The sequence below is a fragment of the Megalops cyprinoides genome, chromosome 6 (genome assembly GCF_013368585.1).
Source record: "Megalops cyprinoides isolate fMegCyp1 chromosome 6, fMegCyp1.pri, whole genome shotgun sequence".
NCBI lineage: Eukaryota > Metazoa > Chordata > Actinopteri > Elopiformes > Megalopidae > Megalops > Megalops cyprinoides.
In genome coordinates, this window is record NC_050588.1 from 35,401,511 (window position 1) to 35,473,599 (window position 72,089).

Consider the following 72,089-nt stretch of genomic DNA (forward strand, 5'->3'; position numbering starts at 1 on the left):
AAGGGTGTCTCAAATGATATAACTCCAGTTCCATGAGTAATGATTGCTGTTACGAATGTTTCAAACGTTACTTGGCATATAAAAAAGGTAAATGTCTCAAATAATATCTGTGCATGATGCAAATAGCTTTTTATAACTATTTGTTGGGGTAAGAATATGGGAGGTCTGAAGACTACTTAAGATTAATTATAGCGATGCCTATCAAATTATTAATAATTCTACATTAGACACCAGAAACCTGGGGTTGCTTGCTGCAAAATATGCCTCTGCTTTGCATTTCACTTGAATTTGATATGAATTATTGTTTACACAATAATAATAAAATGGCAAACAACTCATCTTCTGTATGCAGTCTTGCAGATATCTGGTGTGGAACAGGAAAAAAAAATGCAGTAGAGGGCAATGCTTTGTAACACAACCCAGGGTGGTGATGGGTGCGTTATGTGAAGGGGTGAAACCCAAGAGGCAGCCATGCAGTTTTAAGCAACCAAAAACATTTATTAAAGAGAAAAAAGGTTTAGAACAGAATTCAGGGAAAAGGTAAACTCAAAAATAGTTATACAAAAGACACCAGAATTCCAACCCAAAATAAACAAAACACTCAAATAAGAGTATTTTTTTAAGGGTTTAAGCCAAACCAAACACTTCCTCCCAACTCTATTATTTTCACCTGGCTTGTTGGCAACATCGCAGACTTAATCACAGAACACAGCACAACTTCTCTAAGTGCACCCAGAGAGATTCTTTCATGACATTAGGCAATTTTAAGAGACAATTTTAACTTGAAAAGGAGCAGACTGAAGACAAGGGGAACAATCTTTTTTGAAAATTCCTGACACTGTCCTTGAGTGATACTTCAGTGTCAATAGTTCTTTAAGAGTGACACATTCCTAGCCACACCTCCTTTGACCATGCTGATCTGGGTAGTTTGAGGTTGAGTAACCTTTGTCAAAGACACAAACAAAAGATGAATTAAGGTCTAATGGTTCTGTATGGGTGTGCCCATGCCCTTTAAAAATTCATTATGAGTTATGTTATTATTCCTAACCTTAACATTTAGAAGATTATCTTTTTGCCATTTGCTTAAGATAGTTACAGCACGGCAACCAGTTGAAAAAGTCTGATCCTGAAAGTATTTTTCACTTGTTAGATTGGCTTTTTTGAATCAGTTTTTGGTAATGTAAACTTACACTTTTGTAGCCAACTGTACGTTCAATTTTGCTTAACCTCCTTAGCGCTGTGAGCAGCACACTAATTGTAAAAATTTCATGTCACATTTGTCAGTAATTTAGTTTCATTTTTAAATTCCACCATTTTATTTGTATTCCATAAACAATCTATATTTTTCTTAGAAAATCCACCAAAGGGGTAATTCCTTGGTATGGTTGTTCTCCTTCAAACGTGAAATGCATATCACACAAAAACAAGTCCATTAGCCTGAAGGATGGCTTCAAGAATGGATTGCTCTCTTAAAGCATAAAACAGCTACACAGACCTCAGCATCAGAATTACTCCTTCCTTATATTGAACCCACTGACAGCCCCAGTGCTCTATCCATTCTTGTTAATAAAAAACAGCCAATTATACGTATGCGATACAGAGAGTCAAAGGAAATGGCCGTGAAGAGCCTCACCCAGTGAATGAGTTGTTCATTTCTGCAGCAGTGCGTGCTACATCAGCAGCACAGGCTGTGAGCAGGAACATGGAATATGCCATCATACTTCCTCTTTCTCCCAGCGCTATTCCCGAATGGCTAAATGAGACAAAATCTCACTATTGTGGTTCTTTCCCCCCCGTATCAAAGCCACACTTACATGCTGGGACTGATCACCACAGACTCTTTTACAAGCTGTATTTCCATTGTTATCATTTTCCTGCGAGGGGACTGATTGATTGATGAATTAAGGCTGGCATCTCCCCTGTGATAAAGAGCATATTTCTTCCATCTACACCTCATTGCTTGCCCATGTCTTTCCCCAAGGGCTATTTACACCCTGCGCCATATGTACCCTTCCTTCTCCCCTACAGCTTTTTTTTTTTAATGCAGGTATAAGAGAAAGCCATTTCTGTGGACCCCTGTGGTGTTCCACAATGATGTGCTCAACAGAATGGAACGGAGCTACTGATGGATCTTTTTACTTTGATTTTCCATGCTAGTTTTAAGATGCAAAAAAGAACCAAAAAATGCCATTTTCAAGTTCCACTTTGGAATTCAAAATGCACAATAAAAAAAAAAAAAAAAAGGAAACAGCTCTATTTCACAAAACTGGGGCGGGGGGGAGGGGGGGGTCAGAATGTAATTTGAGGTCAATCTCATAATCTCTGTTTGTGAGTCCATTGTGACTGTCCTCAGCTCAAGTCTCATTGTCAATTGAGTAGGAACAGCAATACTTAAAATATTTACTTAAACCCCCTTCAAAAGAAAAAAAAAAAAAAAAAAAAAAAGCAGATCACAACATGGCAGTCAGCACTAAAAAAAAAAAAAAAAAAAACTATTGTGTTCATTTCCCTTACATTCCCTATTCCTGACTTAACCAAATTCTTCACCAAAATAATAACTGATTGTTTCCTAATGTTCTGCTATCTTTTTCAATCAGCACTAGGTAGCCTGTAGCTAGTCCATCTGACACAAACCCATGTCAGATTAGATTCACATGCAAAACTCACCACCTCAACTTCACCCAAACTTTTTTTTTTTTTTTTTTTTTTTTAAATATAGCTAATTAACCAGGTGTCCCCTCATTAGCCAATGGCAACTCTCCTTCCCCTGCATTCCTCACATGCACACAATTGTTAGAAAATGTGATGTTAGAAAGAACAGATACTTAATAAATTAACAAATAGAAATGATCAGCAGTTTGGAAGTTTGTTGACGACAATGAGGATCCTCTATTTTAAATCTTTTAGAAAATAATTATTCTACTACTCACACACATAAAAATAAATACAATTACATAAATAAATAAAATACATAAAAATACATAAAATACAATTAATACATTACTAGCCACAGAAAATTACTATAAAAGTATAATAATAATAATAATTATAAAAATTAATTAAAAGTCTGTGTACTATTTGTCCTGTGAGGTGAAAGGCATTTGAAGTGGCCATTTTGTCAAATGATGAGGAAGAAGAGAAAAAATCTGTAACTTTTAATGAGCAGTGTTCAAATAACAGATCAGGAAATGTCCCATATCGCATACATAGACCAATTTTAGGAGAAGCTGTTTTTCAGAATTTTACAATGGCAGAAAATCCACTCTGATGAACCTGTGTGCAAAGTTGCACGCCTTACTGTTATACCAGTGAATACTGCAAAAAATGAAAAATTATCGTGGCTGTACCATTTGACTCATGGGGATGAAATTTTCTGTGAGTGAAGGTACAAGAAGCTTATTATCAGGTATGCACAAAAATATGCTATGCATGCAAGTAATACGTGTCATCATGATCTCGCTAATTTTTGGTTTGGATTTCCATCTGTGTGAAACGAATCCTCAGTGCATCTTTCCAAAGACAGCATCTCTGCTCTTCTTTATTGCCATCACAAAAAAAAAAAAAACTTGTGTCCCATGAAATAAGAGAGCCCCCAAAATTCAACACACACATTCAGTAAATACAACAATTTACTCTAAGCCATACTGGCACAGAGGGACCATAAACTGGAGATGTATGCGGCAAAATAAGTCTGGCCTCCGATGAGACCATAAACCTGGGCACTGGAACCTGAAAAATGGGGCATCTTTCACGTTGCCAGGTGTTACAAATTGTAGAAATGAGTTCATCGATGTTCCCCTGCCATTATCTCTCCGGTGGCACTTTGTTTCAGAGACAGAGAGAGAGAGAGAGAGGGGACAGCAGAGATTAGAGCTGTGGCACAGTTTATCAAACAAACTCTAATGTCATCCATGAGAGGGAACCCGAAAATCAATACTTCATTGCTGCATTGTTAATGAGAATGAGGAGTAATTGCGCGCAGGTTCAGAGATGTGTCTTGATCCCTGGTTCGGCATCTCCCAGGAAGTGGAATACAGGATGAGGTCAGAAATGGATAGACATATTTCTGTAATGGTGGCTGGGTCTGAGACAGTAGATGAATATGTCCATAGCTTGTCTTTCATGGGGTGAAACGGAATACGCTAAATTGAGATTTTACCCTAACTCAAAAAAAAAAGACATGGTTTAAAAAAGGTTGCAATGACGTCTCCACGATGATTTTATTGTCTGCTTTGTAGGTACAGTGAAAATAGTATGCTTTTAATAAAACAATGTCATTCAAGAGCACTGAAAAATAGGCCATCGGAAATTGCCCAAACGTAGCTTAGATCTATGCAGGTTTCGATACTATTACAGGGCAGGCACACCCCACCAATCACAAGGGGACAGTTGCCCAGTGCAGTGATCATTGTTTCCAAATGCCACAGCATGGCATTTAGAACTATGCCGATTCAACTCCCTGAGAAAAATAATTGCATTTTGCGAGAGAAGTCAAGCATTACACCCCACAATCTATGCCCTTGAAAAATAAGGCTTTTCGCTTGGCCTGGTGTATTTTATGCTGCATTCTTACATTCATTTGCCTGTGGGTGGCCACCGGCATCAGAAACTAACTCTGTGACACTGTGACAGCTTTACCTCCAGAGAGGACTCGCCATGAAAGACAATGCATAAGAAGACAAAGGACTAAAGCGGAAGCCACAAAGAGCAGGTACTGCATGGGCCATGTCTGCCCATGAGGATTACTGGTGTTTGTTGAACCTCATCTCTCTAATTGTTTAATCTTTGGCATGATTTGAGCAAGGATTCAGCTTGCCTGGCATATCAGGAGAAATTTGTCACTGATTGACAGGTATCTTAAAGGCCCGCAGCGACCAACCAACTAGGGCAGGGATTGTCCGTCCCATAGTACGAGCCCCTGTGAGAAATGAGGTTTATGTTGATTTGTGGTACACATTAACTGAATGCTAATGTACATACCTGTAAATATATCATTTTTATTATCTCTGCCTCTTCCTGAGCCACCTTTGAGCTCAGCACATGAATCTTCCTCCAATTGACCAGATGAAAGTCACATTATAATCTTACATAATCAAATACAACACAGAGGTAGCAACCATTACATTTTTCTAAATTTTCATCATTTCTGTGACCCCATTTCATAAATTATAATAATACACATTACTCCACATTGTTTAAAATACTCCTGGAAAGCTGAACTTAAACTGTTCGTAAAATTCTGAATATCTTTCATTACTTTCTTTAAAAGATTCTTTTTTGCTTTCTGATTGATTTTGAACATTTCTAAACATCTGTGAATTGGCCACAGGGATCTAAAAGTGAAAGCAATCTCAATACAAAACACTACCTATAATTAGAAAAGCCAACTGCAGTTTTAATATTTAAACATGTAAAATGCTGGAAACTTTAATTCAAACTTTAATTCATACTTACCAATCACACTTTTCAGACTTTTTTGTACAAAAAATACCCATATTTTTCTATGGACATCCTGCAGTAGTGACATTTTCAATCCGCCCCGTATTTATTGGCACACATTTCCTTCTTGCCTGGTAGCAAAATTTCAATACGGCAATTTCAAATCCCGGAGTTCCAGGACTGTCACTGTCGGCTCACAGCATTCTGTCATCTGATTGGCAGCTGTAGATGAAATGGCACGTCAGTCAGCGGATGGGGGAAGAGGCGGAGATGATAGCAGGCCTGTCCTTGCTCAATTACCACTCTGCACTTTGCATATTCACCCCATTCCTACTGTACTGATGACTGGCAGCCGCTGCTTTCCTCTGTAGCCTTCTTCCATTAATTATAACATGCAGTAGGATGGGAGGGAAATACCAGAACTGGGAGAGTAATAACCGGCCTTGGTTATTATGGTCAAGCATTCATTTGTGAGGAATTACAAATTTCACGCCCATGTTATTTGTCATTATTTAATTTTTTTTTTTTAAACAAGGTTATCAAGCTGCTTGCACTTAAAATAAATGATATTTATTTTCTCTTCAGATTGTCTCACCCAACTTAAGAAAGAAGTGAGTTGAATTCAGTACACATTTGTTTAAGATATGAAAATGTCACTGTATTGTGATTATTGTGAACACAATGCGCACACTCTCTCTCACCCCGCCCCACACACACCGCCATAATTCTCTTTTGTTTAACTACATCTCATGTATGAGGATGCTTAAATTAATTGCTTACTGAAGTAAAGAGGATCTAGCCTATGATCAGAAGGGCCATATAAAAACTGTAACAAAAAAAAAAAAAATAATGGCAAATGAGAAAGAGGAATGTAAAATACAGGAAAAGTCAGTATGGAAAAAGTGCTGAAAAGTAAACAGGAAAGACATAATAGGAAAAGGCACTAGAGGAATATATGCACAAGAACTACATGAAAATGTAACCTTTTCTTTTTAAATGACCTAACATTTAGCTTCCTAATTTGCCATTTCTTTTCCTGATTTAGCAATCCCTTTCTTTGCTGGCTACAAATCAAAGTGAACACACTTGGCGGTAAAAAGGAATCTCTTGATGATATTGATTAGTTGCACCGTGTGTGGAACTCTCTGTGGTGTCACCTTGCGGTCTTTGCACAGCTTCCTGCGAGTTTTTAATGGAGTCCTGATTGTTGCTGTGGTGAATGTGTCATCTCTGATATACCCTGTTTATCATGATATCCTGCTGGATTCATAAGCAGCAGGCTGATTAACATAAGCTCCTGATGCTCTGTGGAGAACAAGTTGATAGTTTGATTTTTTGGGGAAGATTTTCCTTTGCACTGAAGTTTATGTTTGGATTCCTAAAAAAATCTAAATAACTGTTAATGCATGGAATATTTCTCCATTTCAAAATGAGGAAAATGGTCTGTACTCTTAAAAAGCACTTTTCCATTTTCTCACATTTAACCTATCATACTTCAGCATCACATGTGGAGTAAGGGGAATATGTGGAAATTTCCAGTAAATTATTAACATTATTTATTTGTAATTAACTTTTTTGAATCACAGTCTTATGGTATTGTTTTACAGTTAATACATACCCTATCAAAAGTCATGGTACACAGGTAGTATCATATCTTCATTCAAAGATATTAACAGTGTGTTAGCCTACTACTAAAGCTACTCACTACTGGTACAAAAGCTGGTGGTATTGTGCTCCACTCCTTCTTGAATACATTAGTGAGCTCCATGACTGAAGAGGACCCCTTTGGTCCCTAATTTTATGTTCCTGTTCATACAAAAATGCTGTGTTGGGTTGAGGTCAGGGCTACATTGTGGCCACTGCAATGTTCCAATGTTATTCTCTTTAAACAATGTACCATAGTCATACCTGTAGTCATACCTATTTTCCTGCATGCAGTGTCCCATGACTCTTGGAAGGAAAGTATCTTTTGCTCTGCTTTCCCTTGGTTCCTAAAGTTAATTTTTCTTCATTTTTTCTTTTCTGAAAAGCAATTCTTTAATTTCAAATGGTTGATTAATCAATCCATCAGAAAACTCTTTGCCCTGAAACTTAATCAAGAAAGGTCACGTTGACAGGAAAATAATAGATGAAATCAGTATTCCATTAGATATGGAAAGTAATCTCTGTCAAAATCATCACTGTGCATAGCATAGTTAGAATCTTAATTTTACAATTCATAAAGGCTAGGCACTTTCGATTCAAGATGAAACATTTCTGGAATAGGCCGTCTAAACATGAAAGAGTACACGGCACAATTTCTTTTTTACAAGGAGCCAGCTTACCAACTTAAATGTGAAATGCAAGCCTATTTCTTGGATATCCACCTAAAAGCTTGTGAATACAATGGATAATCAGCCAGCTTGTTTACTTGCTATCAGCAATGACACTTTTAGATAGCTGCCTAGCTATCTACCTGGTTTGATTTGACAACAAGTTATCTAAAACCTCTAACTAGCTAATTTGTAATTAACAGCATAGTGACAACAACTATCAGTTATAATCATTCCGTGATGTGGAAACCCAGATGTTTGGCAGTTTTATCAATTAACTTATATTACTCTTAAATTACAGGACGTGAGATGTCATGTGTATGTTTTCAGACTTTGCCTATTGCTTTTAAGAAGCCTATATACAGTACATGTATGTTCAATTGCATAAATGCACAAAAAGCAATATATTTAAAGAGACTGTATACTCTGAGGTTTGAGTCAAATAACCTGGAATTCCAGGTTCAGCCACCTTCTGCCCTCTTTCACAGGCAGCACAAGATCACAGGTATACACACCCAAAACCTCTGTCTCTCTTTCCTTTCCCTCACCTCAGCACCATGAAAACTGAGGAGGTATGGTCCAGGAAAGCCCTTCTTTCCCTCTAATGAACCATTGTCTGTTGATCATAAGAGCGTGTCGCTTGTTCTTGCAGGGTGAGGGTTTGGGTTCACCAAGGGGCTGCTGCTAAGGTGGAGTGGATGCTGTCCCTGGTACTGCAGACATCCACTTGCAACCAAACAGATGTAGGGGAAGGAGAAAGGCCATGGCTTCAGTCAGGACACTACCAGGGGTCCAACACCATGCTCTGCATCTCAGACACATATCTGCAACAACGTTAAAAATTACACCAAATGCCAGAGGGCTTGCTACAGAGGTTACTTTCTGTAATGCCATCAAATGTACGGCAGTGGTTTTAGGAAACATTTTCCGTTAAGAGATTTCAGAATGTGTCAGCAAAGTGGCAAGAAGTGCAATAGAAACAGGGGTTTTGATAACAACTGTGCATGAAACTCCATCACGTGAATTGACAATCCAACGGCAAAATGCAGTTTGCACTGACCGGCATACATACGATATGTTCTCCAGAGGAAACAGCACCATCGTGCTCACAGATGAGGCATTTCTGGGTGACAAAACAAAACTAAGTTGAGAATGTCTACCTTTGCCTCTTTCTACAGCTGTATGAGCCAAAACTACACCCAAATATGCCCATTCCTTTTTTAGACACCTTTATCACAGACAATCAGACAGACACTCAGGGGTAATCACATAACCATTATTCCACTGAACTGTGATGGAAGAAAAGAGCAGGCAGGCTATTGTGAAGAATTTTTTCCCTTTTTTCCAATTATTGTATACATTTTTTCCTCAATGTCAGGCTCTGAGACTTAAACTTGAAACAGAAGCAATAGCATACATATTCTATAAAACATACACTGGTTAAATTATATTCAAATACCATCCACTTTCCACCATATAAAATCCTTGCACATGCTTTAATTCTATATCAACAGACAGCAAAAAAGGTACATTTTCACAAAAATACTCCACTGGCAGCCAACTTGAGAGGAAGCGCTCAATCAACAGAGAAATAGCTACTCACATCCAAGTTCTTAACGGATCCTGTGGCCGGAGAATGAACTTGCCAGCCATATGACACATTGTGTATGAGAAAAAGGTCACTGACTCTCCGCAATGATAAATCTACTCCGCACTTTGCCCATAGGTCATTTTATGGCATATAATCTTTCTTTTGAATGAAACAGGGTCAAAACAGAGGATAAACTGCTGCAGTATCTCACACAGTTTCAGTACAAAAAATGTTTTTATGTGTCCATTCCTGCATTGTTTTTTTTTTTTTTTGTTTTTTTTTTTATGTCTGATCACAGCTGAAAATTGAAAGGTCATTAAAGTGAATTATTTACTTAGCACCCCTGCTGGACTGCATTGTATGTCTGAAGCCATTTTGGTTATAAGTCAGACAGCCGTAACGAACAAAAAGTATGCAATTTATCTGTCATACCAATTCCAAACCAGTCTCTTGTGGAAAATGTTGTCACAGTAATGTTTGTATAATACCTTATAAATGTAGGTACACAATTTATCAGTGCTTATCGGGATACACTTCTTCTTTGATTAGAGACAGACGATGAAAAGTGTACACCTTTATCTGATTTGCTATTTGTGTGACTTGGGTATATCATATTTTTTAAAACGGGAGCCAAAATTCCAACGGAGTTCATGTTTAATTTCCCAAGGTTCACTGCATGTTACATTATTTCTCAGTTCCCCAATACAGATGTGTTATGGTTATGAAGGTTTCTGGAAAAAAAAGAAGTCTCAATGGAACGAAGGCATTACATTACATTTCTTATGTTTTTCTGCTCAAGCACTATGGATGTTTTAACAGGATACAGTGCTGTATGTGCAATTGCAGTGATGGAATGATATCAGCCTGAAAACTCATAAGTGCTCCAGAGACTTGCTTGACATATGTTCCTGACCTTTGTTCCGGCTTTCCAGCAAGTACTGTTTCGCTAACTGCTACAGCATATACCAGAGTTCACTTCAGACCACCACTGTGCAGGTTCAAGGATTGCTGTGAATTCAAACAGTTGGCTGGTTATACCAAGACTGCTGAATAATTTAGTGAATACACACACAGACACAGACACAGACACAGACACAGACACAGACACACACACACACACACACACACACACACACACACACACACACAGTGTGTACACAGCTACAGTGTGGGAGGAAAAGGCACTGGAGTTTGTAAGTTGGTCACACCCATCTACAAAAAAACCAAAAATCAACAAACAAAAAAGCCTTTGCTTTCCATTTATGCATTTTGGGGGCCTGTTAAAGAGGCCAGGGCTCAGAGGAGACAGAGTTGGCTTTCCTTTTCTTTAGGTCTGATGAACCCTGAGCTCTGTTTACTAAATGCGAGAAATTGCTGAAATCTGCTGGAGTCACAGTGAGTGATGGGTGACCGCGGGCAGTCCATCTGACATGAGAACAGATTAAAAATTAACGGTCATGGTGTGCAGCACCCCGTGGAGAGAGAGAGGGAGAGGGAGAGAGAGAGAGAGAGACAGAGAGAGAAGGAGGGATGGAAAGACAGAGATAGAGAGAGAGAGGGAGAGAGAGGGAGAGAGAGAGAGAGAGAGAGCAGAGGCTACACTCCACTCATCTCTCATCCTTCTCTTTCTTACAAACCTTGAGAGGAGAAGAGGCAGGAATTCTTTTATCTGTTTTAGGTTTGATATTACATTACATTGCATTCATTTAGCAGACAGTCTCCTCCACAGCAACTTATATACAGTGGGCTGCAATTTCATCCATTTATACAGTGGGATATTCACTTAGGCACTATAAGTACCTTACCCAGGGTTACAACAGCAGCGCCCTTGTGGAGAATTGAACCACCAACCTTTTAGTTACAAGCCCTGCTCTTTACCACTATGTCACACTGCTGCCCCATAAAGATGATGTACATACAGCTATATTTACAGCTATATGGCTGAGGGGATTGTGCCTTTTGCAGGATCTCAACCGACATTCAGCCTGTAGCAGTATGGTCACAGCTGCAGTTCTCGTAATGCTATTTTCCCTGTATAAAACAGCTATCTCTTGTGACAGAGCAGGACAGGCTTCCCTGAGTTTGCATACAAATGTACATTCTGTATGCATATAAGTTTAAAACTAGAAACTGTCAGCCATGGATGGTCCCATTAGTACTTTGCAACCACATTTGCTGATAGCTGGAACATATTTTTGATTGGAACACATCATAGCAGATTAATCTTGGTTTTCTGCACGCCTAGCCTGGAATCTGTCATTCCCTAAATCACCTGGCCCAGCACTGCTCGTCCTCTCCCCTGCACATTAAAATAACTGCAGCATCACCTGACAGTAGCAGGTGCCGCGCTCACTCTCGGGTCTGTCGCCAGGCCGGTGTGTTTTGTTTTGTGGGTCTAGACAGAATGCTGAGGCAAAAAAAGTACCCAGTCAGTAGGCATTAGCGATGCGTTCCTGATCGTGCTGATTTGCACACAGCGACTTTGGGGCTGACAATTAGAGCCAATAAAACGTGTGATTTGTTGCCCGCGTGTTTGGGTCGCGTCAACTTTGATTTAAGACGGTGTATTGCCAGGGGGGGCAGTGTGGCATGTCTTAAAGAAGCACTGATTAAGTCCCCACACTGAAGTTCTTCAGTTACTGGTGCTTCTAGACCACAGAGCCATGCTGAAACATTGAATGAAAATCTGTGTGAAAATTCTTATCTAAGAAATTTATCAAAGTTCGATTATTAATTGGTTTATATGTGGGTTACCTCCGACAATAAAGGCCTATGCCAAGTCTTGGATTTGTTGGCACTCTTCAAATGTAGAGTTTTGACTATAGTAAATTATCGATCTGCAAACCAAGTAGTGTTATGTTGCATCTCCTAATGAAGACAGTCAGACAGAAGAATGTCCTGAAAAATAAAGAAAAATGTAGCAAAGTCGGAAGATTTCCGTTATAGGATTTCCTTTATACGCTCTCTTTCAGTGCTGTGTAGATGAACTACGATATCCTCTCTGTCTGTCTGTACGTTTTCCTGCATTAATGCCCAGAGTCAATGTCACTTTTGATGTACCAGAGTGCACATTAGGCTGTGAGCTCATCTTTCTGGTCGGTGTTTGCTTTCCACACAATGCCGACTGCAACTCACACAGGTAGCCTGTTCTCAGTGGGTGACCCAAGATGACACACAGGTAGCTGAAGCCTTTCAAAGTTCTGGTTCTAGAATCCACAAAAAAAGACAAGCAGCTCTGTTTGCCTCACACAGTCAATACAGTACAGCAGCAAGGCTCATTCTTGAGGCCCCCTTTTTTGGTCATTAAATTGCCACTAAATAAACCAGACACTTTTTAGTGCCATATTATATGTGAAACATGAGCTTTTTTATTTTACAGAATGGCCCTTTTCTTTTCACTCCCCAATTTTCAGACTAATATGTATATGCAGGCCACAGGGGGATCAGAGTAATGTTTTGTGTGCACTCAAGCGGGCAGATTTTAAATGCCTATTTACCCCAGCTCTGCACATCAGCATTAGAAATAAGCATACCGCTGAAAGCAAGCTGTGTACATTTATCATTATTTGATAAAATGTATGACAGATTGACAGAGGATTTCAAAATGTGAGCTGGCATCAATGCTGTTAATTCTGGTTTTTACATCCTTTGCTATGTGATCACCCTATGTCGATAATTTGCCACTATGCTACAGTACTGGCACGTGGTTTAAAGAAGAAAAGCCATTATTAAATTTCAAGACAAACCTATGCTGATATTTTCAACTGATCCTAATATTAATCTAGAGAAATGTGAACGTTATGAGGATTCTAAATGGCTTTAAGGTTTCAGAACAATTTTACAGACAGCTCAAATATATAAATCGGTAAATTCGGGTTGTTTCTGTTGATTAGCTCCATAGAAATACCGAAATTATTTCTTACATGTTCAGGGTGCGAAGATGGAAGATACATTAATGATGACCATTCTTGCCTGACTTTAGTAAAGTCATATCCTAGTTTCAGAGGAATAATGACAGTGAAATCCCTGATGAAAACTTGAGGGAATGCACAATCTGGCCTCTGCTTAACTAAACATTTTTCATCCATCTGTTGAAAGAAAGGAGAAATATTGCCAATAGGATCACTTATCACCTGCAAATCTGAATGGTAGCCACCTGTTTAATTATACTTACTGTATCTATATACCAGTAGACACACTGGGAGCATTCTCTTCTACCCAAAATTTCATACTTATCAAAAAAAGTTCACTTTGAGTTATTAGGTGTTCTACTGATATGTGTATAGATATGTGCTGCACTCACAACTGTTTAAAAATATCACACTCATACCTAGACAACACTATGTATACACTGTCCCATTTGGGTAGGTTAAGTAACTTATATGACATATCCAAGCACCTGGTGTACAAGTAATGATTAAATGACCATCTTTTTAAATGTAAATTGAAGTGTGGGGTAGAGTTGTATTTGTTTTGAGTATTGATGACAACATAACGTTACATCAGAAGTACTATTCAAATGCTTCTGTTCATGTGTGGTTACATGAAATGGACTGGCACAAGTTGCATCTTCTCAGTTAAGTCACCAACTGTCATGGTGACTTTCATGAAAAATGTAATATAATCACACTTTGTATCTTGATCATGACAGTCCTCCTGGACATATTTATACAACCATCCAAACTGAAATATTACTTTCTGACTGATTGATGCAGGGCAGCTCTCCAATTTTCAGCAACTCAGGATCAGGTTTTTGGCAACTTCCTGTCAAATTCGGTAAGTGAAACCGACACCCGGTAGAGTATTTACCATATTTGAAAATCAAAACAGGTTGCTAAAAAATGTTAATGTTTTATTCATGTTGATACAAAATGTGCTGGTCTCATATTTCAGTGTTCTGTGTGAAATTTACAATATTTTTCCTCTACTGATATTTTACATTGATATGATGTGCCCTTATTTATACCTTTTAGAAAACTGTCCAGTCAGTTCAATCATTCAGTTAACCATGTACAAAATTTGAGCCTGCACTGGTGATGAAAGATTTATTAAAGTGCTGTTTCACCATTTGGATTCAAGTGTTTTACAAAGATCTATTTTGTATAATTCAATAAATGCATTAACAGGTACTTGTGTCTATCTGCAAGATAATTTGTATTTCTTCAGGTGTATTGTCATTGGCATTTAAAACACATTGATCAATTTCTCTTTAAAGTACTAAAATGAAACCTTGGCATATCATACAAATAAATAGTTGTGGCCAGTGCTATTGCATGCAAACATCAGCAATTTTTTCTTTTTTTTTTCAAGCAGTAATACAGCTTATTATTGGAGATGCATTAAAATGTACCGAAAAAGAGCATCTAGTTAATCCCTGAACAATCAATGTTTCCATTGTCAGTTATCTTACATTTCAAACTATTAGGTACACATTGGTCTCCATTAGAACCACATTTTGTTTTCTCCAAAATGGGTGTTACTATTTAAATAATGTCATTTAAAATATGTGGAGCAAAACTGATCTGTGATGATAACGCAAAGCGGTTGCAGTAAATTTATGAAAATAAAGACCTAAATTTAACAGATAGTAAAACGTACAGGTGAATGTCATTCTTTGTCCATTTCTACAAATTGTGAATGGTTCTCCGGTGACTTGCAGTGAGTTTTGCTTAGATGAAGTTTGACAGCGTGGTTGCTGACAAATGACCGGCAGCAAATCTTACATTTGTACTTGGAGTCCATTTCATCCTCTATAATCTGTGTTTCTGTTAGTCCTGCCATGACAGCCTTGGAAAACTCCGGCTCCGCTTGCATTTCATGCTTGACTGGCAGTTTGCTCATGTCTTTTATTTGGAACCCCAGGTGGGTCTCCAAATGGGTTATAAAGGCCGAGGGGTTCCGGAACTTTGATGCACAGTCGTTGCAGTGCAAGACTGGGTAGCCGGTGTCCATGTTTTTCAAGAACTTTGTCCCTCCTGTTTTTCTCAGCTGATATTTGACGTTGGCCAACCAGTGGCTAATGGTGGTCATTGAGAGCCCGGTGAACTTTGATATGTGCATCCGTTCCTGAGGTGAAAGATCTGACAGTAAGTACTTGCCTTCCGTGGTCAAAAAGAGGCTGGAGGCGAACTGAGCTTGCAGGATGAGGAGGTGCTGTGGGTTCCAGTTGGACTGCCTGCCCTTGCGCTTGGGAGAAGCATCCTCAAAACACTGCCCGTCTGTTTCAAGTTTTGTACTGGTCAGTTTTGAAGGCTGCGAAGGCTTTGGCGTTGTTGCTTTTGGAAGGACCTTGACCATATCGGCGATGTCAGAGAGAGCGTGTTTCTGCTGCACCGGTGTACAAGACTGCATGCAAGGCGGGTTTGGCTTATGTTTTTTGGATTTTGTCAAGTCTATTGGCTGGTCATCGCTCTCGCACGGAAACAACATCCCGCTTGCCCTGGAGGGAGCTATTGCTAAGGCAGGTTTCTCAAGGTTTACACTTAGTCTGGAATGCATGGAGTGGGCCCCACGAGCAAGCGAGGCTTCTGATCTGCGTTTAGAGGACGCGTTAGCTTTCCCCAGGTGATTGTTCAAAACAGACTGCAGTGCACTGAGCGGGTTTGTGCGGAGCGTCTCATGAGTGTTGCTGGCGAGGGCCGATGCATTGCTGCATCCGTTGCTGATGGGAGAATATGGGTATTCCTTACCTTTCTTGTGTGAGATATGACGGCTCAAATTCTTTCTAATCACACCGTCCCCTTCTTCTGTTTTATCTCTACAAAGCTCTGAAGAAACCTCTTGAATATCACTGCTATCCTTTCCACCATCTTCAGATTTAGTGTTTTGACTCTCTATACTGGAGAAAGTGCTGCCATTCTCTTTTTTAATGTCCATATTATAATGCTGGAGAGGGAAGCACTTTGCTCCTGAGGCATTCTGATGTGATTTCCCTTTTGGGGCTATGAGTCTCAGCTTACTGTTTAATGTCTGCTTCAGCTGAACAGGCTGTGATGTTGAAAGGATCGAGTTTTTAAACGCCCCTGAAAACTGGTATGCAGCATGGATGCTTGGATAAGCACTCCAGCTCGGCGTTCCAGTCTGGGCTTTGTTGATTGCAGTGGTTACTGTGTTAGCTAAAGACTTCAGTATATCGCCTTCTCCTCCAGATGCCTGTCCGAGGTCTTCTTCGCGCAAGTATTGGAACTTAAATGTCCCACCCCCGGGTTTTTCATCCTCAGTACTCTGCTTATCATCTCCATTTTCTTTTGCCTGGTTGCCCTTCTCTTTCCTTTCTGTCTCTTCCCCGTGGAAGTCCATCTCGGTGTCACTTGAAGTAACACTTTTTGGCAATGATTTATCACCCTCTGTACCGCACAGAGTTTCATTTTCGGGGGACTCCGCTACTGACTGCATCTTCCCCACAGCCACTGGGTCCAGGGCTAAGAGTTTCCCCTTTTTAGAAGCAGAGTTTGTAACTTTGACAAAGTGTCCCGTCACCATCATGTGAGTCGTGAGCTGCTGCAGAGTGTCGTGCGAACTCCCACACTCCATACACTTCAGAATCTGAGACTTGCACGCCTCAAACTGAAATGTGTAGCTGGCGCCGTTCTGATACCCAGAACCGCCCTGGAAATTCTGGGAAACGTACGGCCTCTGCAGATTGCTGCCGGCAACCGCCCCTGTGGTGGAGTCAGGGGAGCAAGGCCTGGGGGCTTCATAAGGTCGTTTCTTTGCGTGTGGGACTAATTTGGGTGGCATTACAGGAATAGGTTCTTTCAAAGGCACTTTTTGGTAATGCTTAGTTTTTATCATGTGGACACTTAAGTCTTGGAGGGCGTCAAAAGAATGACCACAGAACATGCACTTGAGGACTTTCTGCGCGTCCTCTTTCCCTTCCAGCACCTGCAAGTTCCTTTTCCGCACTTTGGAGGCGGACTCACTGCTGTGCGTGTTGTGGTTGTCGTCCCGGTAGTGTCCGCTCTTGTTCATGTGGACCGTCAGCTCCACCAGGGTATCGTAAGCGGCGCTGCACTCCCTGCAGCGGAACCGACTGGCTCCGGTGAAAACGGACCCACACATTTTACTGGTCTGCCTCTGCAGGTGTACAGAACTGAACAGGCTGGGCTTGGAGACGGGCTTCGGGGAACACGCCAGCTGAAAGGTTTTGGACAGAGCGTCTTGGTGCCAGTCAAACTCACTTTTGGTGCTTTCGTTAGTGCTGTCGCAGCTGCCTTTATTTGCCTTGTTGCCCACTTTCAAGTCCAGCCCGATTTGCGTCCAGTAGGAGTCTGACAGGAAGTTAGCGTAGGTGGCCCTCATTTTCCCCAAGCTGCTGTTTGCTTCCTCCTTTTCCTTAGTGTCTTTCCTTTCTTCATCCGGGCTCTGGGACGATGAGTCACTTCGGTCCGAAAGTCTATCGCTGACGTCACTGAGGTGGGACTCTAATTCAGCCTCCTGATTGGACAGAACACTGACGGGAGTGTTCCGGTTGCTGTCACTGCTTTTTCTGTCCGCCAGCTCCGCTGGCTCCTTCGGCTCGTTTTCCTCTGACCGCTGTTCTCCGATCGGGTTGTATTTATCCCCTTCAGCCTCTGCGCTGGACTCTGGAGGACTGACATCATCATCGGGCATGTACACTAAAAGAGAGAGGTATAAATATGAATTAGTGAAAAGAACAGACATTGTAAATTGAATTCAATTTAGAAATGATTCTGTTTCAGTTGTCACAGGCACAGTCATCTGCTGCATGTTTTTTTTTTTTTTTTTTAAATAAATTCAGTGCTAAATTGAAAAGGTAACCACTTTCAGTGGTGCTCTCCACAAAGAGGCCTAAAATTAAAATACGTTCACAATTGCTGATCAAAATTGTTCCCCTCTCATCATCTCTTGATTAAATTTTGGATGACAGATGAGACACTGAGATAAACAACACAAAATTAATTCATCTTCACCATCAAAAGCATACAGATCGGCCACTTCAGAACAAGAGGCAGCATGCAAACAGCTAAACTGAGCTGTTGTATTTCAATGGAGCTACTGCTCGAACACTTTAATGTTGAAACTGTGACAACACATCCCCATGATTGGGATGTGGAGGATGTGGAAAATGGACAAAGAAAAATGGATGTGTTATTTATCCATGTAAATAGCTTTTTGTCATCGCCTTATTAATCAGTTGTTTATATAAAAATGTAACTAGTCTTATTATAGAAGAATACAAACCAAACACAACTGTTGGTTTTACTAATATGTCCAAAGAATCCATATGGAAATGATAACAATAACACTAATGATAGTAATTACTAGTATGTACAATGAAACTGTAGGAAAATGACAACAACATCAAGAACAATAACAATAATACTAATGATTATAATTTACATGTTTGTAAGGGTGGAAGACAGTTTATTGACAGCAGTGTTATTATAATTTAGCTTAGAAAAATGCCAGTTGCAAATGGGGTGGATATGCCTCTAAACCAAATACAGGACACATGACCAAGCAAGTAAAATGGCTGAATCAAATTAATCAATCAAAGGATACAGCACATATTTTATATCTCAAAATATGAGCCCCCATTAAGGAGCGCCTTTGTTCTATTTATTATAATTAAAATCACATGTCTATAACTAGCTACATACAGCAAAGTACTACATGCTCACTTTCTGCCTATAGTAATCTGTTACTACCTAAAATGAATAATTCTGTGCTGTCCAGCTCTCCCATTACATGACACTTTGGATTTCCACCTGTTTAGCCTGGCTTTTTGTATTAGAAACATATGAATCAAAGTGACACAGCAGACAGAACTCGACCTCAAACTAATCATGTTAGTTAGTTTCCTCTTGTCTATGCACTCATGGGTGACTCCACAATTCATAACGAACCTGCCGGCCTTATCAGATACTATATCAGAGAGCTTTTCACTTCAAAACGGTCAATAAGTAGGGGAGCGCGGGGAACAACCTAACACAGGGTTAACAAAATTTAACACAGACTTTTTATGTTGTCATACAAGGTCAAGCAGCGTGTGCTTCTGGCCACATTACCACATTTCCTAGCCACGGTCTCCTGCGAAAATTCAGAAAGATTTGTCAGCGTTTTGAAGAAATCTGTGCCAAAGAGTATTTTCAGGGCATGTAAGTAATTTTTTCCTTCAGAGGTGTTTTTCAGTTACTGAGCTGTGTGTGTAAATCACAAAATCCAACCTTATATTACTTTAATCACCATCTTGTTGCCTACAACGTAGCACCATTTTCGAAACATGTGATGAGCTCACAGCAAGTGCTAGCTAGGCTAAATACAGCCTCCATACTGTGGGGTTAGTTGTTACACAGCGATACAACTAAGCCAGATTTGGTAAACAATGACAAGAAGTTATTTCTCTCTCATACAGAATAAAAACAACTAATTTCATGGAACTTTTTATTCACAGAATGAGACATCGAATAAGAAAAACAGGTACGGGAGTCTCATGTCAGTATTCATAAATAATTTGATGTGTGTTTGTGTATCTATCGATTGATCTGTCTGTCTATCATATAGATAGATAATATATAATGCAATATGGTTGAAAAATATATTTGTTTCATACAATATAGAATTATATTGAATTAACTTTGTTTGCACTAATTCATCAGACTTTTCTAGCAAATAACCCTCTGTCTGTTACAATTAATCCCACCCATGGGGTAAGTTGCAACATTACACTTCCTGTCATTTTCAGTGGAATTGTACATGAACGGTAGGTGCTAGAAACAAAGTTCAAAGTGTTTGTTTGTAGCAGAGATGTATATGTCGCTTGTATAAAAACATGATTATTCCAACTTAAATATTTTAAAAATTATTTTGCAAAAACCAAAATGTGTTAGGTTGTGCCTCACGCTCCCCTATTAGAAAATTTACCATGGGGGAAGTGTTTGTATGGATATATCTGCCACATTCAGAGTGAATGGTCCTGATTTATAAATGGCTGGTCAGTGAAAACAAACAAGTTCCACTGATATTTACTTATGGATCTACCTTAGCTGCCTTTCAAACAAACAGGAACAAATTTTTATGATCGAACTCCAAGTGTCTGTGATTGTTTTTTTTTTTTTTTTACCGAAATTCCAAACACAGACCTTTATATACAATATAATATATCACCTAAAACCACTCTGTAACTGATGAGGGTAAGGTGCTATAAAGAATGTTTGCTCTTGGTAAATATAACTGCTGGGGCACCACTTTGCAAATAGTGTTGTTTGCTGTTTTTAAAGCCGGTAAATAAAGCTTTCAGTCTAATTAGGGTCACAACATGACTCCTGTTCTCCATAATGGAGATTAAGCGTGTCATAAACTTGCAAAGCCTTCAGCCCATGTCACTACCAATTTATATCTTCAGACAGGATATGCAAAGGTCAGAAAACCTAGGGTGTCCATCATAAATCAGCTGCTTGAAGTATTTATAACATTAATTGGTTACAACATACTCCTGGCGTAACGGAGTCTGGATGCGTTGGGCCGTGGTCTACGTCTGAACTAAGAAAGCGTGTGCTAACATGTATACGTTTAAAATGTCAGACTAATTTTTTTTGTTCATTCAGATAAAATTTTTCTTGGCCTTAAAATTTAGAATTTTTTAATACAGCTCACTGAGTCAGCTCATTACAACATTAATCAAAGTAATTCATATTAACAATCTAGTAGAGTAGAGTTACTAGTATAGTAATCTAGTCTGATGAATGCTATATCCCACAGAGAGAGAAGACACATTCAGTTCTCACTGTCACAAGTTTTTCCAAGGATAGCTCATTTCTTTAGATCATACAAGAACTTATACAGACTGGTAACTCAAGTGTTTACCCTATAGTCATATTAAATGATAGATCAATAAATATTTCCTCCTGTATTCCCAGGAAAGGTACAAAATCAAAATGTTGGAAATGAAACCATTAACCGCTAACAGATGACAACATTAAGACACAAATTAAAGAATACACCAACAATTTCCTTTAAAACGAACAATTCAACTGTTCCTGACATAAGCACAGTGTGGGAAGCACAGCTGTCTCAAGTGAACTTATGAGAATAGTTATTCAATTTATAAAAAGACAATTAAAAACATCCTCATCCATCATTAAGTAATGAAGTAAAACAAACAAATTAAACTGTCACAAAACATGATGAATCAAAATGGTGTAATCTTTCTGCAATTTTATTTTAATGAAATCCTTGGAAATGGACATGCAATGGACATCCTTGGACATGACAGAAATAGAGCAAGTCTTGCATACTGTCACAAGGGGAGGTGAGCAGGAACACTATTAGTTTAGCAATTTAAGAAACAGCAGTTTCAGCCCAGGAGATACAAACTTGGAAAGAATATACATCTCAGAGAAAACTGACTGAACAAAAAATCTAAATCTAATCAATCAATCATCTATCTATCCATCAGGCACTCTAAAAGGCAAAAAAGGCTTTTGAATGTATAGAATGGCAGTATAGATTCAGAATAAATACAGCATATGGATTTGCCCATAACTGTAAATTGTCAAGCAATATCATACTCAAACCCTCAAGCATATACCCAGTATACCCCAATGACTTTTTCACCAAACCATTTAAACTACACAGGCTGACAAACCAAAAATCTAAAAATTCTTCTGGGAAATTACACAGGCTTGCAGTTGTTGCGAAAGAATGAATTTCCATAATTTCTATTATTAGTGTTTGGTTACTGGGGACAGTGCAAACAAGACAATGGTGAACAGGATATATATCAGCACTCGGGTGCAGCTATAGAAAGGCATAGCAGCAGGCAGAGATATCAACCTTGAAAACTTCTATTACAGCAAAACAGATTATGAAACTATACTGAAACATCCATAAGAATCCTAAAATGGTGCCATCATTTCTTACCAATAAAGCCAGCACTACCCTTAGTGACCATCTGGGGAAATCCAATATTCATGGTTGCATAAAAACCATCAGGTGGTTTTTGCACTCTCAGCATCAGGTGTTAATGTATTTTTGTTAACACCAGTCCCCCAGAATAGGGCTGCAATGGTGTAGTATTAAAAAATCTGTTTGCTTATTTCACAAGGAGAATGTTAGGATTAAATGAGGCGCTTGTATGAACAGGTAAGGGATATTATATCTATAAGGCATATTATTTCTTAAGGCACACATTTTGACGTACCTACACTGAATGATTAGATGCAGAAAAATCCCAGACAGGCCGGGCATGCTCTAAGCATGCTTTGACTTTAATGAAAGCTGTCACCTTTGACCCCCCGGGGAGTTGGGCAAATACATGTTGCCCAGACAGGAAGTGACTGGAAATCGCTTGCATCTGTTAGCTTGTCGGGGCTGTGCTTAAAATGAGAATTGGCAGTTTCTGTACGTCACAAAAGCAACAGCATGGCTCCCTTGTGCTAGCCTCTTCATCTGGCAAAGCCTCTGACACAAAGAAAAGAAGAAAAGGAACGGGAGACGTGTTCAGCGTACAGAAATCCCCCATCTCTTTATTGTAGGTGTACCTGTGGTCTCCTACAGAGACTGCAGTTCTGTGGACATGTTAAAGATAATTAAATCTTGCTGGGATATATTTTACAAGGGTAGTGATCAATTTTTATCTTATAAAAATTGTTGTTATAATCTTATTATATAATTATCTCTTTATATGATTTTAGGGTACTGGTTAATAAATTGAGATTGATAATTTAATCAATGATGAGGACACCATAAATATTTGCTTTATGCTTTGCTCAATAGAGAGTAATTCATAAGAATAATCACACAATACGGCTAAGACAAGGAGCCTCAGTGTGGTCTGGGCATGGTTACTCTCTCAGCAGGCTGCCTGGCATTAGAGACCTTAACAGACTTGTGAAAGGTCAAGGTCATTCTAGTAATGGTACAAACAGTGGTTTTTCTACTCTAACCACAGTGAAATTCATTAGCTATACCCTTACAAGATTCTATAATATATAGCATTTTATTAACATGTAATAGGGATCATATAAAAAGGTTATGCTCCTTGTCTTTTAAAATGTATCTGGAAAAGACAATAATAAGCTAGAGGACATTTTGAAAATGTTGTGGAGGATTGTCAGATAGCTCTCTCCTCTACGTAGGGTAAGCATACCTATCAAACATGACTCCATATACACAGGGCTTTATAACCCAGATCATTTCTTTTACCAATTCCTAAATTATACAGTGGTGTCCCAGTAACTCATTTACACAGAGAGTAAAAGAGCCATATTTATTCAGTGGTCACAGAGAAATGAGAAAACAAGCCTATTTCTTTTCATATTCAGTGAAGTGTAAGAGTTATGGGATGAGTAATGACACTTTCACACAATGTTCACTTGTAAGTGATTAACATCTGGTCCACTTTCGGAAAACGTTTAAGGTTCACTTCCTTTCAGACCAGAAAAATACAAGTGATTTGCTAACATCTTAAATTGTGCTTGGTTCATTTGGCATGTACTTGTAGTGAAAGTTCTCTGAAGGATATACAGGTCTGATGATGAATCTAGATATCCTAAGTGCTGTGGTGTTGCTTTTGCTGTGTGTTAATTGGTGATTTTGCCATTTAATTTTGGTAAAAATGAAGCATAGTGGAAAACAGCACTATGTCTACATCTAGGATTTATTGGATATTGCACATTTTGCAGTCCGCTTGTCAAAGGGCATTTTTCAGTGCACTATTTCCCAAGGTAAACTCCTTGAAATACTTCAGGAAAATGATGGGTTGAAAATATTTGTGATCATGTTACACATGAGTCTGCCATCGAGGGATGGGAGAGAGTGTTAGGATTCTGTTTGTATCGCTGGGTCTGTAAATGGATGGTCTGAGGAAAGGTGATAGATTAATTGGGCAGGTCTGAGTTTGTGTCCCTTTGCTGTCGGATAGATCAGATCCTAGATGCCTGGCATGAAGTGGCGCTCAGCGAGTCAGGTTTTCTTTATCGTTTTCCCATTCACAAGCGAGACACAAGGCAGCCAACTGAAGAAAAGTCAAAAACGGCACTGCAATAGTTTGGTGTCCCTTTGGAGAAGTTCGGTTCCAGTTAAAACAGTGCATTCGGTTTCATACTGTGCACATGTACGGTGAAAAATCATAAACACACTGTGTAGAATGTATACACTAATCCCAGTCCAGACTTGTCTGATATTCAGGAAGATTTTTTTATAACAAGCAAATATTGTTAAAATAAAACATGACATTGAATTAACCTTTCATCTTCACCTCACTTAACTGATATTCAAGCTGGTGCACATATATAAGATATGGTTCAAACTCGACTTGGTGGTCGACGCAAAACCAGTGCAATGCAAAATCACAGTCGACCATATACAGTGGTGCTGTATGTAAAGCACATCCTGCGGGGGTGTTAAATGAAGTTGTGCGTAATTAGAGAAACAGCAAAAATCCAAGGCATGCTCTGACATCCAGTAGACACCATGCTGACATCTCTACTTTGGATGCTTAATTAGACACCTTGAACGCTGTTTACCAGTAATGAGCCCCTCATATCAGAGAGCTTTATGAGCACCATTCTTTGTAGTTATCCTTGTCAAGTCAAGAAGAAATGACCCCAACAGTTGGGTTCTATGTCTTCCAAAAATGAAGCCATAATTTTCCAATTAATATACCGATTGCCAACAGGTTATTAGTTCAGCACAAATGCTGTTCAACATTCAGAGAGACTTTCATAGTTTGCAGAGATCAAGTGTAGTTCTTTTTTACACTTAGATTTCAAGCCTTCACTAATCTCTTACAGTAAATCCTATAAACCCAATGTTTGCTATGAGGATGAGGCAGTGTGAAGCTAAGGCTTGGGTACAGTCTGGCACAAAACACAGTGTTATAACAGAGTCTAGATTATAGTGCAGATTATTCATTTTGTTGATATCAGTGATCTTGTGTTTTCCCTGTTTGTCTGTTGCCTGATGCCGACAGCGCTGTCTGTGATGTCACAGTACAGAGCTGTTCTTTTGCTGCCCGCTTGAAGCATCTGCTCCCAGACACATCACTCAGGCTGCAGTGTAATAGGACATGAGTGGCCGGAGAGAGCTGCAATCTGTATTCAAGCACATATCTCCTCCCTCTGAATATGCTGCTGGAGATCATGGAGGATTAGCTTGTGCATTTGGCCTCATGGGCAGGCACTCACATCGCCTCTCACAAGATGGTATCCTCCAGGGGGACCCTGGAACACAATATAAAAATATTCTTTTTTTTTCCACCAGCACAAAACAAGTTCAGGAGGAGACAGCTGCATATAAAATTACCGATATGATCGAGACTCCATCTCCCTCAGGTATCCCATCTGTTAACTTGACTCTGATGGGCAAGGTACATTAGTGCACACATTTTCACTGTAAAGAAATGACTTTTTTCAGCTTTTGTCCTTGACGTCCTGTCAAATCAGACTATTAACTTTCTCCAATCAAACGCTGTCATCTCCACAGCTTTATATAATCCATACATTTTTTTCCCCTTTATGTCATGATTCTTAAGTCTGTGGGGAGTGCAGGTACCTGTGGGTATGATAATCTGATGGAAAGGTTAAATATATATATTTACTATCTCCTGTCTCCAACACAGAGGGTCAGGAGGTTGTATGAAGTTACTATATTGCATACAATTTATGCATATCATTGTTCTTGCACACAAAAAAAACAGCTGAAGGGTAAAGTATAGAGTGATGTTCTGTGCCAAAGGGACTGAGTTTGTATTTCAGAGCTTGAATTTTCAAATGCATCAGCTGAATATAATTGCTACATCCTTGTTCAGCTGGAGTTCTAAACATAACTAAGAGGAACACATTCAAATTAAACTCCAGTAATTATACTGTTCCCATCAGTGTATGAGCAATTGTTCCTTTACTGACAGTATTTTGTTCCTATTGCTGCTCGTTTTTTTTCTTTTCCTTCATTGTTTCATGTCTGATAACATATTTGGCTTGCAATTTTAAAATGTACAGATAACTGACCAAATTACTTACTTTGTGCTCATTTTGTAACCATACGCATACACATGACCTCATTCACAGAGAGCATACACCTAATTACTATACAGATATTCATATAATGAATTCAGCTCAGTTTTGAAAAAAAAAATGAAAATAATAAAAAAAAAAAAACAAATACAAAAACTTTTTCTGGAAGACATCAGGATTTTGAAAATGAGCCCCCCAAGAAATGCTTTTATTTGGACAAACTAAACACAAACCAAAGACAATGGTCCTGACATGACTTATTTACAACTGCTCGGTATGTCTAGCCAACAGATTTCCCTTGGTGCTTTCTTACTGAACCATCCTAGGTGCCTTGCAAATTTACTGTCTGCGTACAGTAACTGTGCCAGATGGCAGATGAAGAGCCATTTTTGTTCTGCCTAAACTGCAGAAAATTCAACACTGTCTTGTTTGTTCTCCAGATAGGAAAATAAACGTAACTTTCCTCATGGGGCAGAAGCCTGGTATTTCTGAATCCCCACAATGAATATAAATAATGTTAAATATTTTGCCTTGCCAGCTGAAGTTTAGCAGCACAAGCACAATGCTGGCTATTTTTTTGTCACCCACACATGCTATTCACTGCCTGCTCTGATCTATCATTTGTTTTTGTAGAGGTTGTGACATGTCTCTACAGCTGCCTGATGAGATCTGATAGTGCCTTTCTGCAGAACAGCAGTTTACCCTACATTCAACCTTATCAGGAGTTTTCACCCTGATGTACAGCACTCATCCAGGGTTACATATTGAATATTACCACGCAGGCAAAAGAGGACTTGTCATAAAGAGCACATTTCTTCAGTATAAAATTCCATGGGTAATGTCAACAAGGAATATAAAATGAACCTTTTATAATAATAATAGTAATTATAATAATGCACTCGATTTGTGACATTCATATTACCACCAGGTATACTTTCACCTCAGATGTTTTTTCTTTTTTTCCTTTTGAGAGCCAGGATATTTTCATTTACACATGACTCCTAGAAATTTGCTTTACAGCAAAGGAAGAGTTTTAAAGTTTGATTTACTGTATTAACACTGAGGCCGCTCCCCAGTAGCTCAATGGCTAAGGTGTTTGCAGTGGTCACAAGCTGGGCTCCATCACCTGGGCTCGATGCCAGCCATGTTATCAGCCAAAAATAACCTGGAGCCCATAGTATACAAAAAAAAGCATGAAAAAAGTATCAACATGGAGGAGAACAACCGTTATTTTCATTAATCATACAAGTCATATTATAACAGCTAAGGCTTTGTGGACCGTGTAAGAATGCAGTGAGCTCCTCAATAAGTAGTCTGTGCATTCAGAGGTGCCATTAAAACCAGCATTCTATGAAAATTAAACTGGACACACATGAGACAGTTTTATGTTATATGTTTAATGTTGTGTTTTCCATTTCCATTGTATTGATCTAAACTGAACCTCAAATGTTAAGACTGTAAATTTTGACAGTTAATTTATAAAATCATTCATCCTACACTACATTCTTTAGATCAATGATCATTCTTTTAAGCTATAAACCATTCTGTTAAATAAAAAAACAAGAACAATCATGTGTTGTGGCAGTCCAAGTACACAATTTAGCGGGCCATGGTTAGACAGAGGTTCCTCATGGTGGGTTGGACAGTGCTTCTCACATTTCTTACACTGGGAAGAGGTCTGCGGGTTGAAAGGTTGGCAGCGGGCGGGGGGGTTTAGGCAGTGGACCGGCACAGATACGGGCATGTCAATAGGTTGCGCGTGATGGAGGCGCAGCCTGCTGCGGAACAGTCAATGGAAATGAGCGACAGACTTTGGGCGTGATTTACAACGGCCGGCTCCGGTGGAGCGGGCCGCGTGATGGATGAGGCCGAAAAATGGAGAGAAACCATAAATCATGTCTTTGATAAAGACAGAGACAAAAGGGGAGGAGGAGAGGAAAGGCAACGGCACTGATGCTCGTTCTTCCGATAATGCACCCTGACGAGCCGAGCCGCGGTGCCACGCCGCGTTGAGCCTTCGTTAAAGAAGCCGGGCCCTGGCTCCGCTCCTCGAGCTGCTCTCCTCACCGTGGCGATATCGGCGATAATTAAAGATGTGGTGTCCCTGACCAGGGCCCACAACTTCCTTCCGCAGCTCCTGGCAGCCAGACTAGGCAGACTCTTGGGCTGTTGCGCAGATAATGTCAGACACTTACAATATCACGAGGGGAAACGGCATTCAATCTGTTATCCGCTCCCGCAGTCACTCCAGATTTGAACACGTATATATCTTGTTTTTTTTTTTTTTTTTTTTTTAATGCAGTGTTACAGAGCTATCAATGTTTCGGCGCGCTGTCTGTTTGCTAGCATTTGTTCGAAATGTCGCTCATCACGAACACTGAGTGTGATCAGCCTTTGAGGCAGGGGGTGATTCTCAAAATTATCCCTTTTAGGTTGCTGCTATGCACCCGTCTTCAAATATTCAAATACAACCGAAAAACAAAAATTAACTTCTGAACATCAACATCCGAAAAAGGAAAAAAAAAAACTCATTGGACTGAATATTAGGACCCCGTTTAGGTGCTGTCATTGGAGCTTTCAAACGCAGAAACTGGCACGAGTGCTGAGGCGTGTCTGAATCAATTTTGGTATTTTTTGCCACTACTGCATGTGGCACAGGCAGCAGGTGGGCCGGGACAAACTTCCTGTTGTGATTCTATTTGTGATACATGACTGCTAAGTGAGGCTCAGATTTGCCCTTCCATGAATACAGCTTGCCTCTTTTCTGCAGTAATTATGTAGCAAATAGAATATACAATGCAAATGTGATGTCTTTATCATATTGTGTTATAATATGTTATGTTGTTACATTATGATATTTTAATGCTGTTGTGTTGTTCAGTTGATTCAACAATAGCTACAGTCAAAAGAATACACTATGTTGAATAAATTTAATGGGCTTTTGCTGCCTGAGGATCAAGACATGACCACTGTATAAAGGTTCTGCAAAAAATCATTTTGTGATAGTGCCATTCCACAGTCAGAACCAGCTGGTACACCCCAGGGACACCCACTTAGAGAAAGCACTACAAAGTAAGGAGGAATATATAAATCTTGGTGCAAATATCATTTCACACTGTGCACTGCCGCATATTACCAATTCTGCACTAGCCATTTGCAATGATTATTGTATCTACTAAATAAGGCCATTAATGTCACAATGAATCTGGTCTCTTTGTACAGGTCGGGAAAAAATGATGGACATTTCTGAAAGAGCAGGCCAGAAAGACACTAAGTCTACTTTAACCGCTGAACTGTTTGGTTGCTTACAAAAGCCTACAAAATATAGCAGCAACCTAAATTAAACTTCTTTTATGTGTCCTATATCCAGCACTGGTAGTTTAACTTCTTGAAAGCACACACATAGGGTTGGAGGAATGGAGCCACTCAGACACTAGTTCTATAAAGCCATCAACAAGAAACAGCACTGTGCTGTAATATTCACAATGAGGTTAGAAACACAAATGGAGATTGTTCTTTAATATTTTAGCGTGTGTGTGTGTGTGAGAGAGAGAGAGAGAGAGAGAGAGAGAGAGAGAGAGAGAGAGAGAGAGAGTATTAGGACGAGATTAATAGTTCTACAAAAATCAAACATGAGTTAACTATTCATGATTTCTTTCCTACTTAGTCACTGTAAATTTTAGCATGGATATACAGGGCTGCAGTCCTGTGTAAATGGTCGCAAATGCCCCCAGACATTTATACACACTTCTTTTAGTGGATGACTCACTTTATTTTTCCTTTATTAATCACTGATCAATGAGTGACTAATTCATTTCTGCACCAAACATGTTCCTGTTTCAGGATGTGCTTCTAACCGCAGTCAAATGCTAAGAATTCAGCTACACTCAGTTCACTGTAATTGGCTCAAAGTAATAGCAGCCACAACCCGCCACAGCCAGACTGTGCATTGTCCCCGTTGCCATGCCAAGGTCCCCACTTGACATGCAGCTAGCTGGCTTTTTTTGTGTGGTGGACATAAAAAGGCTATCGATTCCTTAATTTGTCTGTCTACCTATCCTTCTGCCTGCTGATCTACTCCCCTGTCTGCCTGCATGCAAGCATCTGTTTGTGAATCTGCCTTTTCCGCTCCAGCCCTTAGGCTGGGCCAGTGCGTGGGGTCAGTGCGCAGGGCGGTCCGGCACCCACCCACACCGCTCTGCTGCAGCTGTGTGTGGAAACAGCGCGGAGCGCGGAAGGGCCTCGCCCTCTCACAGCTGTTCCGCTCAGACCACCGGGCTCGCTGAGGGGAGCCCGAGACAGGATGATGGTCCTCGGACCGCGGACCCATCGCCTTGTTGTTCTTGGACCGCGGTGAAAGCAAACGGCGGCTAAAAGGGGCCCCGGCGCTGGCGGTAAACCCGAAGCCGACGCAGTCATTCATCAAAGCCCCGACAGCCCGCTTTTCCCCCAAGGCATGGCCATCTCCCCAGCCCCGGCTCTTAACTAGGACTCCAAATAATTCCAGAAATGACAAATGATACTTTTATCTCTGGCCTGCACCAAATCAATAGGCATGCTGAAGTGCTATCCATCTTCAGAAGCACTGACAACAAGGATCGTCATTGGTGGAGAAGCCCCTGACAGCTTTCTGTTGACAAAATCTGAAACGGCTATTAAAAATATAACTAAAATCATATGCCCTACACACCACACACACACACACACACACACACACACACACTCTGTAGTCTTACCGAATGCCAAGCCACATTTTGACAGTTTGTAAAATGTTCATATGCACCTGCACAATAGTATTCATCAAAAAAACAATTGGTTTTACTGCACAGATACAGATTAGGGCCTATGCACTGACGGTCTCCTGCTTACCTGCTAGCTACTATTCAAGCAAAATAGTATGCAATTAATAATAAAGACAATGGTATCACCCTCCTCTTATTCAGGAACAGCAAAAAGAGTGCTCAGAGTAATAATTAATATCTGCAACTTGACTAACTGGCATGGTTTTTTGCTGTGTGGTACATAATGAAATATGTCACAGTGTATAAATTTCCCCTCAGACAATTAAAATGTGCTCTTCATCCATGATAATAGCAATAAATATATTGATAAATAATACAGCAAAAATAGTTGTATACCTCACATGCAGTAGTTCATTTAGATCTAATCCATCTTGGCAATCATTTTACAGGAAAATGATACAGGCAATCCTAAATTGGGACAGAAATGTTTTGATATGACTACCACATGCTGGAATGGTTGATTTGCTCACGATAAACCAATCCCAGATGCAACAGCATTCTTTCTTCCTGTGTTGTCTCAAAACAGTGGACAGCCTGCCAGCCAGTTTGAGATTGTTTCTCTACAGGAAGGTCTGTTGCTAGTGACTCATGGGATCATCTCTCTTTGCTTTACCCTTTGAGCATTCAAGACCAGACAGGATCCAGTGCCAGATGCAAAATTTAAGTAAAATGATGAGCACAGGTCATCTTCAATAAACATCAAATAGTCTTATGTTTGAGGGTGTTTATGTGACTTGACCTACTGCACATACATATTGTACAAATACGGATTCTAAATTCAAGTTGGTCCACACCAATTTGGAACATTCAACCTCAAATTTGTATACCACAAATTTCACGTCTCAGCGTCCAGTTAAAAATGCCTGAACCTTGTCAGTACTATTTGCGAGCACAATCCTGAATTACTTTTTTTTGTGATTAAAACTCTCAGAAACAGTTTTCAGAAACACAGGCTGCAAAAATAGATCTTGCATTATGTTTTCACCATGTTTTTAAGGATATGAAAAATGTAAAGACAACGATTTCTGCTGCATTGCAAATACAAAAGAATTTTTCAAATGAAACAAAATGTCATTGCTTTGTAAACTGTCAGTGCAATCCTTTAAGGTGATGCATTGACTTCCCCCTTTGACATTATACCAGATGCTGCCATTATTCTTCTGTAGAATTTGCAGAGTTATGAAGCTTCACGTTGCACTGAAAGAAACAATATATTTTTACAGATTTTACATTACATCTCAATATCTAGACTTCATTGGACTACCAGACTCAACCCCTCCTCCAAAATGCAATGTGTCTAATACAATGTGTCTTATTCCTAGCTAGTATCTCCTTGGTTAAGGAATATGCATGTGTTGTTTTTATGTTATATTTATATATGCATGTTAGTAAAATGTAATACATGACGTAAATGTATACTAAATGTATTACTATATTTAACTATGAAGCCACCTGGAGAATGCTGCTAGATAACAGATATGAGGGGAAAACTGCTTATATCCTTTTTGGGATAAGTTTGTGCACACATTCTAATGGAACTTAGACTTAATGGCAACTGGTTTTGTGTTGGCATGGCATATCTTGTGTTCATGCAATGGCAACATCATGCAATTTTCAATGTAGCCAACTGCAATTCAAACGCATCACAGACATTCTGCCTTCAATATGGATGCACATGATACCTTTTCAGCCAATCAGACACTAACTATCTAACTAACCAGATAACAGGGATGAAAATGGACATAACCTGCTATCTAGCAGCTAAGAGACTTAACTGTGCATAATTTGAACTCCCTTATAGTAGCAGCTGGTTATATACATCTGTGATATTATGTTCCCTGTCAGGTATAAGAGTGGGTTAACACACTGCATGTTCAGACCATTGAAGTGATTTGTTTTAACATATGCTTTGATGTACGCATCTTGTTCACGCTGGTGGAACACAAGCTTAAAATAACACATTGACAGAACATCCAATTATGTGTGGAATAAAAAATACCCTGATCGTACCTTAACGTTGTTTGTACTCAAAGAATCAGTTCAATAAATATGTACTTTTCACTCACATGTTTGGTTATGTACTTGCATGTCTAGAGCTCATTTAAGATTGTTTCAAAAAAAAAAAAAGTTTCTTCATCAATTAGTCTAAAATGCTTTAATGGTCTGTACTCTAAGGCCTGTGTGAAACAACTCTAAGTGTTTCTACCCTGATGCCGAGAGTTATTGAATATTGCTGCAGCGCTGAGTGTACCCAAAGAGCACACATCACTGGCAAGCTTTTTTTTGTGCGTAGATCGGATGTGAACAGCTCTGGCAAGTACCTAATGTTTCATTTGCCTCGGGGCTATCTGCACTCTTCTGTAATAGAGTCAGTGGCTGTCTTAAATGACAAGATAGCGACCGGTGATTCACTGCAACAGAAACAGGTCAGGAAGGCCTCTGAATGCATTTAGATCAGTAAATATTTTTTCAGCCCTTTCCACAAAGGTGCCTCTGACATGCCAGTCTAAAGAGCCCCCATTGTGTTGATTTGAGTTTTATCTTAACAGAAACACATGTGGTTTATCAACCACTAATAATCACAGAATTATCCTACAATGAATGTTAATGCCATCTAGAACTGTATGCATTACCATAATATACATAAAATGTATAATGACTGTTATTCTTTTCTATTACTACATGACCAAAGTGAGACCAAATAATGTAATTTATCTTATCTTTGGTACAATTACATTGCTGAATTACACTGGTGTTCTAAATCACATTCATGCAGCCATTGGCTGATCTCAGATACAGTGGCTCACTCTGTCATCATTAAACAGCTATAATTACAGGCACTGCCAGAGATCAGCTTGGAGAGCACCTTTTCCAGTTGCATCTCTGTAGCAATGTCCATCGACCATGACCTTGCAGTGCTGAATCCCTCAGTCATTGAGCATAATTCTCATATATCCAGCTGTATATATGGATAACGTTGTAAGTCGCTCTGGATAAGAGTGTCTGCTAAATGCCAGTAATGTAACGTAGACTGTTCCAGCAGTGTAATTGTGAAGCCATGCACTTTTCATCTACAGGAAATTACCTTTTATCATTAGTTTGCCCTTAAAGGAAAAAAATATTTCACCTTTGCCTAGGTTTCACCTTCCCATTTTGTGCTAGACTTCTGAAAGATGTGTGTATATAGCAAATATTGTATACAAATAGCTCTGGTATGTGCACTCAAATAGTTTGTGTAATCTGTAGACACAGACCTGTAGCCTTTCAAAACTGCAAAATATGTCCCATAACAAATCCATGGAGAATGTTTCCCTTCCAATATTTCCCACTGCTTCCTACAGTAGGAAATATAACACACTAATTGGCAGCTGTTCTAAATTGTACTGTACTGTTCTAAATTTTGTCAAATAACATTCAACATACATGAAATATTTCCTATGCTGTGGATTTACTTGTGTATATTGTACATACCAGATAAGTAATGTAACACACATGTCTGATATGCAAGATTTCCCATAGGTACAGCCTTTCTGACATACAAGCAGTCTTAAACCACCCACACACACACACAGACGGACACACACACACCTCACAGATGCACAAATAAACACGTTTTCCTTAGTTTCCTTACAGAAACACAAACTGCTCCTAGCGTTACATGTTTACTCTGAAATACACTATCCACATGTTCTCATATTCATAAATGCATTAAATTATACATATAGATTCTCTCGACCCCCACACATGCGTACTCAGACCATACTCACATACACAATGACATGTTACTTTATTATTCCACCCTACCAAACAATCACTCAGCATTTCATACACATCCTTAGTAAACTATATCAAACCTAGCAACTGTAGTATCTCTACCATGTCCACCATACAACCCCTGTACACAGTACCATACTCCCGCTATTTTATTTGAAATATACCATGAGTGATATTACATGATATTACAATATCATGTAATATCACTCACCAAAATTTTATAATTCTATGCTGAGGCTGTTTTAAGCAATTTCACAGGTTGCTTTGCACATTCAGTATAATCTATCCGCATACTACTCTCTTCTGGTTTGTTACCAGGTTCGGTCTGAAGGGAACCAGCAGCAGCAGACAATGTGAGTGAAAGCAGAAGCAAGATTTCTGGCTCCCTTTGGAGAACCCCATCAGTTAATGATCCACCACTCGGGGGAATCTCCACACCTCCAAAATAATTTGAACCCCCTTTTCCCACAACCGCTTTGAGTCCGTATGATAAACGACACCTGTCATTCTGTCACTTCCAAACAGCACAGAGGGGAATTCTGCTGATGTATGATTTACAAGAAGAGGAAATCAAATCCACCCCCCTCCCTCCTCCTTTCTCCTTTTCCTATTTGCCAACTGGGGCTGATCTGGACAGTGTCAGACCTCAGCCTTGGCAAAGAGGAGAGGTAGTTCTGAGAACAAATACGTATATATATTTTCAATGTCTGATGATATACAAGGGACAAACTGGAATTAATGTTGTATATGAATGCATGAGAAAATGTTTTTGCCGACATATAAAAACAGCTCGGTGGTCTCAGGAATTTGCTCTGTCCTTGACAGTAATTACCACAAAAATGTGATAATAAGTAACAGAAAATTCAGTCACACCCATTCCCAGCAAACACACACAAAAAAAAATCTAAATTCCATTCAGATTACTGAAATGTAAGATATGCCTGTTTTCTAGACTATGGACAGGTAATAATTTTACAGGCATTGGATGTTAACGACTGTGTCCCAAATCGCACAATAGCAAACTGCATACTAATGTCCAGCATAGTACACACTGTCTACTAAATCTTTTATAATGTATAAGTATCCAAATACACAGTTAGTTGTGAACACTCCTAACAAATGTAAAAACTGGCATGTTGCTTTACGCAACAGTAAATCTCTGTTAGCATGATACATACTGAAAACAAATGTGATATTTCATAAATGCTTTCAGTCGTTCACTACCTAGCTGCTTGTATACCGACTGTGCACAACCGTTCAAATTCTCCAACACTTTTTCTAACTCTGCCATAAGCCTCACGCCTTTTAGTTTGTGAGGAATTCTGGGATAGGAAACATGAAACACTTCCTGGAAAATGTACAGCCAATGAGATCCTTCTTTTTTCAGTGAACACAGTATGGCTCCTGTGCACTTTTTTTATTACGTTTACATTTATTTATTTAGCAGACGCTTTTATCCAAAGTGACGTACGAAAGTGCATACAGTAAGTATAGCGACAGTACGGGGACAGGATGTGTACAGTTCCACAATGAGACAGTAGTGCTCAGCTGAGAGCAAAGTCTGTTTGAGGACACAGTACTAGCTAATTTATACAGCCACAGGGTATAGGGCAACTAACAAGATCCAACTTCAAAAAGTTGTCCATGCTACCATGTGTAGCATGGACAACAAGGCACTAGCTGGTCAGGAGTAACTAAGCATACTACATAGAATACCAGTGTGATATCTGGGACAGCGCCTGTGTTTTCAAAGTAGCCCTGTGAAACAAACTACAGAACATAACAAAGGGTTAGGTCCTAAATCAATCGATCGATATGGCTTACAAACCCCATAGAATCTGTCAAAGGTGTTTCACGTTATATATGAGTATACATGTTTTTACTTTTCATTAATTTATGAAAATTGAAGCTATCAATGGGAAAGATTTAAAAGAGCAAAGTTTTGGAAAAATAAATTTAAAGTATTGCCACCTGAACTTCATGCTAAGTGTTCAACTAGCCATTAAAAATTATATACAAATCAAAAATTTTATAACAAAAAAGTTGTGTGATATAAATATTGCTTTGGAAGACTTCATGATCTTTGCTCCATCTTAATAACCAGGAGCAGAAATTAATTACCAGGGAAGGGATACTGCCTGCTCATTCAGGTACAAAAATTAATTTGCAATGCAATCAAAATAGCATACACTTTTTAATCACTTCTTTATTTTTGTGTGAATCAGTACAGTGTGAGGAAATAAAAGTAAAAAAGAAAAAAAAATGCAAGCAACACACACACACACACACCCCTGTCACACAATAGAGCACAGTGTTCTAAACACCTTAATTACTTTCTGGATGGTTTCAAACTGCAGCACTACACCCACTGCCAGTCCTGTGAAGCCTGCCACTGCAGTAATCTTTTCCCTGCTACCCCCTTTCCAACAAACCACAGACCACTGCATTAGCCTGCTTCAAGGAGTGATTGATTGCTGCCAGTCACGAAATGCCATTCCTTCCTGCCTCCCCCCCAGACTTTGAAATAAGTAACTTTTTCAGTTAGCACCCACCAGACTACTAAAGGACAGTATTCATGTGGAGCCAAGGAGCGAGTGGGCTGGTTTGGTGGCATCAGTCCTGAATATCAATACACAGTGTTCCTTTTGTTCTAACCTAGTTCTGAGTTAATTCACTGACTCAAAGCCTCTGTAAATAACATTAGTAATCTACATTATAGATGTAAGGTGTCTACATTATGTTATTGCATGTTAATAAAGAATAACTTTTCAAGAGAGAGATGAGCTGTTGAACTCTGTTCTATTTGGCAATTAAACAATATGAGATGCTGTTTTTGAGGTATTAACATTTTCAGTGCGATTAGAATTATAGCTCTTTCAGTGTGACCATTTTAATAGGTTTGTACATTAACACAGGTTAAGCTATTTGTCAGCATGGATTTTTGTCATGTTTACATACAACCCCGGTATACCTCAGGAGCCTGGCCCTGTTTGCCTCACTTTCTAAATTTAATGCATAGTCTAATACACAACTCTAAGTAATACTGCTAACAGTAGTAACTGAGAAAGACAAAACACCTTAAATAAATAATAATACCCTAAACTATACAGACAAGCAGAGGCATCAGTGGTTGTTTTCCTTGTTTCTATGCTTCATTGGATTTAAAGCTAGCTTTCACACAGACAAGAGGATATAGTACACAATATACACTCACTAAAATACTTGAATGGCCTGTGCTGACACCAGATGTTCCACCTGCTATTGAATGTGGCAATTGAGAAGGAGGCATTAGAGTTTCTCAGGCTGGGGTCATGACCTCTTTGAGAGGAATCAAAGGATTCCGTGGGAGGTCTTACTGGAGAGTTGATGTTTATTTATTTTCACATAAAGGCCTCAGAATACGCAGTAATAACTCAATATATGACATATCTCACATCTCACCTTAACTGTCCTTTTACCAGCATAATTCTGTCATTTGTAAAGCTTTCTCTACAAAATCACTAAAACCATGCAAACTGAGGAAATGAGGAACCCAGTCCATAAGAGTTCAGACTTGGCAATGAAGGACAGTGGAACTGAACTATGTTATGGCAATTCACAATTAAATGGTAGTTTTTTTTTTTTTTAGAAAACAGACAAACGAGAGCTCTGTATAATTTGCAGATACAGTATGTAGTATATCCACTTTAAATAGTCTAGAATTGTTTAGTAGGCATGATAAAATGCATACAGCTCACAGTACATTATGTTTTGTGGAACAGAATTCACCACATAAAATTATCAAGAAACAATACACTCCAAGAAATAACGTGGACAGGACAACAAACATATGACATGACTGAACAAGCTTTTATTATTCTTTCCTTAATTCATGTGTCAAACCCCTAACTGCACCAATATTCATGATATACCACAAGTTCGATTTCCATACGCCTTTCTGACAGCCAGAAAGTTTGACTGCCATTTGACAGTCATACGAAATACCCATTTCAAGACAAACCTTTGATTCTTCCACAAAGAGGAAAAGCCATGCATTAACCCTGCTCTCACCTAAGTTGTCACGAGAACCTGCAAACCCTTCAACAGCAGTAGATGTGTCACTTTGCACCCAGTTAGTGACCACAAGTGAAGGATACTGTCATGTGGAGGCTGAACAACTGCCAGGTGAGTGGAATTCATACACAGGGACATTTCACCTACACAAACGATGACCACGATATGAACCCCAAAGAACTGCCGAAAAAAGGTCTGCAAAAGCAATAACTTCCAGTCATAATAGAAGGTGAAACACAACCAATCACCCATCTTATAATACAAGAGAAGATATCATATTGTGCATGCTTGCTTAGTCACGTGTTCTGTATGATTGTAAATATGTAAGTGCAAACAGCTCATGGATGTGCACCTTTCTTTGGGAGGGTGCAACTATGCAATTTTGCACGGGGAAAAATGACCCTGCACGTCCCCTGAACTACAGGATGTCTCAGACAGCTTTTACTTTCTACTGTATTTACAAAGTGTCTTTGAAGAAGAAGAAGACTATACATGCCTATTCATTCCTTAATTGTTACATTTACATGATTACAGTGCAAGTTCTTTAGAAGATGCACAAATAACAGACATGAACTGAGTGCAAAGAAGACTCACATTTAACTACACTTTTCATAAGGCAAAGTACTGCACTGTCTACCTAAAAATAATGCCTACGGCAGATGTGTAATTTGAGGGATGTTACCTGCATGCTATATGACCTTCTAAGCAGAGTATGCCGCAAAGGTGTGTCAGTCACTGATGGAGCAATGGCAGAGGCTTAATGGCTGGCTATATACACACAGACGCACAGACCAATCAAACGGTTCTAGACGGTGGCACATTGCAATAATAAAGTCAGTAATATTGCTATCTCACCCTCCACTCTAAAGGGTTGCTATAAACCCATTTTGAAAATTGCTCTCATATATTTACAGGAGACAGTTAGCTCATCCTTGTGACAGTGCAAACTTTCAGGGAGAGTGATGCTGGTGTCATTCAGAGGCATTTTATCCAAAGTGGTCAATTACTCACAGGTTGAAATTTCATGTCAAAGTGCCTGTCTCCTAGTCAGCCACCATTATAGACTACAGTCTTGCTGAAGCGTGCATATACACATACATGGACTGTGTGGAGATCCTCGTACAGCACACTTTCAAGGACAACACAGACAAAACGATATTATCATTCAGATGTTTATTCCATAGGCAATGAACTACTATTCTTATTTAACAAGGAAGCTCGACTTAGAATTCTGCGTAGACAAGAAGGACTGGGATATAGCAGTTTATAGTACACAGTCACTGAACTGGAGGGGAAAATACCAGTTTGAGAAAACCAGATTTGGAATTTGTGTAAAATGTCAGAGATGATACCCTTACTGTTATCAAACAGTATTATGGTAACGCTATGGATATATTAACTTTATCTCATCCAAAAAAAGCCTTCATCAAAGCAACCCAAATAACAGCTTGTTAAGGGCGACATCAGATGAACAGAAAGGACCAGAATCTTCGTCAGTTCCTTTTTCAGAAAAAGGCAGGGAATGCTCTGAGCATTAACATTGTGAATTGCCATTAGCCTCTTTAGCAGAAAGATTTTATGCTTTATTTATTTCATAAATCATTTGCAAATCAGACTCACACTCATACACTCATAGACATGCCTTTTGAGGTGAATAGACTTTGGCAGACTGACAGACTCTTGACTACAGTATGTGAGACCACACATGATGAGGCGAAGGTAGACATGACCACATATGTTTCATACACTAAAAATACATATATATACATACAAACTAAAAATACATTGAGTGAACATACTGTCTCCAATATGACCATCAGAAGGCCTGAGTATGTGTAGATTTGACATGGTGACAATAAACTGACTCTTGGTACTTGGTACTGGAAGAGAAAGCTTCATCATCCAAAATAATTACAATACTGAATTAATTACAATACAATTACAGTATGCAAAAATTCCACTAAAATTTTACCTACAGGGTTATCTGTTCAACTTCTGTTACTTCTGCTGTTCTATCCAGCATGCAAGCTGTGATAAAGAAGACATATTTTTCCAAATCTAATGGATGGAGTGACAAAGTGGAATGTGTTTGGAGACATGAAACAATTTTTATTACTGTCACAGAACTCTTAAAATAGTAGCACTTGAACAACTTGAGGAGAAACTTGAGGGGAAATGTGACAAACAAATCTATAAATATCTGAATTTATATTTGCCAGATAAAATATATTACGAGGGTCTTCTCTGCATGGACTACCTACTTTGGTGCGAGTCTTGAAAAAATGTCAGAATGTATAAATGGCAAATAAAATAGAATGAGACAAAAGTTAGTAAAGAAGCAACCAAATATCTTACATTTTTTTACTGATGAATGTGAGGCATTTTTCCAAAGACATTTGTATTCAAAGTTTGGCGTTCCTTCTTTTGTAAAGTAGGATTATGGTTCAATTATCCTTCTCTCTCAGTCTCAGAAAATGTATCACCATTGACACATCATTGGCATAATTATGTAATCTCTTATTCATTTTATGAGTGCAACCTTCCTACTAAGCCACTTCAGTATGAAACACAAACAGGGCAAAGGGAAAAACAGTCCTTCATTCCTTTCAGCTGCATATTCAATTTAAGTGGAAGAGCAGTCATTTTAAACCCCCATCTCAGATGAGAGAATATTTAAAAAGCAGTTGATACTGCTTTTCCCTGCATATTATGTCATTATAAACCCAAATGAAAATGGGGTGTTCTTCCACTTTAAAGACTCGCCTCACCCATCAGCAAACACCTTTGAATCCAGCATGTTTTTCTTGGATGACATTATGACGTATGGCCACCACTACTTGTGTGGGTGAACCTACAGGGGCCCAGCATTAAGCCGCTGACGTGCATTGCCAGATAGAGGGAGGAGGAAGGGGGCCGCAAGGAAACTGCATCAGCAGATGTAATTTCAAGGAAAAAAAAAAAAAAAAACAGCCCGATCCAGCCTGTATTGCTGCTCCTCTTGCCAATGGGAGGTGGGACGAATATGGAAACCCAGAGGTGAGAGGGGAAGGAGATTTAGAGGCTGATGAAGTCCCCAAACGAATATTCCCGGGACAGAACCTGAGGCTGAGGCTGTGCCAGGGTGTGAGTATCAGCACAGAGCAGGAGGAAAAAAAAAACAGGCCTGCATTGCACCCTGCAATACAAAGGGACACATTATGGACAAGCATGTGCCAAAAAGTCTACCAGGTGGTGTATTGGCCACATGGGCTCTGACAACCCATGAATCTTGCTGATTAATAGCACGGTGGAGAGTGTACAGGATGTAATGACTCATGACTTTCATGACATGTTGACTTTTGAGGGTTTTCCTGGATTTTGAGAATGCCTGGGAGGTGAGGGCTCAGTGGAGGGGGTGTGGGGGGGGGGGGGTCTTTTTTAATATAAAATACAAGGCTAATGAAAAGGCCTTTGCACATTGACTTCCTCTAGTGTTTTCAGCTTTGGTGTTCTCTTTGCTCTGTATTCTGTAGCAATGACAACACCTGCTAGCCATTCACATAAACTGAAAAGGTTCCTCCACTGGAATGAGTACTGTGAAAGACAATACTTTTATCAGCTTTCTCCTACTCCATTTTGAATGCTGTATTGTCATTTTTGATAAGTGGATACAGCAATTGCACATTCTTTGAGCTTCTTTTGAGTGCAATTCACCATCACAATGGTTTGTGTTGTATATTAATCTTAACTGAAGCTGTATTTCCTACCCTCCAATTAATGTTCTTTTTCAACTCTCTTTAATGACAGCATTAGATAACTAGCTCTTCCTTTTAGAACAACTGCAAACAGAGACAGGGATGTAATGAGACTATGACTAATGCTATACCGTAGGATCATGGTAATTGCCAAGCTTATCTTTTCAAGGAAACATTCGTTAGTTAGCCAAATTGATTTTCTTCTTAGCTTAATACATAAGCAATCCAGATAAACCATCCCATTCTCTGAGGCAAAGATAGAAACTTCCCTAACAGAATACATTGTTTCTACAATACATCAACAATCCTCTCTCGTGCTCCATCCGATACCCTGTGTTTTTTTCTTTTCTAAATATAAATAATTATATTCCAACATTAACATGTGCTTAAAAGGCTCAGTTACAAATTGTGATGAAGGACACAATAAACAGGGCATCTATGTTTAGACAAGGTACATAACAAAGGACACTTCACTTTAGAATTAGGATGCCCATCCACAATGTCGAAGTTTTTGCTGATTTCATCACCTGCTGAAATTGTGATGTTGAGTAAGTAGCTGAAAAAAAAATAACACTTTATAAGTTTGAGGTGGTAATGTAGGGACAAATCCCTGAATCTAGCCACACGGTTTAATCTGTGTGCATTAAGATTAAGGATGAACAGAGAGATGATAGCTGCTTTCGGACAAAAAGACAGACCAGTTTGTCATTGGTACCCCTCCTAATGGTCAGGTTTCTAAACAAAGTCTGCTGATGCACACTGCAGTCTACGGCACATTGCAACTGATATTAGAACTAATGAATTATTTAGCATTTTTCAAAATTAATCGAGAGCTCCAATAACAAAACACCGTTCAAAATCATTCTCATAAATATAGGTTTTGCATAATGAAACAAAGATCCAATTCAGGAAGAAAGCATATAAAACCGAGGAGAAATTTGTGCTTGTTTTCAGGACGTAAATCCGTATTAAGAGGAGGCTGCCGCTCACCTTGCTGTCAGGCCTGGTGAAGTGTGAGGCCCACCCAGGGTACGAGGCACTGCCTGCATTTGTAAGAGGAGGTTCAAGGTTAAGACGTGAGCCGCGCTTGACGGACAGGGAAACAGATGTTTGGCCAACTGATAAACCCCTTGAAAGGGTGCGTGGTGAGATGAGACAGGCAGGGTGAAGTGGAGGTGGACAACATCCCGAGAAAAATCCCAGAACCGAGGGAGCGTGACTGATTTGCATTAGTTCACGTGTGAATGTTATTTGTCGATTTTAAAGGAATAGTAAGGCACAAATGTGGGTCCTTGTACATCATAAGATGCTGGACTCGGAAATGTCGCTTTCCAAAGAGGTGTTCATGAAGAACTGCTATTGAATGGACTCCATTCAGACTTAACAGTCAGATTATTTCCTTATCCTCAATCAACAACTTTCGTTTCTTACACAAAACATTTTCATTTAACTTCTGCTAGTACCAATTCCACAATGTTGTAAGAAATATACAAAAAAATTGACACCCCATGCAGCCGAATACATTAAACTACAGGCTGGATTTGATTTTTTAAAATGTATTTTACTGCTCTCAATGATGGTCAGATTTCAAATGAAACTGTACTGGCAAAATTTTCTCTTCTATGCATAACACAAACAAATTCTGAACTCACATTCTCTCTCAATTTATCACAGTAACTTGGGCCTTCAGTTCCTTTGCACTAAAAATCCACACATGAAGAACCACTGATCACCAGGATGTAGGACTTCAGTAATGTGTGCCTTTATCGAGTAGAAACTCAACAGTTTGCTAACAGAGCTCCTGACCTACTCAAACAAAGCTTCTTAAAGATTCACCCAATAATGGGCTCTCAGCCAATGATCTAACACCACACCTACGAGGTAGTAGCTATTTTTCATGTTTTTGTGCCTTGCCATTAGGCTATGGTTACACTATATACAGTTTGGCTATTTTAAGCATAAGCTGTCCTGTTTAGGATCTTTATAAATTGCATGCATTAGAAATCGGAGATGCAAATCCACATTTCTGGGAAAGCCACTTTTAAATATATATTACCTTCTGAAAGGGTAAATGCTATCGATTGGAAATGTTTTACACAGTGTTATCAGTATTCAGCATTCAATATCTGTGAAGGAAACATGGCTAGTAATAAAGTAGTAGGAGTATGAGGAACTCCTCCCACAAATTTGAATATTCTGTATAAGTATTTACCAATTTGGTATGACATTGGCTTCTGGAAAATGTATGAACAACCAACTGATGATGTATAAACCATACAGGCAAAAAGAGGCAACAAAATGTTATAGATGCATTCACTTGATTGCCAATCTCTCTAGCCAATTAAAGAAACAATACTGTGAACACCGAAATTAGCGGGAATCTTTTGGTCTGTCAATGTAACTCTTACGTATGTTGTTGATAGAATGGATTCTAATACGGAATATGTGGCTGCTAGTTTCCTATTTGTCTGAAAAATCATCCAAGAATTAATCCACAGTTTGCATTGCTCTGCAATATGCAAAAATATCAAAAATGTTTCCCCATATGAACGCCTGGAAAAAAAAAAAAGATTTAAAAAAAATCTCAAAAAGAAAGTCAACCTTTGCTATTGTTAATTCACATAATCCTGTTGACTGGATTTGAACTAGTGGAGGAAATGACTGTCTAACTGAATTTGTGGAACTGAACCCAATCTCTGGTTGATTCTCAACAGGTGCAGAGAAACGTGTAACCTCTTAACCTTCATAATGTAACAACCTCAGTTTAGAAAAAAAAATATTGACACAAAAAAGAACACTGCAGCTTTAAGTGAGCAGACTCTGCAGAACTTACGCCTTGCATCTTCAACACTCTTATCGTAATACCTTTCTTGCCTTGTTCCTCCTGCACACATCATTAAACACATTATTATAACATGACTGTCAGCCTGCATCTCCTCTCCCCACTCTCACTCTGCCAGGTAATCAATTTGTCGTCACTCTCCGTAACCCCAGTAAAGTCATCAAGCGAAATGAGTTACAGCTGCAGAGGGCCTTCAGGAATATAAAAAAGAGAAATGACAATACGGCCAGGAGTATTCCACCCCTGATAGCGCAGCCCAGGTCTTGAAGATGAAATATTAATGCGCGATTTGTTTATCTGCGGGCTCACATCTTTCCAGCACCGAGCTGTTAATTTTCTATCGGCCCAGACAACGGATCAGTCAGTCATGAACTCTTCACAGCCATTACCCGGAGACATTTTGATTAAGTATTCCTAATGTAGCGGATAGGAAAGAATGAAAACACTCTGCCTGCCAACTTTTGATTGACCATTAAGCCGCTGATGAATGTGCCTGTCAGAGAGGAGACAATTACCTCAACAATGAAGAGACTCTTCTGGAAGGCTTATTTCTCCATAGGGCTGACACATTTACCAGGTTACAGGCACCGCACTTTGAAAGCACATAAATGGGAGCATTGAGGAATCTTCTCAGAAGTTCTCAAAATAATCATATGTGTATAATCCAAGCTAAAGGCCTCTGCTGAGTGAAATCTGAAATAGCTGGGGGGAAAGGAGACGTGAAGGGACTGTCACATAAGTGTCTTCCTTTCTTGGGGGGTGGGGGGTGGGGGCGGGAGGTCTACCATTATTGGCACACAGCTCTTGCCATCTGGATGCCAACTGAATACAAACCCATAATAGAGAGTTAGAATTGCACAAATGGTTTTCAGCTCAGAAACAATGGCAATGCATCAGGGATGCCACAAAAATCAATAACAGGCTTTTTCTGCACTTACATGTACCTATAGATAATATACATTCATATATCTGCCATTTTCTGGTGTTAAATCTAAATTGTAAAATTTGCTTCAGGGTAGTATACCATAAGATAATGGTAGGGAAAAGGCAATATAGATGTGGTTCTTATTGATTAGGCACAGATACTTTAATATCTAGAATAAAAAGCTGTGCAAGTATCATTTCAGAAAAAAAGAGCAATATGCTGAAGACTCCTCAAATTAGCATGAATATTTTGAGCACTACCATTCATAGAACACTGTGTTCTCAAAAGTAGATGAACAAATCTGCTAGAACACAGAAAGTAGACAGTTATAAATGACCAAAGATTTTAAACTGTCTACTTTCTCAAATCCCAGATTTTCCAGCAATGAGCTGACACAGAAAAGGACACCCGTCTTTCTTTAACGTTTCATTACACATGAATTCTTGTTCCAGCAACAGAGTGGCTACACTGTGAGCAGTGTTTAAGTAATTTCCACCTGTGCCCTCTCGCTCACTTTGAAAAAGCTTCTGTAACCCCTTTTAAAATTTCATAAACCTTAATAGCAGCTGAATCTCTTTGGTGGTGACTAAAGACATAGATAGTGTGTCCAAATTATGAGTATGTAGCTTATATGTTTGATAGCGAGAACTAGTCTTGCTTTCCCTCTCTGTGCCTTTTTAACATTTTTTTTATGTTCTTCTTTTTTTAATTATTTTATTTCTGTTCTCCTTCCGATTTTCAACCTGACTTCGGAGAAACAATAAACCATAACAAATGCAATCATCCAACACACTTGCGTACAATCTATGGCTTGCATGCAAAATTCTTCCCACAGTTCAGCACAGGAGAATGAACACCAAATGGAGTATGTGAGCAACCCATAGGTGCAAGAAGAGCTGCTAGTGTGCTAATGAGACTGAGGCCCGGGGACCACGGTTGATGTAACCTAACCTACCCCAGTGGGAAAAAAAGCCAATTATGTTCCACTACTGTGGGCTCCTGGTCATTGTCAACTGAAGACATAATCCAGACTCAAACTTGCAATGTTTTCTAGCTGCAGGGCTCAGCCAGCTCTTGTAAAGATTGCCTTTATGATCTACGCCATTTGGGAGTCCATCTATATTCTTCTTAGAATGTGTTGCCAAAACTTGGGCACATTACTCTAAATATGGTCTGACAAAGGCATAGTGTAACATTGATATAACTTTTGATTTATACTTAATATATTTTGCTATGTATCCTAGCATACTTTCTACTGCTGCAACACAATATCTCAATTCAGATACATCTCGGTCTACCACTACACCAAGTTTGTTTCATACTGTGCACAGTCAATTTTAGTAGCTCTAATAAAAAATAATTCTGCATTACACTGCTATTGCCCACATGTACAACTTTACATTTGGCAATGTAAACCAATTCTGGATTCTGTTTAGAATGTCTTGAATTGCTTTCATGACTTTCCAAACTGTTTGCTTCAGTGTAGACTTTTCTGCAATCCACAAATGGCCTTATCAAAATCTATAGTGTAAATAAGGGCAACAATGATTTACATTTACATTTATTCATTTAGCAGACACTTTTACCCAAAGCGACTTACATAGGTTACAGTTCTTTACAATGTTATCCATTTATACAGCTGGATATTTACTGTTAATGATCGCTAGGGAGTGCCATATAAAGTATTACTGGTATGTTCAATAAATGAATAAAACAGCAGAAAACATCTTCACATATGGAAATTCTTGGGTCCACATCATGACTGTCAGCTGACACAGTTGCATGATCTCAGCTGCATATGTCTGATGTCTGATACCTATTTATGTAGTATTTTCATGACAATGTTTTCATTTTTGTATGGGATACAAAGGCTCGCCAGATTACCTGTTTTCACTTTAAAAAATAAATGTATACCTAGTGTTCATTCTTAATCAAGCATAAATGCCACTGGTTTCAGTATGTAATACTACATTTTATATAAAAAAAAAAACTTGCATGGCAGACGCCCTTGTCCACAATGTTTAGCCTAGCATTCATTTGAGATATCTATTTATAAGTTATACTTATGAGTAACTCAATACAGTCATTTGTATCAAGTCCCACTTGAGATTCAAATCTGCAAGTACCCTTAAAAACTATGACACACTGCCACCCCGATGCAAGACACTTTGAGGATGATCCCTTACTCACGATCTCGAATTTCTTTTGAAAACATTAATCCCGCTTTGGAAAAAACCCACCCACATTAATACCAAAGCAAGACAATAATTGTAAATGTCTGAGCTACGGGACTCAAAGGGCATGCAATACGTCACCGCGCACATGGGTTACCATAGCGAGTGATTTGTCATTTATCAGAGACTGATAGATCAAAGCCCCCCGGGTAACAGGTGATCAATCAAATGTCAAATCTAAAGCTGGCAATAAAACAGAGAAAAAAGACATTAGGACTGTGGGCTACCTAGTTGCGCATGATTACACAAGTCTTAGTAACTATAAATCATGGAATCGGAAATCAAAAAATGTAGATTGTGAAGAAGGTTCTTGAATTAAAAACACCTGCACAGTATGCATTTAAAATACATAACGAAGCATCGTTGCTTACTTTATGCCTTTCCAGAGTATCAGTGTTAAACTCCAACCAAGAAGTACTCCTCTAAGCTACACCAGTTTGGAGCTCACAGCGAGCAACTTTTGATACTTGAAAGAATGTCAGTCAAATATTATAAATCCTCTAAATCCTCCACGTTGCCATTTCAAATATATTTAGACATTGTCTGCTTTTTAATAATAATAAAATAGAGAGACCAGGAGCAAACATTACAAACGGACGCGTGTGAACAAATGTGGAAACGCCGTTTCGAGTAGGAAAGCACCATAATCTCATTTCACTTAATTGAATAACGTGTTAACTTATGTGGCATTTTGATCGCATCAGGAAAATAACTGGTACAAAGGTGTGGAACGGGACGCAGACTGCGTATGATCAAAATAGACGCTACTGCGCACCTTATTTGTTACCCAGGCGTTGGAAGACAAACCAGCGGATTTTCCTTTAAAAGTTACAAATCCCTTGCCTTCAAGAAGAATCAAAGGTAGCGCGAGTAAATTGTATGATAAATGAATGTGCCACCTTACCCGCAGCCCGTTTCGGCGCTTGCTGTTTTCGTCTTGGCATATTTGCACCTTGTAACGCGCGTCGACTCTTCCCAGGTGAAACACGTATACGAGGAGAGAGAACAAAACGGTATTTGTAAGCACTGTCTCAGCACTTCGGATCTCTTCTGTATAATCCAACACCAAAAAATGTCTATTAAAATAAGATACCGCAGAGTTGTTTAAAGCATATCCCAGATCTTCGACCAGTTTATGTTCTTTTCCTTTCCTTTTGTTACTAAAGCTTGGCGTTTGCTGTTAAAAACGTTGGTTTCGCGCGAGTGTGTAACGCAAAGCAGAGACAAAGTACGCGAACATAAGCTACTGTACTGTGATATTCACACACACACACATCACAAGCGGGGCGAGGCAATGCCAGCAAAGACCGATCCACAGAACAAACTGAACGTTACAACTCCTCCCTCCGCGCTCGGACTTGATAGCAACGAGACATGTGTTTTACTATCAGCATGAGTCTATTAAAGAGATACTGGACGAGGTTAAGAAGCGGAGGCGGAACAGTGCAGAAGATTGCAAAGTCTTCGGGCACAGACATATAAAAATATCAGAGGGAATGAAATGCAATCTGCTTCTGATGGACTCTAGTACTATTTCCTCAATAGTCTTTTTTTAACGTCGTCTGTACTATACCCACTACAATATCATGAAGAAAAGCACGGATAGGTACGGGTACACTGGCACTGGCCAGAAACGCCAGGTCACATCCTGAGATGTCTGTTTTATGGGTCAGATATTTCTCAGTCATCACAGGCATACTTTAAATATGTTTGTGTCTTTATATGTATCTCCATCGTCATTGTAATGGCTCAGTGATGATCAGCACTGTACATCACCCTGAGCAGATTCAGGGCATTGCAAATAAAACGTAGTCAAAGAAATAGTTAAAAATGCAGATCAGTAGATTTAATCTGAGCATTTTAAAGGTATGGTAAAGGCAATGTACTCTCCTCTGATGTAATAAATACGTAAAATTTCAGTGGAAGGACTTGAAAGATACTCTCAGTGATAATTCCAGGATGTGCTTTTGACACAGGATTATGCAATGGCAAGATAGACTAAAATAATTTACCTGAATCTAAAAAAAATGTTAATGCTTGAAAAAATAGTTGCGTAGTCTGTCAAATTGAAACGAACAGGAGGCCTCTGAGACAGAGCTGCACTATGGGTTTGCTCTGCAAAGCTGAACATCTAACATAATAACAACTCTCTGCAACAGACCAGAGATCACAAGTATGTCTATCCCTGATGTTGAAACAAAGTGAGCATACAAGATTCTGATGATTTCTCCAGAATTAATCTGGTCTTTTTTCATATTAATTTTGTAGCTACCAACCTTGTAATGCTGTGTCTCAAAAAAAAGCAACGCATGCTTAAATTTCTTACTTAAGGGTAAAGAACGTTGAGGCTAGATTGCAAATGAGGGACAGTGTCACACAGCACTGGTCAGCCCGAGGTGGGAAGAGGGCCGAAGGAGGGTGCGCACCATTTTGTTGATCCACTGCAGTGGGTGTAACAGTCTCCATTCTGATAACATGCTTCATCATCCCCTTTTCTCCTGGACATGGGAGTGTCATTTTCTCGCCACGTCTGAGCCTCCCCCTGAACTCCTACTGAACCTGCATGATCAATCATCGCTAGGAAAAAAAAAAAAAACACCACAGTGTCAAACCTGTCGGACAGCTTTTAACACCCTGTGTACAAAACATGCCCACGCAGACAGGCCCCCACAAATCCCTGTACCCCCCCCCCCCCCCCCCACCTTTGCGTTGCCACGGTGAGCATGCACAGTGCTACTGCTCGCCAAGTGTCAACATCTAATCTGACCTCATCGATATCCATCAGGAATCTATGGCCGCGCTGGTCTTTCTGTGTCTGTGTTTGTGGGCGCTCTGGGAGGATGCGGGTGTCATCTGTCCGTCTGGCTCTCTAGCTGTAAACAAGCGAGTGTTTACATGTCAAGTCTGCGCAGAGAGAGCAGACTGCTTTATTTTGAGGTATGACACATTGACGTGGCTTGTCTTGTTGTACGGCCCAGTCACTATTCAGGAGGTTCAAAATGGCAAGTGATGCAAAAAAAAACAAAGAAAATGGAACTGTGCAAGGTAGTCTAATAAAGATTTATGCATATTCAGATACAGATTTGGAGATTAAATGTGTAGGCCTACTGTTCAAGTAGAATTGATATTGTTTTACTTTTAGAGAACATCTCCTTTAATCTTGGCCAATTTTATTTTTTAACTAAATCGGCAGCATTATCAAAATCTTTCTTAAAAAAGTCAAATCTATGCTTTCATCCACTTAGATCTCTACTAACTTGCTTGTACCTTGTCTGGCCAATTATTGGAACTTGGTCAGTACTGCTAATATCGTTGACTCCCTATACAGCTACTTGCTTGTGTTGTACTTTGCCTCACTTGTAAGTCACTTTGGATAAAAGCGTCTGTCAAATGAATAAATATAAATGGAAAATCTGTGTAACTTGACCAGGTAACTTTCTTCAGTTCAGCCATATTTTGTTCTTGATATTTTATTGTAATTGGCTCTTCATGCTTGATTTGATATGGTGTTTCTGCATTGCGTGACTGCGTTGAGCATTCACATTCACCTGGTTGCTTTCTGCACTCCATCTCTAAATGTATGAAGGTCATTTGCACCATTCTGTCTAGCAGCATATAATCCCACAAACATCTTTTGTTCTTTTTAATGAGCTCCCATGTTGTAACAAAAGACAGCCCTTTGTAAGGTTTTTATTAGGCAGCTGCTGTCCCCCATGCCTCATTCACTCATTAACTGTGTACCAAGACACATTTTTAATTATCAGTTATTAATTTCCATCTCTCTCTCTCTCTCTCTCTCTCTCTCTCTCTCTCTGTCTCTGTCTCTCCCTCTCACTTTCTGTATGCATGTTAAAACTCTTAAGGACCATTTAGTGGTGAAAAAGACCTAGATAAGAAACAGTGGCTATTACTGTTTAGGTCAAAGGAGAGGATAAACAGCTATGTAGATGATCTGGATTTTAAAATCCACACACATAGCAAGGCTTAACTCACAGTGCTATATAGGTATGACAACTGTAAATTGGTGATATGGCATGCAGTCCTAATATACATACTGACAATCTACATGGTTGTATTTGGACTGACCAACTATTTGCCATTCAGACTTCTTGCAAGCCTTCTATGTCCCCAGGCCAATAAATATTATCTGATAAAAGGAGCAAGGCAGTTAAAGATTTACAGGTTGTTTTTTGCCATTAAGTAAAAAAAATATATAACCCCCTATTTCATTAAATAGTAATATTAAGTGGTAGGTAGGTAACTGAAGACATTTTGAAACAATATTATTTAATTATTTATGTATTTACAGTTTAAGCCTTTAGTGTTATAATCTAGTGCTACATAAAATGTAGTCTCTGTAAAATGTTAGCCACATAAATTTCCCTTGACAAGGGTGTCTGGTACAAGTTAAAAATGTCATACAAACCCATGGGATGAGAGCAAAGAAGTTGGATAAGTCCTTAGTAAACCTTCAAAGAGGAAGTGAAATCAATGGGCTGTTCATTTTTGTTTTTTCCTTCTCAAGATATGGATTTTCTGGGGGGTCAGGTTCATTTTGATTCAGAGTACATTAAAAAATATCCAAAAGGGCCGATCGCTTAATGATAATCTATGTATATGAACACTGTACAAAATGATCACTGTCTAAGACTGCTATGCTGTTTGGGATATTACCATAATGTTTCTTTAGGCTAGTTTCATTATATCAACAAAGGATGAAAAGGTTATCAAGTCAAAGCTGTAATGTAGTCTACTGTCAGTGAGAGTCACACTGATCTGATTTTGTGTGTAAAATAGACTGTACAGAAACAACCACATAAAAGAAAACCAAAAGTAAAAAAGAGGCAACCAAATGAAAAACAAAACCCCTCATCAATGATTACGTTGAAATGCAAATATGCGGTTTACTTCATCCTAATAATAATACCACATAACTTAGAAATACTGTCTTGACAGACACATAAAAAAGGCAGAGGACAGTACTTCTCCAAAAATAGTCTGGATAGTATTGTGTCATTTAGAAATGCCCTTATTCAGTGCAATTCACAGAATATCTAAAAAAAAAAAAGAAGTGGTAATAATTAATGATTACTGCTAATCTATATGCTGTTATACAAGATAGAATGCAATTACAGAGTGAAACATACTACCGTCAAAACAGAATGGGTTGTAGGCTTTGTTTACCCCTGCTTCAAGATCACTGCAATAGGCCTTGGGTCTCTTGGTACCTTGTGGATGTCATATTCATAAAACACAGTACATCTCTGCGGTTAGAAGTTGCAGAAAACAGCAGCTGTAGTCTGAATTGTCTCTGTAGTTGGAGTATAGTGTATTGCAATTGCGTATTGAACTGAGGATCCAGCCTCAGCAGCTGTCCACATATCTGCTGATAAGGGTTTGAATAGTGACAGTTTATAATTGTATTCATGAATTGTTTTCTGAGAAATTATGTATGCAGTGTGAGGATTATGTTTCCGGTGTGTGTACTGGAGAATTTAATCAAAGCATAATAGTCAGCTTCAGAATCAGATTGGCCAATTGTTTTGTAAATGCCTGTCTCAAGACACTCTCTGATCAGGCACAACACTATAAAGCACAGAGCTGATGTACTGTTTTAGCATGTAATGCACTCCCGAGTCCTGAATTTCAGAGTTTTCAGTGGATAATGTGTGTATTGTTGAACAAGAAGCCTTAGTGAATCGGGGGGTTAATCCATTCATAAACCTTTTTCCCAAAAGCTTACATCAAGTTTGTCATCTGAGAAATGAGTCATTATCATCGGTCATCGTGTTCCCATGGACACCGCAATGACATCAAAAGGGAGAAATGTTGAGAAATGTGACTCTTTTTCAGTTTCTGGAACAGAGAGCTTTCCTTTGTTCCGTGACCCTGTTTTAAAGATAAAATTACAAAAAAGAGAAGTTGCTGTCCAAAAGTTTTATAATGGGAAGTGGAGCAGAAGTCTCATACTTAATAACGCATTCACTTGACAGACTGTTTGAAATTCAGATGATTTAGTTGATCCCTTATTTCATCATCAGCACTTGGTGCTGCAGTCCAACATTGAAAGAAATGTTACAGAGAGCAAAAAGTAACACAAGTCATCACAAAGAGAGAAAACATGGCCCTTCAACACTGTGGTCTGTTACTTTGGATCATAGAAGAAACACACCTCAATTTCCACCTCAGTCCCCACCCCCTAACACCTGCTGCCTCTAGTAATTTATGTTAATTTTACTTGTAGTATTGTGATGTATTTTGGATTCTGTGTTCTAGTGACTGATGTGTTGTAGTATACTTGGCTTCCGTTGCCTAGTCACATTCACTGCTCTGTGAGTGTTGTTAGCCAGGTTTGACTTTCGGCAGGTTAAATCACCTCATCAGCTATGCAAAATCACCCCATCCCTGACTCACGAGGTGATGTGGTGCCTTGGTGTCAGTCAAAGTCACTCAAGTATATAAGTCATTCAAGAATGATCAATGAATCAAATGGACACCAGAAAAGGAATCAATGGCCAAAACGTGTACTTTAGTAAGAAAACAGTAAAACCCAAAATATAGCTATATATATATCTTTTCATGCTCAGCATACATGTTTGATTTCCAACAGATGAGCCTGAGGTCATTGACCTGAGGACATTGGCTTGAAGCCCAATCTATCCTCCACTGAGAAAACAGTGGACATGAATACGAATGCTTACATTACAGTCTCATACCGCTCAACAGTATTTCATGTATACTTGTCCTTGATTGCTTTCCAATTCCAGCAACTTATTCCTGTGTATATAGTGTGTATAAAAAGCGTGTATATAAAGATGTCAGACAGAATATGTCAGACATTTAGGGTGTGTGATGATTAATGTGTGTGCAACTTCAAGCATTACATCAACATCATACATTACCATGCACACACCCAAACACTCATACACAATGAAGCATAATACTGGATGTGTTATTGTTCAGTGATGCCTAGAGCACTAGAAAATCTTTGCTTATTCAAAGCTTGAGAACAACGTAATTTCAGCTATTTCCTTATTGAATAAACAACCTGAAATCTTTAGATTAATTAATTTATGTGAGGAACGGGCAAGGCAGTTCCTTGAGTGCCAGCAATTGTCCAGGGAATTTCACAGCTTTTAGTAAACTACTGAATAAACTACTGAGTGCCAATTAAGACTATTTTGTTTGTGTCTGTTGTACGGTCAAAGCATAGCGTCAGCCTGACCGTCACTTATCCTGTGACGCTCGGGTGCATTTAGCTGAGTTGACAGCTTGTCCACCCTGGGTTTGTCAGAGCCTGCTTTAACCTGACCCATCTCGTTCAGTTTACGGATGCTAATGGACATTTCCAGAGCCCCTGCTCAGGATCTATCAGTGAGGACAGGGTAACTTCGTGGCACGTCTCAAGCTGATGTTTTGAAACTTCCTGACAAACGGAGATGGTGGTCGGCTGTTCTGTCATCCTTCATCACAAGTCCATCTGTTCTGACGCCGAAGTCGCGGCCTACCTCAGCTTGTTGCATTCCTGGGGAACAGTCCAGGTTCTATTTTGACGTGACAAACTTCCCTGTGATTTTTTTTTTACATATTCATAATAGTGTAACACTAGGTCATGTGAAAATGTGCTCTTATACTGAAATGGAATGATTAAAAAAAAAGTGATTGTTAGCACGTACGCATGACTTAATATACTCATATTTAATGTACTGCAGAAAATGTCAATTTCTCACCCTGGGTTTTTGGTTCTTGATTGTTTACCTGTATTCTGAAAGGCTTATTAAAAGAGGAAATACTTCTTAAATGTTTCTCTCAAATTATTATGCAATGCTTGTGTCATTTCAAATATCGAACGCAAGGTAGTACTGTAATGCTTTTGTTTCTGCCATTGTTCTTGTTCCACCGAGAAACAGTACCTTTAACAAGAGTCTGGTAATAGATTCAGACTCCGTTTTTAATAGATATTATGGCTGTCAAATAATTAAAAGTGCCATCCAAATTCTTGTTTTTGAAGAGGAGAACAAGCCCAACTTTAAATAAGCATGCATTAAGAATGCAAACAGCTGGTAAGTGGCACGCAGATGGTACAGTGCTTGGCATTTCTGAGGCTGGGACCACACACACAGATGGCTCATTATTCCAGCATTTGGTTATGCATGCAGAAAACTTTCTCCCTGTGCTTAACCATCAGTGAAAGTAATACAGGTGCTGCTATATTTAACACTTTGTGCTGTACAGCAAAATTAGTAATATTGATCAAATCTGACAACATATACAGCACGTTGCAGCATCTCAACAGCCATGTTTTATGATGGGGGGTGGGGGGGTCCAACAACATACAGTGTAGGCTCAAATAATTTATGTAGGTTGTACAAGAATGAGAGGCCATGGCATTTCACAGTTTCTGAGAGTGGTCTGATATCCTGTGTCTACCTAGATTTTTATATTTTTTATATATATATATCTTTCATATTTCATACCTAAATCCATTATCTGTTAACATGTGAAACTTGGAATCAAAAGACACTCCTTCAATGACAATTCCACAATGCATCAGTCTCTCAGTGATTCTCAGCCCATCCGTACAGGGTTTGCCCATGGGCCAAACTGAGCTCTTTCTCCAGAAATAGCCTTACCTCATCTTTCATAAGAAACAGGTCCGAATGAAGGGATCCATTAAATTCTCAGTTCTTAAATGCAGACGACAATCATTATATATTATTCAAATATTGGGCATTACGTAGCGTCCCCTGCTCCTGAAGTCTCTGGCACTGTGGTAGCTCATTCACAAAAGAACACAATAAGTCTGTCCTTTCCTGCACACTTAAGAGCAACATATTGAAAGTTTCTATCATCTCTTACTTGCCTGCTTTTTTGAAGAAGTGAGTACCTCACAAGGCTTATCTGCGTGGTGATTACATCTTGAAAAATACACATTAAGATTGAGGTGAAGTGGCCCTTGGCAGCACCCACTTCCACTATATAATGCCATGAATCTGCAAATTACATCTGAATAATGTTGTCATACATTGTTTTAACGCTAAATGATCACCGTCATGTAGCATAGCATAGTGTAGCATAGTGGCCAAAAAAGCCAGAATAAATAATTAATGTACTTTCTGATGAAATCCAATTTATCAATAATTTATGTATGCAGGTTGTACTACTGTAATGATGTGTAATTGGTGATGGGGGTCAATTATGAAGATACAGATCTCTGCCATTAAAAAAAAACTGGAAGTGTGACTTTCATGTATTTTCAAGCACTCACTCACATGTCTTATGTTTCATATATTTACCATTTTCAAAGCTCATCTAAATATTCTGAAAGTAATCTGTTTAAATTATTGAGTTTGAGTAATATCACAGAGCAGTGAAGTGATTAAATGTACAGACCCATGCAATCTTTAATCTGTAGCAGGACAGATTGCCAAAGATACCTTCTCAGCAATATATTTGTTCTTGTTATGTGACCCTGTCTTTTGACAATGAATCTGGCAGAGGTGCAAAATCATGCATAAAAGTGGTCTCGGTCATTGAGTTGTGTTCATATCCTTCTAATAAACATGCAAAGTCAAGAAAAAATGAATTTCCATAAGGACAGGATGCATTGTTTTTAATTGGAGACATAAAGCATGGCAGTCAGTCTCCCTAGACAAATTTGCTCTCTGACTCAGATAAAATATGCTGACATTTGACTGCAGAACAATTGTGAGATGAAGCAAAGATTGTCTTAATTAAGCACATTGATATTCGTAGAAAGTAGAAAATCTGACACCAGAGAAGACTTGTTAACCTTTTTACATATTAGATTTTTACTTTTTAGCACAATTACAGGCCTGCAATGACTTAATTAATGCAGCCTCCTGTCAGCAGGCTATAAAGAACTGTCAATTTGGCTCCAGTCTCCCATTCCATTCTGCAAGTAGTCCTCTTACACTTCAGGCCAAATTTGTCCTTAAATGGGATTTTGAGTTTTAATTCTTGGGCTTCCTAATGTCTTTCAGTATGTTTTGCCACATAGAGGTTGGTGAAGGGGAAAGGTTGTGGGTGGGGGAGACGGGGGGGGGGGGGGGGCTAGGGGGGGACGGCTGTTTTTCGTTTTACTCCTATGGCAGTTCTTTTGAGCAGACATGTCGATTTAGTTTTAGTTGAAAGTTTAGGCGTTTTAGTTGAAAGAGACGTCAGAGCATAAGTGGACAGGATTTGTCTGTAATGTTTTTTCATAGAATGACGTGGCTGCTGCACTTAACACCCACGCTTATGTTTCAACATTTAGCTATGCAGCAAAATGAGCTTCTGAGCTCATGTCCTTGAGAAGCAGCTCTGTCCACTTCCAGATCTGGCTACCTTCCATATTACTCTAATACCACAAGAGATATAAATATGTTACCCTGTGCGATATGTGTAATAATGATAATGAGACGTGGTGTAAAATAGTCACAATGAAGTTGGCGTTTCATAGAAATGCCTGAAAAGAGGTTTTTATTAATGGAGCACACTGGTGAACCACAGAAAAAAAAAAGATATTTTAAGGCTTTCATGTTTTTGAAAATCAGTTTTATAAAAAGAAATAAGGCACTTGTGACCATGGTACCTCATGAATATCGGCACACATCAGGGCTGCAGGTACTCTTGTCCCCAACTCTGCCAATATTCTTAATGCATCATGGCCTCTCGTGTCTTATAGTACCGTTACACTAAGAATAACATCATCTCTGTTACCACCAGTACACTTCCAACAGAAAATGAGGTTAGAGGTTAAAAAAATATCATAGATACCATGGCAACGCTCTGATAAACAACCCACCATTACTAGCCTTAGCCAGATCCATTTGATAACACAAAGCACATAAATGAGCAAGTTTTTTTTTTCTTTTTTTTTCTCTCAGAAGCGTGTCTTCAGCTGCACTTTCAGCCTAGTATTGAGCATCGTTTTTCCGCTGCCCTCCTCTCTTGGAGAAGTGGCTAGGGCCTAATGAGGTTCTATAGAAAATGGGCCTGGTCAAGTATGAAATTGCCATTCCTGACAGATGCACATGGAAGTAGATTTGCCACATTAAGCCATTGGGCAAATAGGTGCCGCGGACAAAGATTGTGTTGAATCAGATTTGCTTCATTACAGAGGGAAAGGGGAAGCTGGTAAAGCAGCAATTTCCCATTTACAAGGATTCTCTGACCTTTCAGACATCACTCATTTGTCCCAAGGCTAAATAAATGACTTGCACAAGCACATACCGATGGTGTGTTCAATAGGCAAACGGTCGGCAATGTTTTGCAGCTGAGCTGATGGCAGATAAAATCGATAGTTGTGGATTTTTCCTATCATTGGACTTTCCCTCAGCATCTCGGTGAAATTGTACATACTATTGTGCCTGATGGGTTGTTTTACAAGTATTAATGCAATGCAGTTGAAATGCAGTTTGCATAAAAGGGGATACATTACAACAGACATGTAGCTTTTGATAAAACTATGCGAACTATGAACATGTACAGTATTAACATTGGAAAACTGAATGAAAAGGGTTAAAGAACCACTTTAAAATTGGATTATTTGAAAGTGAAAGAAGATCACATTATATATATACCATATTATGGCAGGAACAATGAAAAATCCTTGCTCATTAGTGCATGGTACAGGTACAATGGTGATCTTTTCAAAAGATATGTTCTGTCATAGAATATCCCCTGCCTTTTATTATACTGTATGTGTTCCTTAATGTTTTACTTTTACCAGCATACTTCCTCCTAAGACTGTGAAATAGTTCAGTACTTTATTGCTGCCACATAACCATTACAAACTTCTTCAGCTTTTCTGAGGCATAGACTTTTCTTATGAATTTAATGCACCATTAAATTACACCACATGTCATTTAATGATTCATTAAATTCATTACAAAATTCTGTTCAGCTCCTGTTCAATTACATATCTAAACATTTCTACATCTTGATCTGAATTAGAACGTTATGCTACAGTTAACACCAAAAGTAGACTTTCAAAAACAGTCTTTGAAAGTGGCCATCTTAAGGAGTGATCGCTTCTGAGGTGTATATCCAATGAAGGTCCCAACTCTCCAGGAAGATTCTGTTATTGTTGTTTGAGGAACCATTAGGCAATGTGTTTAAGGTCCCATCAACCATCATCTTTCTGAAGAAGAGCAAAAATAACTGACAAAATGGACTAAAACATAAGCAGATTTATGTAGCTTTTGATATCTTTATAGACAGAGTTCCATTGATAGGTACTGACATTTAGCAGTCCAACTGACCAGCATATTTTTATGTCTGATTTCTGTTTTTTTTTTCCATTTTTCTTTTGCTGGCTAGCAGTGATTGATAATGACCCTTACCTTACCTGCCTCTGACTGATAATGTAAAAGTGTGCTCCAGACAGAACACTTTCATTTCTATAGCCTACAGAGGCTGCTGAAAAAGTCTTTCCTTTACAGGCTACAGGATAATGCTTTTGCTTTGAAAACAGCCTTACGTTTGATCAAACACACCTACCTTAAGACACAACAACTTCTAATGCCTTGCATTATGTGGGTATCGTGCAACCTACATGAATTTAGATGGCTTGATTATTATTCAGTCATGCAGTCAATTTTGAAATGTTTTTTTTCCATGACAGAGTTCTCTTTGATAAACAACACGTGAAAAAAAACATTCTCTCTTGCATGTTTTGATGCCGTCTAATAGAGGGTTACAGCATATGGGGTTAAATGAGATGGAAACCATGACTTGAGGCTTTGTTTATTGGCAGGCTGCTGTCAGTGAATATTGTCAGAGGGTTTCGTGTTGTCACTGTCAGGAAGGGGATGGAGAGGTTCCAGAGCTGCCATAGCTCTGTGACACCAGTGGGGCTTCTCCATAGCAACATATGCCATTACAGATGTCCTGTTACAACGGAGACTGCAAACCATCGAGGTATTGGCACTTTAGGGATTGCATCTAAACTGCACAGTGCTTCAGCTTCATTTGGAGCATTATGTGCATTTTCTTAATAGGATTAAAACGCAGAGGCAACGAGGGGCCTGTCAAAAACAGCTAGATTTCATTTAAAATACAACAGAGACAGAATCACAGACAACACTATTGGAACACATATTCACCTGATGTTTTCTTAGGCCTATGATGTGAATGCGTGCATACTGAGAATTAAATAACTTTCTTTTGATTATTTCTTTTGATAAGGTGATAATTAATCTAAAATATAATATATAAAATAATTCAGGGGCTCACACGTGGCTCAGTAAGCAAGGTGCTGGTCTTGAATTAAGACTGAGCCCTAAAACCCCTGTCTGAAACCAGTCATGCCATCAATGACCAGGAGCCTAAGGCTTCAGAATTAAGTTGGCTCAGTTTCACCAGGTACAGGAATGAATAGGTCAGCCACGGCTTCTCAGTCTCACCTGTCTCAAACACTCTCAGGTCAGGTACCTGCAAGTTACTCAGATGGTGTTGACGGAGTAGTGCCAATTCTCTAATTGGCACCTACTTCACTGTGGTGCACCATGGGACATGTAGTGTGCAATAATAGCTGTAGGCTGCGTGTGAGTGTATTACTGGATTGCGTTTGTCTCGATTCAGCACTGCTGCAAGGGTGTAGAATCTGTTGCAGTGAGATGAGCATATGTAAAATTGCCTTAATCTTCAATATGGCCTTGTGTTGGAGGCTGTAAACAGCACAGCAGGCCAGGCCCATAATAATGAGAAAATAGTAGAATTATATGCACAGGCAGTGTAAGATAATGCATATTTCACAAGAATTGTGGGCACACCGCTAAAGGTTAAGGATGATAAAGATTTCATTGCTAGCCTTCCAATGTATAGAAATCCTATCATCATCCTACCCCAAAGCAAATACACTGACAGCATCATCTCCACAAATCCCAGAGCTGAAGAATCCTAAACCAAGATGATGCGATAAAGTGAAGTTTCTCATATTTCATGCTCTCAACACCACAATGAAATAATAAAAATGTCGGCCTGGTTAGCCAGGCAGGCCTTTGTTTATAAAAGCCGGCAAGAAAACCATGGAGCTGTTGATTGAACTCTGGTGTTCAAGGCGGTGTTTTGATACCTCGTGGGTCTCCCGAGGGAAGCAGCAGGTGCAAGCTGGTGTAGGTATGAAAACCTTAGTGAATACAGGTCTAGGTGGGTTCATGTGACCATGGGGAACAGTGTGCATCCAAGGATGTCTCTGTTCTGCATCAAACACAAAGCACATTAAAGATCATAATCAAAGCTATTTTTCATCCTGTTGCATGCTTTTCAAATATCTGCCATTGCTATCCACAAAGCAGGACTGTCGGGTCATCTAAAACCTAGGAAGCTGAAGCTGAAATCTAAATTTTTCACTCTTACATAGTATTATACCAAATGTTTTTTCCCTTTTTTATGCAGTGTCAATCTGAAATCTATAGTTAAATTGTTTCTTCATAAAATGATTCTACTTACATATCTTCATTTCAGTTAAAATTGCTAATCACTTTTATGTTTTGTCACTGGCATACCCGGCACTGCCTGTAATCACTGTGAAATCCACAGTGCATTCACGAAGCAGGTGGAGTCAGCCATCAAACTGGGCCAGCCATCCGGTCTCCTGTTTTTTTTCCGAGCTTGGCTGGGGCTGGGTTTGCACTTGGGGAGTATTGTCCTTCCACAGCCTGATGTGCTGATGTGTCTTTGAGCTCGGGAGGCTCACTCACAAGTGACAAGCCCAGCAAGGCCATACATCCACAATCAAAACCAGCTTTATTACATCTGTCTTGCAGAGTGGTGTCTCCACTGCGGAAAAAAAAAAAAACATGTTTTGTTCTTGATAACTTATTCCGGTGGGGGGTCTCAGGCCAAGAGTGACACTGTGATTTGGAGAACACGGCAGCGTGGCTCCCTCATGGTTTGAATGTCACACCGTGCTGCAGGGTACTAGTTATCCTCCTGAAACTCGCTCCTTGGGTATCATGCCATGCTGTGAGATGGCACACGGCATAATTAAACTTAAATAAGTTAAACATGCATTTGCCTCAATTTTATAAATGTAGGTGTTGATCCTCATCTTTACCGTTAATCTGCACAGAAGAGCCATTTTCTTTACAAAGCAATAAAATGCACAGATTGGAACTTCTCAGGGAGTTACATAAACAACTCCATAGCAACTGAAGTCTCCTGTAAACCACAGAAAGAAATTGCTGTCCGTTGCAGCTGACACCCTCTGGAATGATAACATCCTTGAAAAAACCTGCCTGACTTAATGTACCATGCCCGCTGTCCCTGAGACAGGTTAATGCACTTCATTTGAATCCCCAATTAAGAAACAGCACAACAATTGGTTTGGTAGTTTAGCGTTGGTTTTAAAAAAAGTAAAATACTTTCAGCTTGGCTCTTTTGTGTTTTATATTTCTTTTCCAATAAGGCCCTCACTGCTTCCTGCTGTGGTTCTACAGGAAACACTAACTGCTTTTTTGGCATATTACAATATTATTGAATGATTATTTTTCATTAGCGGCTGCCAGTCTCCTCCTGCTTGTGGAGTCCTGTTAGGAATAGCAATCGGCAAGAATGTAAGGATTGCTTGATATCAGTCCACAGCTTATGAAGTGCTCAGGACATCAATTCTCATTGCTTGTAGGACCTGACATACCAAACATTTTAGGTGTCAACCTGAAGCATAATGTCAGCAAGCACGCCCTGAGTGTCTCCATGAATCACAGCAAACATGGAAAATGCAAAAAGATTTATACTGGAGCTAAAATAAATTGTACAGACAAGGCTGCATTACCTGGAAATAAGTTGCATTTTTTGGTCTGCAGAGGGGTCTGGTCAGTGTTTGAGGGACACAATGGGGGCTTGTGATTTTTCTACATTTCAAGACACTTTTCAATGATCTAATATGGACTCTCATATTTCTGATTGCTCTCTTGCAAGTAATCAAAATTCTCCATGAAAGTTTCCCTGTCTTCTCCAACAGTTTATATGTTGTCACTGGGGAATAGACATGCCTTATGTTGCTGGCATTGACAGCAATCAGCCAAGTTGGAAGCAAACCAAATGGTTATATTCTAGCAGCGAGTCCATATTTCAAGATGAATCAGATGATAATTCAAAGGAAAAAAAACATCCAATATTAGCCCAAGACCAGATATTTGGCCCAAAGCTATTTTATGATTTTTCAAAGTATTAATAGTTTTCTCTGGCAAGTTATCCCAAACCTTTTGCTACAGGATAGGAATCCCTGTTACCTGACTAACCATGCCTGGTGCCACATGCCAGAACTCTACCCGCCACCCTGCTTCCAATTAGCTGGCACCAGCCTTGATCCATGTCTAGAATGCATTCATTTTATTTTAAAAATATGTATTCACTGTATGCATTGCCAATATTACAGGAATCTCTTCCGGGACATGAACCAGTCATCTCCTGGACCATATGGCCTCTACTGTAACAGGAGATACCTAAAAAAATCAAGAGGACATGGTAAAATTCTCAGTTGTCTTCCAAATACTTACTTTGCTGTCCCTCTTTTTTTCTAAAACCTTTAACACTTGTGCCACAGAAGACAATTAAAAAGGACCCAGTCTGAGAGCCCACAATGTCTTTTGAGAACGTTAATCGTTTGTGTCATCACCTGTTCAGGAAAATCACCAAGGCATTCAACAGTAATAATGATTACAGACATCAGTACAATAATGTTAGTTTAAAATCAGGAGAAATAGTGTATTCTCGGTCGTGTTCTCAGGAGTTAGGTGCTGGAAAGGAGAGGGAGATGTACCTCAGAGTGAAGGCCTCATTTCAGAATTACAACTCATTGTGTTGCTTCAGTGCTTCAAACATCTGGCAGATAGCTGATTCTGGTATCAAATGCGATTTGACTTAAAGGACTCTGAGGGCAGTTCTCTGAACAAAATTGCTGTGGCCTACAAGCATAATCTACCATGTATATGTAATATGAGTTTGAACTTGATCTTAGGTGTGCTGGAAGAAGCCTATACATATGTATAGATGCATAAAAATATGTATAAAATGCTTGGTACTTAAAATTGAACAGTTTCTCTGATTTAATTTTATCTGTGACTGACCCAAATGGGCTTTTCCATTGCATGTAGCTATTGGGAACTTGTTTCTGCTACTTTTCTCTATCTTAATAAATACAAAATGGTTTTAAAGCGTCAACTCATACTTTTTACAGACAGCCTCATAAATAATCAAACCATCAGAGTAATTATACACATTCTGTGACAGCCAAAGGCACTATGAAAATGACAGGCATCCAAGTGGGAGATGTTGTGTAAATTTTATGAGTGACAAAAGAGATTAGGGAAGTGATTATTACATACAATGTGACCTCTGTATGGTTATGCCTGCAAGAAGTTTAGTATACTCACTGTTGTCAGGAGAGATGTAGGAATTAGGTGTCTGGAATGTATTGAACTAGAGATTTCTGAGGAAAACAAACTATGAAATTTGTTCCCTGGGCCACTCTTCTAGTTTATATCATAGTGCAGTATCGACAGACACAGTAACCACACAAAATCACAAAGTGTCATATGCAAACCGATGTGACAGAAAGGGTTGACTGTTCTGTCCGTATTGTTCAAATGTTTTCATAGATACAAAGTTGTACATGGGCACTGGTCCATTACTGCAGTTACAGTCTCAGATCATTCATTTAAAGTTTTTACAGAGGTTTTTTTTCATGATATCATAACAAACGCCTTTATTTATAAAGGGTTTGTTCCACAGAGTGTCAGTATGAAGGGCCTGTGGTATCGAGCACAAAGCGTGCTCCCACATCATTATACCAAATTCTCAGCAGTGTAATCACTACAAGCATGCAGAAGGCATTAATTTCCTCCTGGAAGAGACTGTATTTGCATTCCGTATGTGCCACACCGATGTCATTCGGTGAGCTAGAAGAACGAGGCGGGGGGGGTGAAAAAGAAGATGTCAAAGCTTGAAGAGGTTTGTATCCCTCCCTGGACGTTTTCCAGAGGGTTATGTTATAGCTGATTCACAGTGAAGCTGCAGTGTCAACCAGCTACGCGCAATCTCCCTTGCCATCCCCGCACTACTCACGATGTCGGAGTAAGTTTCATGTCAGGTCGTGTCTCGTCTTGTCAAGTGTCTGACATTTTGATTTAATGAACATCTCACACCGCTAGATGAATTAGATTGGTATCAGAAATGGGGAGGGAACACCGTGTCCCCTCCGTGTCAGAACTGTCAATTCAGTGAGAATTGTCAACCAAAAGATTGTTTCAGTTGAAAGCATGTTTCTTTTATTCCCTGAGAAGTAAATGTCATGGCTGAAATGCAAAGTGTTGCCAAGAAACAGAACAGACTGGGTTTTAAAGGCCTAACACAAAGCTGCTGCCAGCCCACCTTGTCAGGAAAAGAAACCCGAAACACTTACATGAAAGAAACACTTGTTTCATTGACACAGACATCCTGGACCAAACAGAAACAATAACAAGGCCGAGTTTCTTAAGAAACATGCCTCCGGAAATGCCTTTGGAAAATACCCATGCACACACACATATGCACACAGGTTACATATGCACATATGCTATTACAGAAACTAGGCATGCATTATTATTTTTTTTTTTTGGAAAGATTTGTTTTCAAATGTAGACAGGAAATCTCTTGACTGGTTGTTTTCATCAAAAAGTAATTTTCCTCAGTTTGTTTTCGTATGTATCCCATGGATGAATACCTAACTGTTTAGAAGGGTATACTTAACATTTGTATAAAAGGCACCCTTCTTACCAGCAAAACTATTCTTTTGCTATATTTTAAGCGGCCCTGCAATATGACAGTACTCTCTGCGAGATGTCCAAAGGTGACAAAGTGTCTGGATTTTAGAGTGATAAAGCAATGAGACACAATTAGTACATGTTGGCAGGGTAATATAATTTTATTATCTTTTTCCTTTTGACTTGTATTGCCCTTGGTTAGAGGAGGTCCAGCAAATGTGCCAGTGCATCCGGGCCATTACTGTCTGTCTACTTCCAGCTCACTAGTTCAATATTTCAATCATCGACAGCTAAGGAGACTCTGACAGTTGAGATGTTCATAGCCAGCTGTTTTCATGGTTTGAAGCTTCGCGGCTGCTCAGCCAAGCTGAAGGATAGTTTGGAGAACATTAAACAAAGTGACATGCAGAATGACTGCATTCACTGCTGGGAAGGCAGATGTTGTTTTTCTCCTTGCTCACCCTTTAACAGAGCCACACAGACAAATGCTTTAATCGGTACGGCAAAGTCAGGGCATAGAGAAGCGCGAAAGGGTGAAATACAAAATATGCCGTTTTCCACTACAGCAAAAAAAAAAAAACAAAAAAAAAAACAGGTAGCGGTAAATCATGCCCAATGGATTCAGAGGACCTTGACTTTACCCAATCAGCATTCTCATCCCCTTCACAACAGGACAAACATCAAAATCTGGGATGCTCACATTTGTCTTTGTAATAGACCTTGGGTCTAAACTGAACAATAACAGCAGAGCCGATTGCACAAAAAAACTCCAGGTTTTGCAAGAAATGTAACCTCCAGTGCTGTTCAGTGCTGATCTAAGAAATATTAACTCCTATGACTTGTTTACCTGCATGCGCAGTTATAAATCTCCAGGGTGCCATAACCTATGTCTAACTCCCCCTTAGGGCTTGGCTGTAATTGTACCTACGAAATGAAATTTTATGGGCTGCAAAATTAGCCAACACTGAGGCAAGGTCAAAAATAATAAAATCGATAGGCAGGCTCAATGATGTTAGCATTTGGAGAAAATTACTGGCAGGACATAATCTCGCTAACATAGCAGATCCCTGTCTCTGCAGAATTTGTGTGGATGTGTTTTCATTATTCCTTATAATTTGGCTCACTTTGTATGCCGCAGCGGCAGCTGCAGTTACCGGTGTGGTTTATCTCTGTCCCTCAATGCAACAGGGTCATTCCACAACTGTCAGCCTCCAATGACCTTCTCCTGCTGAGAAACTGGCTCTCCCTGATTGATTTATGAAATTGGAAAAGAGAGAGAATCATTAAAAAGTCTGTCTAACTTTTTTCTTATGAAATCCTTGCTGATATGCTAGGATGACAAGTATTTTTTTTTTTTTTTATTCTCATGGTAAAAAGAGCCATGTAGAATTTTCGTACAGTGAATCTCATATCTTGTGTTAATTTCTGTATTAAGTTGCACGTCAGATATTTAGAGAAAAAGTTTAGTTAAGTGCCTGGACATGTAAGCTGTCAAGGCAAGAAAAAGAAAAATGTTGTCTACCAATGAAGATCACTGCCTTTTTATGTTTTAATTCCAAATGTTTATAATCATATACATAATACACACAGACACACACAGGTATATACCATGTGACAAGGTAGTTACTGTTTGTGGCAAACGATTTGGAAATGGATTTATTCTATCAGACAGCTGTCTGTTTAACCACTTTCTTTATTTAGCACATGCTTCAAGCCAGGACCTCACTTTATACCTATGTTTTCCTTTTCATTTAAGGCTCACTAAGACATCTGACACTCCAGATTCAAGCAGCACAGCTAGCTAGCTACTCACAAACAACATTGTGAGCTAGCTGACAAATAGATGTCTGTTGCTTCACAACTTCCCCATTCACAAAATCAACATCCAGGTTGACAAAATTTAACTCTGAATGTCTTCATAACTGGTTATTAGAGCAGAACAAAGCAAAATAGCCAATCAGCCAAATGAAATGCCAAGATACTGTTTCAAACTAGCTAACCTATTTAGCTTTCTTGTCCATGCAAAAAATAAATTACCAATTGTGTTGACATCAGTAATGTGGTGGTTGATGCCTTAATAGTGTGTCTTTCAGTTCATTCACAGATCAATCACCTGCTTGATCCTATCTATTAGTTTTGATTGACAATGTGCTCTTGCACCATTTAAATAAATGAGTAATTAGATAACAGCTTAAATTGATGCCTTGGAACACTAGATTACAAACACAGGCTATGGTTAGAAAATATTTACCCCCCCCCCCCCACTGACTGCTGACCTTTAATGTAAATTGTTTAGTTTTTAGTTAGATTAAGTGATTTTTTAATTTATTTTTTTTATGGCAAGGGGGTTGCTTCATAATTAGGACCGCCTTATATTTGGGCCATCACAGAGTGTTGTGGATAGAGCGTTAATAATGAAAATAACAGCTTTTAATGCGTTTTCCCCTACGGGCCATGTGAGAGGCAGCATGCCCAAAAAGATCACCTGGGAGAATTGATTCACGCTCTGATGAAGGATGCTTTTGAGCTCAAACGTGACAGAGTACACTGACACATTTTTAAAATATTGAAATGGCCTAAAATAATTACTGTGAAAGAAGGCTGGTTTCTGAATGATTTATTTCTTAAAATGGGGTGTGCTGTCTGTCACATGCTCCATAGGGGGAGAAAGAAACCGAAAGCTTCTCCAACTTTCTGATGGACGCCCCACCCCAGTAACCTCTCATGCTGTGCACCTGATTCTTTTTCCAACAGCTGGGAATTTCTCTCTATGCTCCAAATTCCACTTTAGCTTCTTATTTCATGCTTTTATTTCTGGAATCTTTTACTGCTGTGCAAGGTTGGTTTTACGTTTATGCATGTGTCTGATGAGAAGGGTGGTATGTAAACAGCAGAGAGAGCCCCGTGTGCTGGACTAAGATCTTATTTGTCTTTATAATGCTCACTTATGGTGGGCACTATGACTCATTTTATTGACCTGAATCGTTCCTGGGTAATATCCATACAGCAAGCAATCGAAGTTTACAGTGAGAGTAAATCAAATTTACATTGACAGCATCTGGGTATCACTTCCCCTGACCGCTTTGGAGATACATGTAAATCCAAAATGCAAAATATTTTCTTAGAGTTGGTATAGCCGGGTATTGTACACAGGAAAGTGGATCCATTATATCTTACTTTGTGATACTGTGGCCTTCATTTCAACAGCATGTGAAACTCAAAGTTCAACTCATAGTAGAAAATAAAAACATACCATTTCATTTATTAGCAGGACTCCCATTTTTTATGCTAAATGCAGACATTTTATGACAAAAAAAAACGGTAATTTCTTGACTCATTCACTTGATTTGACTTCCATTATGTTATCACTTGGAATGCTTATGCATGCGATTGCATGATATTGCATTGCATCTGTTCTCCTTCACTGTATTAACTTCGTCCAGTTTGGTAGGAAGCGTCAGTGCTGTGATTGAGGCATTTTCGTGAAAAAGAAAAAAAAAAACAGATAGAGATTATGCAGTGCCAGTTTAGAGAACCACTCATTAGCTAAGTCACAAATAGACAAAAACCAAAAACAACAGCAGCAACTAGCTTTTTCACTGCTTTTCACTGCTTTCCAGCAGCATTCACTAATTTAACCTTTTTCTCCACTAATTTGTCATTTTCAGTTTTGGAGTTTTTTGTGGCTTTCTCTATAGCTGATGTGATGGTTGCTCAAAGCATATGGGATTGCCTAGCGGGTGGCTCAGTTTTTTTTAGAACAATGAGAATACTGAGGTGAGGCATAGCGGTAAGGAGCAGGGCTTGTAACCAAAAGGCGGCTGGTTTGCTGGGGCCCTGCTGTTGTACCCTTGGGCAAGGTACTTAACCCACAATTTCCTCAGTAAATATCCAGCTGTATAAATGAATAAAATTGTAACCTGTGTAAGTCGCACTGGATAAGGGTGTCTGCTAAATGACAATAACGTCATAATGTAATGTAATTATCAAGCAGCACAAGTGCTCAAATTATGTCCATGACCCATAATCATTGCCATTTACACCTAGCTAAATGCAGTGTCTCTGAATCATTTCCATATACAGCACATATGAAGAGTTGAGCATCGTTAGCCATTTGCCTTCTGAGCACAGAAGCCTTTTTGCTGTTGTCCTAAAACCCATCTATCCTGTCAGCTGCCATTTTGACAGCATTAGTCATTTGCAAGGGGAGGTTTTAAGGAAGCTTGGTGGAGGCAGAGAATTCAATCAATAGGAGACGCATTAAAATTTCTTCCTCCTTAGTGACTCTGCGCTCCCTGCATTTTTAGAACAAGAAAAGCTGCTATTCTGGGACAGAACATTGACTGGACCATAGGAGAAAGATTGGTTTGTAACCAAAGAACTTTTATGTTCTGGCTTAAAAATAATAACAATAAAAAAACTAAAAAAATACAACTCATTTTGTTAGTCAATGGATTTTTTTTTCTGATGCAAGCCAACTACTTGCTTCATGTTTCATATGTTTCATAACTAAGGTGAGGGTAGTATTTTTTTTCTTCCTTCAATTTAGATTAAAAATTAAAAATAACATTCAGTCATTTTAGAAAACATACCATTTCAATAAACAACATTTGGAAAGAATTGATTATTGCAGATTTGATAAATAAATGTGC

At 39.1% G+C, this 72,089-nt stretch overlaps 1 protein-coding gene across 1 annotated transcript; it reads right to left on the reverse strand.

Annotated features, from left to right (window-relative positions):
- Positions 1 to 14,063: 14,063 nt before the first annotated feature.
- LOC118779896 (teashirt homolog 2-like) lies at positions 14,064 to 49,996 on the reverse strand. The gene is made up of 2 exons (XM_036532216.1): positions 49,590 to 49,996; positions 14,064 to 17,960 (listed from the first exon to the last, which is right to left on the reverse strand). Exons 1-2 carry the CDS (start codon positions 49,627 to 49,629, stop codon positions 14,950 to 14,952), a joined length of 3,051 nt encoding a protein of 1,016 aa, XP_036388109.1. The 5' UTR covers positions 49,630 to 49,996; the 3' UTR covers positions 14,064 to 14,949.
- Positions 49,997 to 72,089: the final 22,093 nt, after the last annotated feature.

Excerpts from the sequence above, each read along its gene's own strand:
- LOC118779896 (XM_036532216.1), bottom strand. The coding sequence starts at position 49,629 with ATGCCAAGACGAAAACAGCAAGCGCCGAAACGGGCTGCGG. Across the intron at positions 17,961-49,589 it reads AGCGCCGAAACGGGCTGCGG|TGTACATGCCCGATGATGAT; the intron begins GTAAGGTGGCAC and ends TCTCTCTTTTAG.